The 69,139-nt window shown below is 51.9% G+C and overlaps 3 protein-coding genes and 1 pseudogene across 9 annotated transcripts; 2 read left to right on the top strand and 2 right to left on the bottom strand.

Annotated features, from left to right (window-relative positions):
* Positions 1-4,114: 4,114 nt before the first annotated feature.
* Pla2g5 (phospholipase A2 group V) lies at positions 4,115-23,107 on the top strand. Of its 2 annotated transcripts, none has more exons than XM_015484878.2 (5): positions 4,115-4,559; positions 17,970-18,019; positions 19,170-19,314; positions 21,622-21,728; positions 21,860-23,107. In XM_015484878.2, exons 2-5 carry the CDS (start codon positions 17,980-17,982, stop codon positions 21,982-21,984), a joined length of 417 nt encoding a protein of 138 aa, XP_015340364.2. In that variant the 5' UTR covers positions 4,115-4,559; positions 17,970-17,979; the 3' UTR covers positions 21,985-23,107. The 2 variants fall into 2 exon arrangements, with proteins under 2 accessions (XP_015340364.2, XP_048672159.1); XM_048816202.1 differs by lacking the exon at positions 4,115-4,559 and adding an exon at positions 14,939-15,130.
* A 10,147-nt stretch (positions 23,108-33,254) lies between these two features.
* Positions 33,255-46,193, bottom strand: Pla2g2d (phospholipase A2 group IID). 6 transcript variants are annotated; one of them, XM_048816198.1, is made up of 4 exons: positions 46,023-46,193; positions 42,888-43,032; positions 42,215-42,321; positions 33,255-34,030 (listed from the first exon to the last, which is right to left on the bottom strand). In XM_048816198.1, the coding sequence occupies exons 1-4, from the start codon at positions 46,060-46,062 to the stop codon at positions 33,627-33,629; spliced, it is 696 nt and encodes a 231-aa protein (XP_048672155.1). In that variant the 5' UTR covers positions 46,063-46,193; the 3' UTR covers positions 33,255-33,626. The 6 variants fall into 6 exon arrangements, with proteins under 6 accessions (XP_048672155.1, XP_048672154.1, XP_048672158.1 ...); XM_048816197.1 differs by lacking the exon at positions 46,023-46,193 and adding an exon at positions 44,951-45,885; XM_048816201.1 differs by lacking the exons at positions 33,255-34,030; positions 46,023-46,193 and adding exons at positions 34,276-36,280; positions 44,951-45,308.
* Positions 46,194-54,690: 8,497 nt separating this feature from the next.
* On the bottom strand, positions 54,691-58,963 carry LOC107141568 (annotated as a pseudogene).
* Positions 58,964-59,379: 416 nt separating this feature from the next.
* Positions 59,380-65,680, top strand: Pla2g2f (phospholipase A2 group IIF). The gene is made up of 5 exons (XM_015484877.2): positions 59,380-59,650; positions 60,244-60,293; positions 63,635-63,779; positions 64,689-64,798; positions 65,408-65,680. Exons 1-5 carry the CDS (start codon positions 59,535-59,537, stop codon positions 65,614-65,616), a joined length of 630 nt encoding a protein of 209 aa, XP_015340363.1. The 5' UTR covers positions 59,380-59,534; the 3' UTR covers positions 65,617-65,680.
* Positions 65,681-69,139: the final 3,459 nt, after the last annotated feature.

The following is a 69,139-nucleotide window of genomic DNA, read 5'->3' as shown; positions in this document are numbered from 1 at the left end:
CTGCCGGAGCTTTCTCCTCTCTCTCTCTCTCTCTCTCTCTCTCTCTCTCTCTCTCTCTCTTTCTCTTCCTTCCCTGTCAATCAGACACCACCACAATAAAGATCTCTTGGTTGCTCCGAGTGTCGTGGTCACTTTCCTTTCACCACAAATAACTCATTAGAAAATGTCATGGGGAAAAATTGTCATTCACACAAAGAACAAAAAAATGTAGAATCCCTAGAAGAAAATCTGAAAATCTTTGTGAAGAAAAACCTTTAAACTTTCCTTAAAGAAAAGTTTAAGGAGAGATAGTCAGAGCATGGCGTGTTCCCAGTTGTCAGCCTACACCTCCTCAAGTGACCTATAAAGTTCACTGCAATTCCCATAAAAATAGCCCATGGAGTTTCCATGGAACTTGAGAAACTGATTCTAAAATCCACAGGGAGGAGTAAAAGTTTAACAATCATCAGAATATTTCAGAAGAAGAAAAAAGGACTCTCCATAGTATACGAGAAGATTTTAAAGATTATAGCAAAATTATAGTAATTAAGCAGAATGATATTAAGGCTGATAGAGAAAAATAGATCAAAGCAATGAGAAGAAAGCTCAGATAATAGACCAATAGTAGGTGGGAGCTCTATGTGATGGAGGATTATTAAAATGAGAGACCAGGGGCTGGGGAGTGGCTCAGTGGGAGAGCATTTGCCCAATGTGGGTGAGACACTTGGTTCCATCCCCAGCACTGAAAAATTTATTAGTCAACTAATTTTTAAAATAGGAAAGTTTACATGGTCAAAAAAAAAAAAGTTACTGGCCCAATTGCCCTTCCCTATAGTGAAACAAAATTCAATTTCAGCCCCACACCACAGACAATAATAAACTTCAAATGGCTTTAAGGATGAAAATCTTAAATGTCAAAACCTAAAAATTTAGAGCTAATAGAAGAAAATTCAGAAGAATATCTTCATGACCTTATTGTCATGAAGAACTTTTCAAAAGACGCTAAAAGCAGATTGGTAACTTTTATGACATAAAATTTTAAACCTTTTGTGCTATGAAAGATGCCACGAATAAAGTTAAAGACAACAAGCACGTTTAGAGAATATATTTGCAAGATGTAGAGCGGAAGAATGTGGGCTTGCCCCCCAGTTTCCCGCCTCCTGCAGGCAGCCCATTCAGGAACCTGAGGAGCATCTTCTGCAACCTCCCCTCCCACAGAGCAGAGTAGGGAAGGACCAGGACAAGGTGGGGGCGAATGGGTTCAGAGTTCACACGGAGGTGAATGAGCAGTCTTGCTCATTAGAGATGCAGTCCAAATGTCTGGAAGCAACTGTGAAGATGCTCAGCTGCGTTAACAGCCAGGGAAGCCACTTCAAACAGCAATGTGATTTGATACTCATTGACTAGGGAAAACGGATAAATGTGACACTGTTGAGGGCCGGCTGTGGGTGTGGCGGGTGGGAACGGGGTCCACCCCTGGAGGAGAGCATTCCAGAAAAGACCTGATAGGTTGAAAATGTGTCTGCGCCCTCCTGACCCATGAGGCAGCTTATTAAAAATGCTTACCCTGATAACCAGCAGGAAGAGCAGACAAGTTCAAATGCAGGACCTTCTGCAAGACAACTGGCCTGGATTCAAAAGTGTCAATGTAAAATAAAATTTTAAAAAGTCGAAGAAAGACCTTTCTAGATTAAAGGAAATTAAAGAATTATAGCAACTAAATCTTCAAGGTACTATTTAAAAAAAACTATAAATAAAAAGAAGAAAAATCAGTGGAGAAGAAGAAAGGGAACAGTGGGGTTGGGGGAAAGGGGAAGTACTGGGGACTGAATAGAGCAAATTATATTCCTTGCTTGTATAATTGTGTCAAAATGAACCCCAATATGTACAACTACAATGAACTAATAGAAAAATAAAATTTTTTAATTTTTAAAAAATAAAAAAATAAGTACAACTAAATGGAACGTCTGATTTTACTTGAATTCTAGCATGGGAAAAAGCAAACAGATTGTTTATAAAGGGCATTACGGGGATAATAGGGAAAAAAATGGACATTAGATATTTTAGATGTGTATTCATAACAGTATTGTATCAATGTTAAATTTCTTGAGTGTCGTAATTATATTGCATTATGTAAGAATTTCTTGTCCTCAGATAATGCATACTGAATTATTTAGGAACAAAGTGCCAACAATCGACCCTCGAATGTGTATATGAGTGAGAGAAGTAAAGCAATTATAGCAAATGTTAACATTGGTGAACTGAAGTTTTTATGAATATTAATTGCAGTATTCATCTGGCAACTTTTCAGTAATTTCAAATATTTCAAAACAAAAATTTGGAGAAAATGTGAGTACTCCACGATGTAACATTTCACTTTTCAATACATACTTTAGACTAAATCAGATCTATAGGTGAGGATGTAGGCACGGTGAATAAAGAAAGTTACAAGTAGTTAAGAGAATTATCATCCCATGTATGTAAAATAAAGAACAGGAAACACTGTTACACATTGTTTACAGAATCCCAGACTGTGACACACAGCAGCTTCACCATCTGGCTATCTTGGGACAGAGAAGGAAAGAACAGGAGGGGCAGGGGCCTATGAGGAAGGTCAACTTAAGTATGTAAAACTTTAAATCTTCAAACAACCCTCCACCCCCCCCCCCAAAAAATAAAGAAATCCCCTAAAACCTAAAACAAAGGAAAATAAAAAATTTTTTTCTTAATAGTTGTTATCTGGGGTGAATCATAGAGGAGTTTCAGTTTTAACTTTACCCATCTCTAGATTGTTTTTAAGTCACTTTCCTTCTGACCAGGAGAAAGAAAAAGATTTCGGTTTCAAAGCCAGTGTCAGAGCTGTCCGTGGGCTGTGTGTGGACTGCTGCACATCGTAGCCTCCTGAGGGGATAAGTCACAGGGACTGACTGCCCGATGCAGGTGAACTTCCTCCTCAAGCTCTGCTGAAGTTCCCACACTGCACCTGAGATGGGTGTGACCTGCCAAGATGCCCATCACCCTGCCCACTGTGAGACATCATGAAGCAAGACTTTGCCCTTGAACCCTTACCCCTGCCTTTGATGTACCCCCCTTAAATAAACCACCAGAGTCATTTTGTCTTTTGTCTAGTTTCAGAACCCATGTGGACTTGATCTATCAGGGGCTTTGCTTTCTGTAAATATATTTTGACTATTTGTGCTTAGTTTTTTGCTAATTATTTGAGATTGTAAATTTTAGGGTGGCTGGGATTACCCTGGGCAGGAAGAAGAACCCCTTAATGAGATGCTAGCCCTCGCCCTCCCCACCAATAAGCCAGCCTCACCAACTCAGCAAGACCCTGTCTCTAAATAAAATACAAAAAAAAAAAGGGGGGGCTGGGGATGTGGCTCAGTGTTTAAAGGCCCTGGGTTTACTCCCTGGTACAAAAAAAAAAAATTAAATAAAATGATCAGTATTTGTATTGTGTCAAAGACAATAGTGAACTAGAAGCCGCCAACCTAAATAGACACAGAGCCCTTATAAGACGAGGGAAGCCTCTAGTCAGCCCTGTGACCTGGGGCATCTGTAGGAACAGTTCTCCTCCCTTGGAGTCTCTACCTGTATCACAGGGGACAGATCAGATGTGGTGCCCAGCTCAGTGACCGACACACAGGAAGCAATCAATGAGTGTTAACTGCCACTTGTGGCTGATGCTGCTGTTACTAGCAGCCAGTTCTGTCTGGGCAGGTGTCCCTCCACCTGCTCCAGGCTTGTCTCTCCTTCATTTCTGCAATGCTTTAGGTGGCAGGTCCGTGTGCAGTCTCCACAATGAAATTCTGAGCCCCCTAAAGGCAAGGACTTCAACTTATTCGTCTCTGATCCCCAGCCAGAGACTGGCACACAGCTGGTACTTGGGAAATGATCTTTGAATGCATGACCCAGCCCATATCTGGCCAGGGGTGTCTACTCTCAGAACTCACTTCTAGAAGCACCTTTTCTTCCCCTGTGGCTCCTGGAACTCCCCTCTGTTTTCCTGCAACCTGGGACATCCCGTCCCTGGGCTCTGTGTTCATGCTCCTGTCCTGGCCAAGACCAAGGAGCCCCAAGTCCTCATAGTCTAGACATTTAGCAGGCTGTCGGATCTTTAAGAAAGTTCTGAGCACAGGGCCAAGGTGGGGGTTACGTGGGACTGAAGGGATTAGCAAGGCTTGTGATGTGGATAAGGCCGTGACCTGGATAATTCAGGCCTCCCCCTGCGTCCCCCCACCGACATGCGCCGGAATGCTCTGGGTAGCTGCCCAGGCCCCGTTGGCAGGGAAGCCAGCACACCAGGCTGTTTTTGCTGGACTTCCTGCATCTCTGAGGGCAGCTGGGGCTGAGCAGGGTGACACCCTCCCCAGGTCGGTCTTTAGCACCTGCTCCCTTCACAGCTTTGGGAGTCTAGAAGCCAGGAGTCTGCCCTCCCAAGATCCCCGACCTGTGGATCCCAATGTCCTGGCTGGAGGCTGCCAGCCTGAGGGGCCTGGGGGTCCAGGTTCTACCAGATGAGGCTGCGCATGGGGACAGGCCCCAGAAGCAGGACCTGAGACCAGGCCAAAGAGGTCAGTTATGGTGGAGGGGCTGCCCCAGCTGGGGGGCAGGGAGGGCAGCTGGGGCCCCAGCTGGGGAGGGAGAACCCTGAAAGGGGCCCCTGGAAGGGGTGGGCAGGCAGAGTCCCTGCCAGAGGATCTCTCTAGGGTCGCTGGGGTCCTTTACCATCATTTGTGAGACCCTGAGGGCTGGGGTAGTTCTTAAAGTCAGGCCACTCTTAAAGGGAAGGCAGAGGCTGCTCAGAAATCATTCCCTAAAGAGAGGCCATGCCAGGGCAGGGTCACAGACAGGGTGAGGGAGGACTGTGTTTATGTTAATCTGAGGCCTCGACTGAATCTCTCTCTAACCCAAACCACAAGAAAACATTCCCCTTTGGGAAAGGAATCGTCAGCGTCTATTTAAATCCCCTTAACTGTTGGGAGCACCCACTGTGTGGCAGCCACTTCGTGCACAAACAAAGGCACCCAGAGATGGCGCAGTGCCCTCCTGGCCTTTCTTACCCTCCGTCCAGCCCTCCTCTCCCGCGGCTCCCTGACCCCTGTCTCTGGAAGGCTCTTAGTTTTGGGCTAAGTACACGTGGCCTTGGAGTCCAAGGGATCAGGCTCAACTCAGAACTCTGCCACTGCCCTGCTGGGTGATGCGGGGAGCCAGTCCTTCTCTGAACTTCTCTGATCCAATCTGCAAGGTGCGTATCATTAAAAGAGAAAATGACCCAAATCTTGTGTTGTCGATCTTGACCGGCATCCGTCGCTGCTGCTGTTGCTGTTTTGATTCTAGGGTGGGGCAGCAGTCCAGAGAGAAAAACGGTTCAGAATGCCTCACCCTACTACGTGGGCAGGTTGCATGTACAGCCAGGGAAAAGGAAGGGTCCTCAGAGGGGAGGTATTGTTGGTTTTTCTTGATTCCGGCTCAGGTCTGGTTTTCAGTGTTTATAGGAGTAGGTGACTATCCTTAGTAAGCACCGTCTGTTTGCACATCAAGTTGGATTTCATCTCAGTACATACAGAGAAATCTGTGGGCCAAACTGAAAAGTGGTTGGGCAAACAGTTCAATGTAACGATATGATAACAGTATGAATCTCAGGATCTTTTTAAGGATAGAATAAGATAAGGCATTTAAAAAATGTTAGCATTGTATCTGTGCTTAGTAAGCGTTGGCTATTTCTATTAGTCATTCAACTTTTCTTTCTAGGACTCAGCCTGTGTCATACAGTGTACCAGGTCCTTCCAGGAATGTAGATGATTGGGACATCCTCAGGGCTCACGGTCTAGTGCGTTCAGGCATTGATTAGCTTAGTCATCAATAAATGTGTCTTATGCTCCATACTGGATCCTAGAGATATCAAAATAAAAGACACAATCCCTGTCCTCAAGTTGCTCCCAGTCTGTGGGGGACACTACAGCACAAACTGAATGATGTTTTGGTGTGGGAGAATGCAGGGTGCCGGGAGAACCCAGCTTCCTCATTTCTCCAACTCACAGGCAGGCTCATACCCCAGGGTCTTTGCACTCTCTCTTCCCCTTGCCTGGGAAATTCTTCCCTAGGCGATCCCCATAGCCAGCTCTTTCAACAACCCCATGGCTTTGTTTAAGTGTCACCTCCTCTGTAAGGCCACTTTCCTGGCCACTGGTGTCTCCTCCCCGCAGCAAAAGCCTTCCCTCCAACTCTCTCTCTCTCTCTCTCTCTCTCTCTCTCTCTCTTTCTTCCCCTTGCCCAGCTTTATTTTTCTCCATAGCATTAGCCACACTCTTGTGTATTTCTGTCTTTTCTTGCTAATGTGCAAGGTCTGCTTTGTTCACAGCGGTGTCCCCAGCATCTGAAACACTTGGGCACATGCTCGGTGCTCACTATTACTGACGGATGCATATGTTAAGCCTAGGAAGACGAGTAGGGGTCAGAGGGGTCGGGTAAGAGGAGGGCCTTGAGGGAGGAACAGGGGGTGGAGGGGGGAGAGAGGGAGGAGGAAGATAGAAAGAGAGTGAGAAAGGACAGCAACTGCGGGGACAGAGGGAGACAGACAGACAGACAGACACACTGGTGTGCTTGGGAATGAGAGTTCCATCAGCTTCTTCCTGGGAATGTCATGGGGAGCAGGTGGCAGAGAGAGAGGCTGGAGAGGGGCAGTGGGGACCTGGGAATAAGGTGGCCGTGAGCTCCGCCAGGGAGGGGTCAGCACAGGCATCTGGAAAGAGGCAGTCCTCCCCCCAGACCCAGGGAAGGAGCTCTTCTAGGACCAACTGCCCAGAACTGGGGACCCTCTGAGGGCTGTGCCATCTCCCCTTCCTAACAGGAGGATGCCGGTCCACACTGATGGGGGCGGGGCCGCCGGGGTTGGCGCCTAACTCCACTCTGCCCGCGGGATTGCTCTAGGAGGTCTGCCCAGCCGGATTGGGACTGAGGCAGGCAGAGTGGGCTGGAATAAAGGTGTCCAGAGCTTGGGGTGTGATCTGGGATCCTGCTGGTCAGAGTGACAACCTGTTGTGACATTCCTCCCTCCTCCAAAGAGCCTTCCAGAGGTGGAGGAAGCCAGGAGCAAGAGAGATGGGGGCTAGTTTCTTGAGAGTGGACAGTTGCGAGGAGCAGGCTTTTCGGAGGCAGAGCGTGGGCTGCTGATTAGGGGTTGATCTGTGTTTTCAGCCGGGTTTGGTGAAGTTGGTTTGGGGCCTGTTACCGCACAGTGGCTGTGAGCTCCGCAAACTAGATGCATGTCACACGCTGCCACCAAAGGCGGGGGAGCAAGCTGCCAGCCACACGCTTCCTCTGGCTTCGAGGCTTCATGCCTCCAAGCGTTCATTTCTTCACAAGTGGGTGCCGGCCACCTCGGCCACCTCGTGCCTATGAGGCTCTGTGCTGGTGACTGTGATGAGGGATAAGGTAAGACTCCTCCTGGCAGGTGCTCACATTCCAGAGGGAGGGGTTGGAGGACTAAGTCGTGAACCAGTAAAGAAGACAGCTCAAGCGTTATGGAGGGAAAAGCAGGATGTCCTTGGGGAGGTGGTCACAGAGAAGTTCCCGGAGGAGGTGGCATTTAAGGTGACACCAGGAGGAGAAAGAATCAGAATTAATATTGTCAAAATGGCCATACTACCAAAAGCATTATACAGATTTAATGCAATTTTTATTAGAATTCCAATGATATTCTTCATAGATCCAGAAAAAGCAATTATGAAATACATTTGGGAAAAAAAGAGAGACTCAGAATAGCCAAAGTAATCCTTATCGAGAAGAGAGAAGCCAGGGGCATCACAATACCAGACCTTAAACTGTACTACAGAGCTACAGTGACAAAAACAGCATGAAGTTGGCACCAAAATAGACATTAGACCAATGGTACAGAATAGAAGGCACAGAGACAAACCCACATACATGCTGGACAAAGGCACCGAAAACATACATTGGAGAACAGAGAGACTCTTCAACAAATGGTGCTGGGAAAACTGGAAATCCATATGCAGCAAAATGAAATTAAACCTCTATCACTCACCCTGCACAAAACTCAACTTAAAGTGGATCAAGGACTTAGGCACGAGAACAGAAGTAAAATCAAGAATCAATAAATGGGATGGATTCAAACTAAAAAGCTTCTTCTCAGCAAAGGAGACAATAACATGAAGGGAGAGCCTGGGAATGGGAAAAAATCTTTACCACACGCACCTCAGTTAGAGCATTTATCTCCAGAATATATAAAGAACTCAAAAAACTTAACACCAAAATAATAATAATAATAAATGAGCTAAGGAACCAATCAGACACTTCACAGAAGAGGAAATACAATCGATCAACAAATATACGAAAAAATGTTCATCATTTCTAGCAATTAGATAAATGCAAATCAAAACTACTCTTAAGATTTCGTCTCACTCCAGTCAGAATGGCAACTATCAAAAATACAAGCAACAGTAAGTGTCAGTGAGGATAATTCGGGGAAAAGGTGCACCCATACTTGCTGGTGGGACTGAAAATTTGGTGCAACCACTCTGGAAAACAGTATGGAGATTTCTCAGAAAACTTGGAATGGGACCACCATTTGAAGCAGCTATCCCACTCCTCGGTACTGAAAGGATTTAAAATCAGCACACTACAGTGACACAGCCACATCAATGTTAATAGCAGCTCAATTCACAATAGCTAAGCTATAGAACCAACCTAGGTTCCCTTCAACAGATAAATGGATTTTTACAGAAAATGTGGTATATAACACAATGGAATATTACTCAGCCTTAAAAAAGAATGAAATTTTGGCATTTGCAGGTAAATGAATGGAGCTGGCAGAATATCATGCTAAGCAAAATAAGCTAATCCCAAATATTTTCTCTGATAAGTGGATGCTGATCCATAATGGGGGTGGGTGATAAGGAAGAATGGAGAACCTTTGGATTGGGCAGAGGGGAGGGAGGGGAGGGAGGGGTGTGGGGTGGGAAAGATGGTGGAATGTGTGATTACATGTGTAATTGCACGACCAGTGGAACTCTGGACCGTGTATAGCCAGAGGAATGAGAAGTTGTGCTCCATTTGTATACAATGTGTCAAAATGCATTCTGCTGTCACTATAACTAGTTAGAACAAGTAACAATAAAAGTTAAAAAAAAATACCACATCTGGTAAGCATCTTGGTGGTGCCAGCACAGGCAGACCCAGAGTCAAAATGGAACCACCATTTGGAATGTTCTAGAACAGGCCCATCACACCATCACCAAACATCAGACCCAGTGGGCACCTGTGGTCCATCCCATCCACCTACCACTTGATAATGCTGCTGGCTCTTTGCAACATCTGTGAACATGTCTCTGGTGTGAATAAAATGTTGGGAAGTTGGGGTGAGCCCAGAGGGCAGGAGCTCCCTCCAGTCCTTATAATAAATGGTAATTTTTCTTTTTAAAAATTTTTTTGTAATATACTTTTTACCATTTTTATAGACCAGCACCCAGACTCCCGGATGGATGCAGCTGGCTGCGTGTGCTTTGATGTGTGGCTTGTGTTTCTGATTCCTGAATAAAGTTTCTTTCCCTGAGAACCAGAGTGGGGGTCTGCCCAGCCTGCTCAGGCCCCACCTGTCACACCAGTGCCATCGGGGTACAGGCAACCCAGCGCCCGAGCCAGCTTATTATGTTCCCAGGACACAGGAGGTTTCTTGGCTCAGGTCAAAACATTCTCCTTTGAGCGCGTGTGCTGGTCTCGGCTCCGTGATCTGGAGCCACGTGGAGGGACTCACTGTGTCATCATTGGTAAACAATTAGGACAGAGCCTGAGTTCTGTGATGGGCCACTAGAAACCCCTCCATGTAAAGAGCCACCATGATGCAGATTGGGCACAAGACACACAGGTGGTGAGGATTAAGGCGACACTAAACCAGCCTCGCCCCTGGGCAAAGCTGCTTTTTGCATCCCGGGGGACCCCGGGATGACGTCAGATTGCCAGGTCTTTTAAGGAGAAGCTAGAAATCTGGATTCCTTGCTCAGGTCACTTAACCTTTATGTATTGGCAACTAATTATTTAAAAAAAAAAAACAAAACACTGTGTATTGTGCTGCTGTAAACATTGAGGTGGCTGTGTCCCTGGAGTATGCTGTTTTTAAGTCCTTTGGGTATAGACTGAGGGGTGGGATAGCTGGGTCAAATGGTGGTTCCATTCCCAGATTTCCAAGGATTCTCCATACTGCTTTCCAGATTGGCTGCACCAATTTGCAGTCCTACCAGCAACGTATGAGTGTGCCTTTCCCCCACATCCTCACCAACACTTACTGTCATCTGTATTCTTGATAACTGCCGTTCTGAGTGGAGTAAGATGAAATCTCAGAGTAGTTTTGATTTGCATTTCTCCAATTGCTGGAGATGTTGAACATTGTTTCACTGTGTTGATGGATTGTATATCCTCTTCTGAGAAGTGTCTGTTCAGTTCCTCGGGGTGGGAGGGGAAGGGAGGGGGCATGGGAGTAACAGAAGATGGTGGAATGAGATGGACATCACTACCCTAAGTGCATGTAAGAAGGCACGAATGGTGTGAACGTACTTTGTGTACAACCAGAGATATGAAAATGTGTGCTCTATATGTGTACCATGAATCGGAATATATTCTGCTGTCGTATATAACAAATTAGAATAAAAATAAATTAAAAATAAAAAGTATCACATAGGCCAAGCCGGGCCTTCCCTAGGAGTGTACAGAGTCCTGGGCAGAATCCAGATCCAGTCCCACTCATCCCGAACTTCCTGGGACCATGAGCTCATTGAACTAACTGGAACTCAGCTTTCACTTCTCCTTTCATCTGGAGGGAAACCACAGGCCCTTGGTCAGATGTCCTGTGATGGTGCCGACTTGGGTAACGGAAAGAAGGAGGACTGCGTGCCAGATGGGTGAGGCTCATGATTGAGTCCTTTTCCCAGCCATGTGACCTCAGGGAAGCTACCTACCGCCCGCCCTTTGGATTCCTTACTGACAGAGTGGGAGTGTGTGCCTTGCTGGACTTTGTGAGGACTCAGGAACGTGGCAGTGCTGACCTTGAACTTGCCCTTGCACTTGTGCCCTAGAGGATGCTCAGTGAATCCTGAGTTCTCCTCTCCCAAGCCATCAGCCTCAGAATCCCCTCCATCGGGAAAGGCCCGAGTGGACAGAGTATGGGAGGAGATCTCCAGAGACAGGCCAGCGCCCTGTGGAAGGAGTCATGGGAAACCACCTGGAGGAGGAGGGGAGCTCTGGGGACACTTTCCCACAGTGAGCCCTGGCCATCGTCCTAGGTGCCAGGGGCTGCACACCACCGCACGGGGCCAGGGGTGTCTCCGCAGCTCAGGTCCTTGGGGCAAGAATGTCCAGCTCCTCGGGGGACTTCAGCCCCTGGATGAGCCAGTGCCAGAGAATGAGCGTGTGTGTCACATGCTACTTTCATTCCACAAATTCTTCCTGAGGAGCTATCGTGGGTCAGACCTTCTCCTGCTGGGGTCAGAGAGGATCAGAGCAGAATTCCACCCAGCTCTGTTGGGACGGAAGTGGTAGAGGGTGTTTTTAATCATTGAAGTGTAGACAGCTGAAGGAAAGGGAACCAGGAGAGACTGGCCTGGGAGGGCGACAGTGATGTTAGTTCTGAGGACCCCAGGGGTCACTGAGCTGGAATATCAGGCAGCGGTATTGTGTTTCTGGAGAGATGACGTTGGGAGTGTGTGTGGAAGCAGCGGGGTGAGCATGGAACTAGAGCCAGAGGAGCGATGTGTGCACTCAGTACACTTTTCCTGAGCAACTACTATGTGCCATGTGCTGGGACACAGAGGAGAAACAGACACAGTGCTTAATTCTTCTGGGGTTCTCAGTCACCTGGGAGGACAGTAACACAAAGGTGCCAGGCACCCTCTGCTGACTCATCTTGCTGGATTATCACAACTATTAACCGGAGCTGGCTCTAGGAGTATTCTAGTTTACAACAAGAAAACTGAGACCAGAAGAAGCCAAACTGCTTGCTCAGGGGTCAGGGGGCCAGAGGTGAGACAGAGGCTTGAACCCAGGTCGGTGTGCCTGGAAGCGTGGGGTCCTGACCTGGTGTGGCACCTTGTCTTACACTCCTTTTATTAAATGTCACTTGTTGACTCCAAACTAGTGCCAAACACCACTCAGCCCACACCTCCCAGCCCACACCTTCCGGCCCTCACCTCCCAGACACCTGCATGGAAATAAGAGTGAAATCCCTGCCACCGATGGGCTCGCCCGGGCGGGTGGAGGAGAGCAAGCAGCCCCAGAGGGCAGCAGGTTGGGGATGGGTGAGCCCGGGGAGGGCAGCTGGCACCACAGGATTTGTAAAGACCAGAAGGAAGGCGGCGGAGAGGGAGGAGCTGGAGCTGGACCCGGAGGTGGAGGGGCAACGCCAGGCTTGGGGGTGCCTGCGAGACCATGTGGCCGAATCCAAGACGCAGAGGGTGGGGAGTGGAGGAGAACGGGCGGAGGCTTCCCTGGGCAGAGCTGTGGCCTTTAGAGGAAAAGGAAAGCTAGCAAGGGGTCATTCAGGGCAAGGGAATTTGGGGTTTTCTTTTTTTGTCCCAGTTTTTTCTGGTTTAGGATGACGAGATGAGATCCTTAAAGGTGGAGAAGGAGAAATGAAAATGCAGAACAGATTTCTCCCCATCGTCATCCCTGGACCCGGGATTTCTCCATTCCCTGCCTTTGTCCTCCATTTCCCCGCCAGAACGCCAGGTCCCTGCCTCATTCACGGCTGGATCCCTGGCAACGCCTGGCATGTAGTAGATGACCCGTGTATGTATGTATGTAGTAGATGACACGTATATATAGTATGTACATGGCCTTGAATTGAATTCACAGGGCTCCCCAGGGAACCCAGTGGTCAGGTCCTAGGGAGAGAAGTGTTCAGGGGGCCCAGAGGAAGGGCTCCTTCTGATGCTGACGGGCGGGACAGGAGGCGGGCAAGGAGAGGCAATGCTCCCCCCAAGACATCTCAGAAAAGCATGCTGTTGGGGTGGGGTGGTGCAGGGATTAACAGAAGCCCAGAGTGGCGGCGAATAGTAGGAGCGGTCTATGCCCTGTGCGACACTCTGGAAGGTTAGCCATCACTCATTGGCATTATTCTGTATGGGCCACTGCTCTGGGTGTTATCTTGCATCAATCTATTGAATCCTGACAATTCAATAGAGGCAGGTGAACTCCCACCAGCCCTGAGGCCAGGCAGCCAGGAGCCAGGAAGCCAAGATTCGAACTCAGGATTTGTAGTCGGTGAGCTACCGGCTGAGCCAAGCCCTTCCCTGCCCCGCCTCCTTTTCTAGGTCTTACTTTGTGTTCCTTCTCCACCAGGAACCTCTGGGGCTGGAGGGAACCACTGTTTTCAAATCTCACTTGAAGAAGCAGAGAAGTGCAGTGACTTGGCCAAGATCACTGTCATGAGCAAGCTATGACATTAACAGACATGTTGTGTCTTTCCACAGTATTTGAACCTGCTGAATGACAAAATATTACCACCAGTGGCAGTTACTTGTGGTAACTTGCGGGTCACCTAGTAGTCATGAGCAGGGAGATGACAGGTTCTTTTATTCCAATCTTAATTTCTTATATCTGTAACACTCAAGGTCACACATCGCACTTTACACAACTCTATATATACACATATATGTTACAGAAAACCCTGCTCTAACATAGATATAGATATGGATATGGATATAAATATAAATATAGATATGGATATGGATATAGATGATATAGATATAGATATGGATATAAGTTACAGAAAGGCTAAGAAAGGGCTGAGGGTCCCAGAGGCTGGACTGAGAGCAAAGGCAGAGAACAGAGAATTTGAGAATGATCTGATAAGATTAGGAACCAATCCAAGAACTTGTTTGGGGCGCAGAGCTGTCAAAGCACAGGGACTTACTGCAGGCCAAAGTCTGGATGGATGGCAGACTCACAGCACCAGCTTGGAGTGGACGTGTGTGGTCATCACGGGCAGGAGAAACCTCTCTACTGAAGCTCGAGATAGAGTTCTGGAGGTTCATTGCGGTGGCGATTTTCCTGGGCAAGGCTCGTGATGAGCGACCAGGAGATGGGGGTCACCACAGTGCCACCATGTCATCTCAGATTCCTCCTCCTTCATGGGTCTGAGGGCTGGTGAGTTCGCTAAGCCACGGGCCTGGATTTTCCAGTTTGCGTCATACACCCATTTATGATCCCATGTATCCGTGTGTTTCTGATTAATTTGGTAAGTTCACACTTGGTCATTCTCGTTAGCACGATTAATTTATTTATCGTTTGGCCCTTACTGGCGGTGCCGGGCAGACGGTAGTTGTTTTTTCTTGTGTGAACGAGGTGTGGATGGTCCCGCCTCAGCACTTCAACGCACAATGGAGCAGCTCACGGCGAACTCTGATTCACAGAATGGAGACACTCAGGTTTAGGCCCCGCCCGGAAGCTGCTGTTCTCTTCATCACAGAGTCACTGCGAGCAGGGCCCAGCCTGCTCAGCACAGTCACACGGCTTCTCAGGGCTGAGCTGGGAAGCAGCTGGCCTCTCTACCTAGAAGCCTTGTGCTTTCCAAAGGGACAAGATGCAGGAACTCAGTAGACTCAGGTGCCCAGAGGAGGTGACATTCTGTGGCATCTCCAGAGCGGCGTATTTGCAGGCTCCAAAGAACGCTGGGGGTTGGCAGGTTGGGAATAACAGGAGTAGGACAGGGGTTGGGGCATGTGCATGTGGCTTCCAGGGTTGTCCCCAGGTTGAGACAGAGTGAGACGGGAGCAGGAGCCACCGGCCGGGCAAAACGAGACAAAGGCTGACTGTGGTGGGAGGAAGCGAGATGCATCTGGGAGGGGACCCCAGAGCTCCAGTCCTGGGACCACTAGTGGCCCAAGCCAAATCCTCCTCAATGGGTCTCTTAAATCCAACAGGCTGGTGACGTGCTTCAGGAAATAACTGCTTCTGAATACAGAGAAGGAAAAAAATCCCCAGGGATCTTGAGAAGAGAAATAGGGCTTCTTATGTGAGTTACCGGGAATCTTGGAGCTGGCCCAGGCAGGAGTGTGGAGGCGGGCAGACGGCCCTTAAAAGCAGGCGGCGGGCTGTCGCCTCTTCTCCAGGCCTGACAGCGAGGGGCTCACTGGTGAGAATCTCCATCTTGGGGCTGCCTTTTCCTGATGGGGGTGTGGGGAGCAGGACTCAGAGGGGGGCTGTGTGAGGAGAGCCTGGCCCCTGGTGAGGGAGCAGGGCCCAAGGAGCGGCCGGCCGCTCTGCCTTCCCTAGGGCTCGGGGCTCATCTGTACAAGGGGCCTGCGGCTTGTCCTCTCAGCTGGGAGATGTGAACAGGGGCTCCTGGGACACGGGGCTTCTGCATCTGGGCTTGGAGGGCCTGTCCCTCCAACAACCTGACCACTTCCCAGCCTCCAGTGCCTGCCCTCAGGCCTCCATCCACCTCTCATTACTGCAGCTGCGGCTCCACTCTGAAATTATCTGGTGGCTGTGCCCCGCTCTCTGTGGTCTTTGGATAAAAATAAGCAACGCCACATCCTCCCCCAAGGGCCTGCCTTGGGCTCCAGCAATGGTCCTGGCTCCAGGGCAGCCGTTTGGAGGCTGCTCTGAGCCTCTGTGAGTGAACCTTGTCTGGCTCACACTTGCAGGGGCGCCTGCTGCCCCTCATCCCGGGAGCCTGCAGCCTGCCGAGCTCTAACCCTGCGTGGGTGTCGGTTTCATTCAGGTGTGGAAAGCAATGCCATGCAAGAGTGTGTTCTATACAGTGTCCAGGAGGAGAGGTCCTGCATGGTCACGCAGGGCCACGTGGAGCAGTGCCAGCATGGGCCCAGATGCACAATTTCACCACGGTTCAGGCTTGTCTTGTTTGAATCATTTCCGCGGCTTCCCCAGCTGTCCAAAACCTGGCCTGGGGGGACATGGGGACATGTGAGCCTTAGGTAAGATAGGTGCTGGGTCCAGGCTTTGGGTTGGTGGGTTTGCATGTGAAAGGCGTCCCCGCAGGGGTGGAGGTTGAGGCCTCTAGGAATTAGCTACCCCAGGAGGGACAGTCCCACCTGGTCAGCAGGGCTCCCAAGATGTCAAAGCATCCTAAAAGAAAATACAATGCATGTTTAACACACAGGGCTTGCTCAGAGGCAGGGGAGTGGCCAGTCAAAGGAGGAGATACTCCGTTTGGGCGATTCATTTCACCTGCCTGAGCGTCAATTTCCAGAATCTATAAAACCAACCACTGTTATTCATTCATTAAACTATAACTGTTTAAGGGGACAGATGGCCGGTTTAACAATGTCTACCTGCCAAGGCCACTGGTGGGTTCGAGGAGACAGTGGACGGTGCCTGCATGTCAGAGGCATCCAGAGGGTCAGTTACCACTGGACCCCTTCCTCGGTTCCAAGAGCAGCAGAGAAGATTGATGTGAAAGGGAGGGTCTAGGGCCGTTTTCCTCGGCTGTTTGGAGCCTCGGAGTGGAGGCTGAGGATGGACAGAATGTTGAGGAATGTTCTTGGAGCTCAGAGGAGCTGCTGGACAAATGCCAGCCTGGTAGCCAGGAGCCACTGGGACCTGGAGCTGAGTGTTTGGAGGCTGGGTCCGGGGAGGTGGCAGGGGCTCAGCCAGAACCCTGGCTCAAGGGACCCTTCAACTCAGGGACTTGGAGACAACATGGCAAGTAGGGGGAGTCCTGACCACAGGCCAGGCAAGCAGCTGTGGGTGAACAGGGACTTTGGATCCTGGGAGGGGCGAGAAGCAGGCAGCCGCGGTAGGAGATCTCTGTGAGAGGCCCAAGCAGAGGCAGGCAGTGGCCAGAGAGGGGGAATTTCCTCCGCCTTTTGGCTGTGACTGCTTTTGAACTCCAGGCCAATGGCGGGTGTTTTTGCCAAAGACGGTTCTAAGGAAATCTTAGGAAGCGCTGGGATGTTGGAGCGTTTGCCCCCTGGAAGGGAGCCCTGCAGCTCAGGGAAGGGCCCCGGGCCTGGGCTCGCTTCTCGCCCCTGCTCCGCGCTGGCTGCATGATCTCTGGCCAGTTCCTAGAGCTTTCTGAGCCTCAGTTTCCCACTGGCACATAGGGACAATGAAACCTTCAGAGCTGTCACAAGCACCAAGTCTTCTTATTCAGAAGGTAGACAGAGTGCCTGGGCCCAGGGGAAAGTTTTATGTTTAAATTCCTTTAAAATCAGGAGAATAATTAAGAAAATAATAATGAACCCAACCTAGTTTATGTTTGTCCATGAGTGCAGCTGGCAGATACAATCCCGTGTGGTTGGTTTGTTTATCTGGAGGAAGGGGCTTGCCTCCAAAAGGCCCACAGAGTCTCTGTGGGCCACAAAACCACCAGGGGGCCCGGAAAGCCCCTGCGCCTCCTGGGTGCTGGGCTCCGTTCCTGAGCACGCATCCTGGGCTGGGGCACTCTTTCCAGGGCTGAGCTAGAAGAATCAGTTGTCACCTTCTGCCCTCAGAGAACCAGCAGGAAAGAGCCCTGATAACTGGGGACAGAAGCCTGGGGAGATGCCAGGGAACAAGATGTGGACACCAGCCCCACTGTGCCCTCGGCGCCCACCACTCTGTGTCCAGGGTTCTGTCCTCCTCCTCCATGGCTCTCCAGGTTAAGCTAGTCCCTGCCCTTCAACTCATGCCACCAAACCTCCACTTGAGTCCTACCCATTTCTCTGGGTACTGTTGGACATCTCTGCCATGTGGGCAAGTGTGTCCAGTGACTCGTGATGGGAGAGTTCTCTGCCACCTCTGATGGGGACAATGTCCCCACCAATCCTTCCATTAATGGCTCCTGTCTCCAGGACCAACTCCTGGAGGCTTGTCTCGTCCTTTCTGGCTGGAGTGGTCTGCTTATCTGTTTATTGCCCACCCCAAGGTGGGAGCAGGGGAATGGGTACACCTGGTGGGAGCCGAGAGGGGTCTGCTGGGCCCCAGGGCATGGCCTGCTGCACATGTCGTGGGCTGTGTTTCTTTTCCAGAACCTCAGAGATGAAGGGGCTCCTCACACTGGCTTGGTTCCTGGCTTATGGTAAGTGCTGGCCCCATGTCCTCTGAGTGACCCCCTTGGAGTGAAAGGCCAGTCTTGAGCTCCTAGACCCTGGCATTTGCATCCAGCTCTGCTTTTACTGTGCTGATGTGGATGCAGCAAGCGCCTTCACCTCCCTGGGCCTCCACTTCCTTGTCTAATGGAGGACGATGGTGCGGACAGCCGGGCTGCGACAGAATTCAGAGGTTGAACGTGTGAGGTTGTGAGCATGAAGATGGGTAGCTTGCAAATATGGGAGGAGAAGGTTTTTTTCCTGGGATGCAAAATAAAATGAGGCCAAAACAAAGAGACCAAAGTAGAACCCAAGACCCTTATTGAAATAGTCCAGCCCATGATTCCCGGGCCATTCTCTGCTCGACCTGTCCAGGTCCTCTGCAGACCCTGCTCTTGGCGCCCCCTCAACTTGGAGGTGATCACATACCTGGCTTTAAGCTTGGCCACAACCCTGTGACCCTGCACACAGCCCTGACAGGCAGTCCTGCTCTTCGATGTCTTTCCCGATCTCTGGGGACCCCAGGAGGAACCACACTTGGCGCAGGGAGGGGAGAGAGCCTCCTGGACCCACCAGGATGCTTTTCCTTCTGGCCTCAGGGGAAACCCCAGGTTCCCAATTGGTGAGATGAAGGAGCTGGCTTCAGTGACTTCCAAAGGTCCCACCCTCTCTTGTGTTTTAAAAGGTGTTAGAGAAAGGGGATGAGGAAGAAGGGACATCAAAAGAGGGACAGGAAGCTCATGTCTGCTTACTTTGTGCAGATACCGTGTGAATTATACCCAATATGTCTCAGTCCTTTATGATGCATCTGCCACTGTGCTCAGAATTTATACTGTATCTTGCCAACTCCAAGAGGTAGGTGCTAATTTTAGGCCCCCATTTTCCAGATGAGGAAACTAAAACATGAAGAGATGAAGAGGCCTTTTCAATCCTATATTCAAATTTGTGTCTGGGCCAGAATTTGAACCCAAGTCTGCTTATTTTCTAAGCCCGACTCTTCTCCACTTCTCCATGCTGCCTGCCCTTCCCCACCTCGCACCCTCCAGCTAATTAGGAGAATAAAAGGGGGTGGGAGAAAGAGCAAGAGATGCTGGGAACAGGCCACAGCAGTGTCACCTGGGGACATGGGCTGTCTTTCAGGTGTGCCTGCCGTGCCAGGGGGCTTGCTGGACCTGAAGTCCATGATCGAGAAGGTGACCGGCAAGAATGCCCTGAAGAACTACGGCTTCTACGGCTGTTACTGTGGCTGGGGCGGCCGAGGAACTCCCAAGGATGGCACTGACTGGTGAGCTGATTGTCACTAGTGCCACTGAGGCTCTGGGCTCTGCACCCACATCAGCGAATTCAATTCCATGTCTGGCAAGGGCCAGGGCCTCAGTTCCTCCCACTGAGGCCTCTCCCAGCATGTTTGGGCTTCCTCACAGCATGGTGGCTCTTGAGTTCTAAGAAAGAATGATCCCAAACTGCAAAGCAAAAACACAAAAAGGATGGCATATTTACCAACAACCTCAGAAATTACACAGTGTCACTTACGCTGCCCCTTTGGATGAGGCTGCCACAAAGCTTTTAAGAAGTACAAGTTACAATTAGGCATGAAGAATAAATTCTGATATTCCAAGTGACACAGCAGGTTGACCATGGTTAGTAACATAGTAGACATTTCAAAATAGCTGGAAGGGGGGGGTTTCTCATGGCCTTACCACACAGGAATGCTGGCTGTCTGAGGAGAGGGATATGTTACTTACCCTGATTTGATCATTGCATATTATATACATGTATCAAATTACCACATTGTGGGTGCAGTTATTATGTGCCAATCAAAGAGAAAGAAGAAAGCTGGCCACAGTGGTGGATGCCTATAATCCCAGTGACTCGGGAGGCTGAGCAGGAGGATCGCAAGTAGGAGACCAGCCTTAGCAGCTTAGCAAGACCCTGTCTCAAAATAAAAAATAAGAAGGGCTGGAAAGAGGGGAGCTAGGGTCCACCTCTTAATTGGGAAGTGTCGATCCTAGAAGAATGTGTGAGAAGGAGAAACTCAACTTATGGAGTTAACAATCCTGATACCCATGAATGGCGGGTGGTGGCTGGAGTCGAGCCCCTCGCTATTGGAGTGGAGTTTATAGACAAGACAGAGAGGTGCTAGTATGGGCCATGTGGTAATGGATTTGAGCTGGAGACATCAGTGTGGGCTCCGTTTACCTTCACATAGATGTGGATGGCTCCATACAGGAATATGGGATGATGTGTGTATCTAGACACGTTCGACTGAACATATATTTTTGCCCCGCAACAAGCACACCTCGAGCCTCAATCTGGCTTCTCGTGCCATTCTTCATTAAGAGGAATCAAAGCTTTTGGAAGAAGTAGCTAGTCCTATCGGGCAGGAAATGTACAAGATGAGGCTGTAGCTGCTTGTAGTGCCAAGAAAAATGAATCAAACAAAACAAAGCCCCACGTCAACAGGAACATGTCAGAGGAGTACAGAAGTCATACTACTAGTAACAATATGTTACTAACTGGGGAAACTGGGTGTTTTGCCTGTATGGTCACAATTTTTCTGCAAATCAAAAAAAAAATTAAATGCAACCTAGCTGCGTTTAACAAACTAGAGATTAATTTTTTTTGCTCAGACAACAGTTCCGTGCAAATCACATGCTGATTGAGGGGCCCAGACCCCTCCCATCTATGGCATGGCCACCTTCTGTGGCTGCAGGGTCTTCAGCTGGTTCATCTCCATCGAGTCAAAGGTGGAGAAAGAGAAGAAAGTAGAAGGCAGGTGGGAGGTTCTCCTGGGGTGTGGAAGCCACCTGCAGCACTTCCACCCACATTCTCCAGGCCACACCTACCTGCAAGAGGGCCTGGGAAGTGTCCTCTTACTGTGAGCTCAGTAGGCAAACACAGGTCAGGAAAATGGCCAGTGGCATCCGTAGTGGAGGAGAGGGAAGTACTCAGCCATGGTACCAGGTCCTGTTACTGTATCCACTTAGGCGACCTCTGCAAAAGGGACATGATCACGCTTGTGCACCAGTTAGGGATGTCAACCGAAATAACATTCAGAGTCACCAAAGAATAGCAGTATTGATTTGGGAACAGCCGAGAATTGCAGAGGGAGTTCCTGTGCCCTGGTAAACTGCGGGCAGATCTAGAAGGTTGCCGCACGGGAAGCTTTTATTAGCAGAAAAGGGGGAAATTGACATGAGCTGCTTGGATACAAAGCTCACAGGTGTTGGGGGCCCTGGGCAGGAGCTGGCTTCAGCTCGCTGCTGGAGGTGCCTTGCTGAGCACACACTCTGTCCAGAGTGTCTTCTCTGAACTGTCCCAGGCTTAAAGAATGCCAAACATAAACTTTGTTCCAGTGATCCGTGTGCGTGCAAGCAAGCTGCACCAGGCACGGGGCACGCGAAGGACAGGGGGGACTTCTCTTGGGGTTTTAGAAAGTCCTTAGAACAGACAGACAGGCCGACAGGGGTCCTCCCCCCAGCTCTAATTTTGTCCACGCTTGACAAGACCCATTTCTATTTGGTATCTTTCCCAGGGACGAAGGGTCAGAAGGTTCCCCCTCACTCAGGGTCCGAGTCTCTCGCCTTGGCAGGTGCTGTTGGATGCATGACCGCTGCTATGGGCGGCTGGAGGACGAGGGCTGTGGCATCCGGACACAGTCGTACCAGTACCGATTCACGCGGGGCCTGGTCATCTGTGGTAAGGCTGCGGCTCCCATTCAAGCCTGGGACTCTCCTGCCTCTGAGTTCAGCTCCCCTTGGAGCAAGTCAGTATTTATTGGTAGAGTGGATCCTTCGGTCCTCATTGTGATTTAGTGTGGTCTTTTGCAGAACACGGGCCCTTCTGTCAAGTGGGTCTCTGTGCTTGTGACCGGAAGCTTGTCTACTGCCTGAAGAGAAACCTCTGGAGCTACAACCCTCGTTACCAGTACTTCCCCAACATCTTCTGCTCCTAGCTGCCCTCGGTGGGCTCCTCCCCAGTGGGGACATTTCTGTCCTCTCCTGCAGCGGAGTGCCCTCTCTGCTGGGTCCTGACGGCTGCTCCCAGGTCTCATTCTTTCTCCATGCTCCACTGGGCCTGGAAGATCCCTGGGTTTCCTGTCCCCCAGAGAGTCCCAAGAGAATGTTCTAGAACTCTCGGCAAGGCCCCAAGGTCCCTGGGCCTCCATTTGTAAGGCCAGGCCCTCTGAGGCTGGGACCTCTGTCCCAGCTCCAGGACAAGGGTGCACTTACTTTTCTGTTTCTCTAATCAGATTTTCAGAACCATCCTTCAGGGAATTTTTGCTCAAGCCAAAGAAAACTTGGTTCCATAAACCTGCTCTCTGGGTGTTAAATAAAATTTATTCTTGAGGATGATAAAAACCACGCAGGGAATTCCCTCTGCCTCTTTCTCTATCTTTGGACACTGAGCCCAAAGTTACCTGCATTCTCTCAGAGACAGAGGGAAGGGGTGGGACTGGATGAACTGTGGGACTTCTTTCGGACTCTTTTTTTAAACCTTGGGGGTTCCCCCAGCCAAGCACTGGATCTCACTCTTCCCCAAGGGAGTGGAGGGAAGATAATGGGCGGTTACACCAGCTTAGGCTTCCAGGCTACAGAAAGCAGCATTCAAATCCCAGCTCTAGTTTCTCCAGCTGTGTGGTTTTCAGCCCATTACTGAACCTCTCTGATTTTCAATCTCTGAAAAAGAAACATTCCTTTAGTTGTAAAATGAGGCTTCTAATGCCCTTCTTGATTCGAATATAGGGGATACTGGGGTTCTGGGGTTCCAGAGAGCAGATCTTTTTGTTATTGTTGTTTTTAACTAGGGTTCAGCTATGTGGTTTATTTTTGCCAAGTAACGACACTTACAAACCCAATTCATCTACCAATTTATAGAAGAAAGGGCATTAACACCAATCCTTATAGGAAGAAAGGATGTATTCCAAATTAAAGGAGAGTCCTTTCCAAGACAGGAACTTTTGGCTTCTTTACACTGACATACCCCAAAATAGCCACATGATAAATGGGATCTATATTTAAAAACCTTCAGTGTCAAACATTTTCTAAATAAAATTTAATTTTATGGGTCACTCTCAATGTACTAGTGTTTAGATATAGACTGAGGAGTGTCTATACTTAACAACGCAACACAGAGTAGGGATTCAGTGCCCAATTTGCTCACTACATTTTAAAAGTCAAAGCCTGTCCTCAGGTCCAATGTTGAATGTATATGGGGAGGTAATAGGAAGCTTCCCTCCAGGGCCAGGCGAGGGATGCGGTGAGGTTATAAAAGAAACACCACAGGCTGACCTGGGTTTGAGCTGAAGGGACTGTGGGGGACCTTCATAGATCTACTAGAAAATCTGGGCTCAGAGAAGTTAGGTGACTTTCCCAAAGTCACAGAGCATATCGACAGTGGAAGTAGGATCAGACCTCAAGTCCTGGCTCTACCAACCCTGGGCTCTGCCCACTCTCCTGCTCTGTCTTCAACTCCTGCTCATAAAGGAAGAAAATGGAACTCAGAGTAATTGAGGGATTCACCTATACTGGGGTTCCTAGGAGGCCCCCCTGGATCCCAGCCGAGGCCTGGCTACATTTCTTCTCTGCTCTAACTGCCTCTTTGGTTTCAGAGGCTGCCTTGGGCGGTCAGTCTGTGGGGGCTCTAGGCTTCATCCTCCAAGGAAGAGACCCCAGGGGACCTGCCTTTCCTGCTGTGGACAGCTCTGGGGAAGCAATGAGAGCTAAGTGAGCCCCAAACTGTGACTTGCTTATTCTTTGGCTGGCAGGGGTGTCACCAGAGGTCACTCGGTGACACTCAGTGGACATGTGGCCTTGTCACAGTAGGTCCTCTGCTGGTGTGTGAAATCGGGCTTTGGATTAAAAGACAAGCCCCCTCGTTGATAACATGATCTGTACGCACATGTGTGTACACGGGGGTGCTCAGACCGTCCCCCACTGAAAAGCAGTCGAAGGGAGTCCACTGGTGGAGATAGAGTGGGGAGGGCTAAGGCCTGCTGACGCAGTAGCCGGTACATGGAGTCCCGCCAGTCCTGCCTGGCAGCAGCACCCATGAGGCTGGTGTCCCCACCCGTGGTAGGGGTGGGACAGGAAGCTCAGGGCAGGTAGCAAGGAACACGGGTGGGTGGGGGGAGCAGAGGCTGCCAGATGCCAAAGCTGAGTCCTTTCTTAGCCTGTAAAGCAGACAGCAGCCCCTGGGGAGCCTGGCACCGGGCCAGGTCTTTCAACAGACGCTGCAAAAAACCCATGTTGATTTGTACCAGGCAGGTGTGGTGAGTGGGGATGGTGTAACTAAGCCTAAACTCCTTTTCCCAGAATTCCTGTCCCTGCGGAATCCTGGGTCAGCAGAGCCCTGGGAGGTGTGTGAGATGTGGAAGGTGGAAGTGAAGCCAGGTTTCTTTTCCTACTTGGAAGTTCGGAGCCGAGCGCAGGATCTGTTTGCAGCACAGATGCGCTGCCCACGCCTGGCCTGGCTGCTGGCTCTCTCCTGGGCCTTCTCTGACTCCTGCTTCTCGCACCCTGAGGCTGAAGGTGTTGAGACCCACATGGATCTTGTCCACCCGGGGGGTCCCACTCCTCTTCATGGATTCCGTCTGTCCTTGCTCCCCGCCCCTTTCTTTCAGACAGTCCGCTGTGCTAACTCCAGGCTGTGCCACCCACAGAGTGCCACGCCAGCTCTCTACCTGCGCGAGGTTAAAATCCCTCCATCAATCTGTCATTAGAGAGAGGGCTCCCACCTCTGCTGAACTCTGATGACATGGAAATTGTTCCCAAGGAACAGGGCCTCAAAGACAGGCTCTCTGCCTTTCAGAGTGTGTTTTTATCTGATTAGAGATAAAGGTCTTCGTGGCTGGTGTTTAGTGGTAAAGGGGGACACTGATTGTCCGTGGCCTCCAGGAATAAAATGATCCACGGTGCACATGCTTTTACACAAGTGTTTTGTCTTCACAAGCTCTGGGTGACCGAGTAGTTGATGCCGTACAGCACTTTAGTGAAAATAAAACATATTGTGGAGTTGGAGAACTCGGAAATAGAAAATGATGAACTCAAGGCCTTCGGTTCTCTTCTGACTTTTAAGGTCATTTCCTGGTGGCTCCCCCATCATTCCAGTTTGATTGACAAAATTATTACGGACCCCCAAAGCCCTCCACTCTCTCTACCTGCGAATTGCGTTTTTCTTTCCAGTAAAATAAATAATAAAAGTGACCCTTTGCTCAAGATAAGGGACAGCAATGCTTCTCTGCCTGCCTCTGTAGAAGACAGAGACCTGTTCAAAAAAGGCTGGGGGGGGGTGTCCTGAATCAAGGCTGGAGGGGTGCCCTGCCTTGCCACAACCCTCCCTTTCAACTTGCAGGGCCAACAATAGCAGGTCACTTTCCTGCTGCCTGGATGTATCAATTCTCTAGCCATGTGGTGATCTGGTCCAGGGGGACCTTCATCATCTCTCCAACTCCAGGACATCACACTGGTCCACCCCCTTGGTGACATCATGCTGGATGGACCAAGTGATTAGGAAGTGACATTACTTAACACATATTTGTGCCTTAGGGGGAAAATATATCCCGCAACAATATAGGAGCATGCTCTCTCAGTGGCACTCTCTCTCGGGGTCCCCTTGCCCTTTGACATGCATCTGGCCAGCTCTCGATTCATTGAGAAGGAAGCACAGTGCCCCATGGGCCATTTGGACTGGGGAGACATGCAGTTCATTTGGTTGTCACCTCAACCCATTCACCAGATGTCCTGAGCAGCTGCCAGATGAGTGGACCCCAGACAAGAGCAGGCTCTGCAACAGGCCATAGGTGAGCAGGCCACTCTGCTACTTGGGCGTGTGACCCAGCAGGTCCAATGGGGCTTGGAATGCGTGAGCCTGAGGCGCAGGAGGAAGCTTCCACAGGCCTCCGGGCAACGCACAGGGCAGGCCCTCAGAGTCTAGGAGCAGAGTCATGCCACCAGCCATAGGGAGCCCTTCCCCTTTTCAGAGAGGGCACGGGGCCCTGCTAATCGGCCTCAGCACTGAATGCCTGACCTCAGATGACCAGACATCGCGAGAACGGGCTGCACTCCGACCCACGGGGACATAAAGGTGGGCTCGCACAGCAGCAATTCTGACATCAAAGGGCAGTGAGTGGCACACACGGAATGGGCCCTGAAAGTCCCGAGAGCAAAAGCTGCTTCAGCCTCCCAAGCGGCTGGCGCTATGGCATGCGCTACCCCACCAGCACCTCCTCCATAACGGGTAACTTCAGGAGCGAGTTCCCCAGGACTAGCTGAACAAGGAGGAGGATCTCAGCTTACCTTACAGACATACGCTGGCCCTCGCTTGTCGGGGGTTTTAGCCCCCTGTTTCCTCCTGACCTGCGGGAGAGATTGAGGGAGCACGCCCCGACCAGGACAAACCAAGAAAGGTAAAGGTCGACTGGCCGCCCGCACCCAGCCCTCCTTCGCGGGAGGACAATCAGATGCGCCAGGGAGGATAGTCAAAGCAGGATCTCGTTCAATGAGAAAACACACACAGCTAATATAATGTACAGGAGCCAATCGGGGTAAAGGTCAGCAGGGTGGGGAGAATTCACATCTACACCCATCCTACAGGCAGTAGTGGGAGACAGAGCAGTCTGTGAGGGCAGAAGGGTTCTGAGCCTATCCTAGAGGTGGTCCCATTCTTCATCACAACCCACAGCAATGCCTTCTGGCTAATCGCTAGGTGCTCTCTTAGCCACCTGTGGCCCCAGAACTGGGAAGTGGGTAGCAGCCAGCAAGTTAAGTTTCCTCTTTTCTGATGCAACATGGCCCACGTTACATCACGCCCTACACTGGCTGCCAGTCGCCACTTGGAACGTTGCAGCCCCTTCCTGTGCTGTTTGCATAAGACGTTCCTGTAATTAACTCTGTATCTCTGTCCTTAGAGGCTATCAAAAGGAGACTGAGATTCAGCTAGAATCACACTAGAGTATAGAAATGAATTTCACCTGAACTGGATGAAAGAAGTCCCCATCCTCATTACCCCGGTCTGTATGTTCTAGATTGTAGAAGCGATGACCATCATCTATTGGGCAGGAAGATGGTTTTGCTATTGTCTTTATTTGGAAAAGATGGTGGAAAGATGTGGACAGGGGGGAGAAGGCAACAAGAGAGACCACTGTGGATTTGCATCGTGTTTCTTAGCTAAGCTGAAACTTATTGCCCAGAATTCCCATCCCTGCCGAGGTCCAGGTGGGCAATGTACAGAGAGGTTTGATGACAGCCGGAAGCTGATAAGAAGCCCCGGCGTGATGTTCTCAATCAGAAAGCTGGGGCTGAGCATGGACTATGGTTGAAGTTAAAGCACGGCACCTTGCTGTTGGCAGACAGTTCAGCAACCATGGGATTTGGACATCTCTAGGGACAAGGGCTGGGCTCACCCTTTGGCCTCCCTGTCACAGGTGACTGCCAGGTCTATCTCTGCTGGGTGAAGTGTGAGCATTAGTTAGATGCCATGTTAGACGGTGTCCTCAGAGACTTGAGAGAGTTAACCTAGTCCCCTGAGTGTCTTTCGGGAGGAGTGGTCTCCCCATATGGTTGGCCCCAGAAAACAAGGTTCCAACCATTGTAGTGTCCAGATGCTGCTGCAGATACCAGGCCACTTTCTGGTCACATTTGCCCATCGGCTCCTGGCACTTGCTTCTGGGACCTGTACCAGTCAGGGAAGGAAACTGGAGCTCTTGCTTCTAGTCAGCCAATCAGACAGACCAGTCCACCTCCACCCTGGCCAGACCCTCCCTGGATGGTTCCAGGGACTCTTTTCCTGCTGGGTTTAGAAAGCCCACAATTATACAGTACCTCTTCCCTGGGAGAGGCTCACTGTCATCAGCCAAGATCCTTTAGCCATCTTGTCTGGCAGGAACACCCTCTAAAGCCTTCAGTAGCTCCCCATTGCCAAGTTCCTCAGCCTGACTTTTAAGGTCATTTCCTGGTGGCCATACCACCTTTCCAGTTTTATCAACAAAATCATTACTTACCCCCAAAGCCCTCCTGTGAATTACATTTTTCTTTCCAGTAGCAACATTACCACTAATAAAAGTGACCATTTGCAGGGCCTGGGATTTCCATACAGATTATCACATTTAATCCTCCCAACAACAGCAACAAACAGGTGAGTATAATTATCCCACTGAAAAGGTAAATTGGGATGTGCCCAACACTGAGCCATCCTAGAAAGAGAGCAGGGATTTGAACCTGGGTGTGTGCAAATCCAGAAGCTGAGCTCCTTGGGCCAGGCCTGCCCTTTCCTACTCTTGGCCCTTCCTGTCCTGCCTAGTATGGGGCCCACAAGGCAGCGCCCCATAAATGTCCACTGAGTTCAATCCTGTGCACACCCCTGCCTCCTGGGCCTCCCTCCGTGGGGTCCAGAGCTGTCTTCTGGAAAACCTCAGCTTGGAGTCACAACTAGGAATTCGGCCCAGAAAACCTGGTTTGGGGAGACCTCAGCCACAGGTCAGCTCAGTGAAGACCAAAGGCCACGGTGGTGACCAGGGCACGTCAAGAGCCTTCTGAATCCCTCCCAAGAAGCACAGGATGAGCCCCTGCCTGGCCGGAGGGTTCAGAACTGAGTCCCTAGCCCAAACCACCCGGGCCCCTCACTCAGAGGGCCTAACATCCTACGCATCAGCTCTGGGTACCTAGACTTCAGGGAACTAGAAGCCGGGTTCTAGTTGTGACCTTGTACGTGAGTGACCTTGGGAAGGCCCCTTACCCTTCCTGGGCCTCAGCATTTCCACTTTAATGAGAGCAGGTTTGATAGATAATTTGAAGTCCGTGAGTGTGTGGCCGTGACCTCTGTGCGGAGGGTGCCCCCATGCGTGTGTACATGTGCAAACGTGTGTTGCTAGGTCACAGGAGGGAAGTCAGCTTCCGCACACTCTTTCCCTGTGGCTGTGTGTGGGAGTTGGCTGGGTCCACACGAACATTTTATGACTTTATGTAGGTTGCCATCAAAAGGTTTGAGAAACCCTCGTTCCCACGACCTCTCAGGACCCTTCTGGCTCTGAGGCAGCAGGTGTCTGAGTGGCTTCCATGTTTTAGCCTTAATTTTACACAACCCTTAATTTTCCCCTGGGGCTGGAGGTCCCTGGACTCCTTACCCATCTCTTCAAACATTAGATCAGAACAGGGCTGTGGCCTGGGTCCAAGTCCCTGCTGGTATCAGTGCCAAGTGGTTCAGTAAGCACCCAGGAAGGGGACAGGGAGGGCAGGTGCTCGAGTCCCTGGTGGCACAGAGAGCCAAGCCAATGGGTTCCGGTCATGCTGAGCCTGGGCTACTCAGGCTTTAGGAGCCGAGTGGGGTGCATGTCATGTGACCTCAGACCTGTGGTCCCAACCCCCTCAGCCTGTGTCCTAGCAGTCAAACAAGCTAATAACATCTTCTTCGCTGGGTCTTTGACACTATTTGCAGAGAAGGTGCACATAAAGCATCCATGACAGTGAAGGGCACACAGCAGGCACTCAATGAATGGCACCTGTCATAAGAGAGGACCCCCAATCCAAGTCCCAGAGGTCCGACTTCAAGGATAGTCCTAAACAAGTCCTGGGACCCAAGGTATCCAGTGTCAGGTGGAAGAGGGGAAGGCTGGATGTGGCCTTCAGTGACACTGAGATTGTATGGGTCCCATCTGGGGGAGCACTGGTGAGCTCTCAGGAAGGAGGGGCAGCAGTCCTGGGTGAGGCAGCATCTGTGGGGGACCCTCACTGGCCCAGGGTGAGCAGGCAGGCTCGTAGCTGGTCATGAGGCTGTGTGGGTCTTCAGCCTCAGCCCTCCCTGAGCCTTGGCACAGACCTGGGGGCACCTGCCCCACGCCCATCAGCAGAAGCCCTCCTGGCTTCAATGTGCCTCCAGGGCCAGCCTCCCCAGCAGGGGGCCTCCTTCCTCTTCTGGGCTCCCTGTGGTCCTGTTCCTTTATCCACCCAACACCCAGGGTTAGTCCTGAAACACACACTTATTGAGCATCTATTTGTGCCAGGCCTGGGCATGGAACTGGGGGCACAGAGGTTCACAAGAAGAGGCTCAGGCTGGGGAAGGGACTGGCTCTCAATAGAGGGGATAAGGAGTGGGGTTGGGGAAGGGCTTTCGGATGAGCCCAGAGGCTATTGTCTGGGCAGGGAGATGGTGGCCTGCCAAGGCCTCCTGGACCCCATCTCCAGCAAAACAAGCAGAGTGGCCGTCTCGACACGAAGGACCCAGTGCATGTCACCCAGTGCCATCCTCCGACTTCCCAGTGACACAGCACATCCATGGGGCAGCATGACCCCTGGGGGGCCTGGCAGAAGGGAGAAGCTGTGCCAGGTGCAGCCTGCTGGATTCTGAGGCTGCCCCAGGGACAGGAGGTCATCAGGATGACCAGATCCCCAAGCTGGTCAGAGCTTGGAAACACGTATCTTCAAACCAACTCCCCAGCGATGCTCACAGTGGTCAGGTGTGGGGACACTGGGGAGATGCAGGTCCGGGGAGGCCATGTGGGTCACATGTTATTTTGTGACTCTGGGGTAAGAGGGGAGCAACGCCAGCTTAATAGGCTCACACACACCCACAGGTGTGTCCTGATGACATCCCAGAGTCAGGGACAACCTTCCGTCCTGGTACTAATTTGCCAGATTTCTAAGTTTGAGACAGTGTCCCAGGGGTCAAGGGGTAGGAGGCATGTCCTCCCCAACACACGTTGAACTAGCCTGCCATCACCACCCACCAATGCAGGGATTCATCACTTCTTTAAAAATCAAAAGAATTTTTCATATTTTATTATAGAAAATGTTCTTAAAATGTAATGTATTTACTTATCTTCCTTCTGAACCAACTACACCCCTGTAACTTTCTTGCCCTTTCTTGGATGGTCCCAGATCATTGGGTTAATTCCCCTGTGCTGGTCAACAGCTGCCCCACCCCTGGCCCAGCAAGAAGCTGGCAAGAGAGTGAGATTCATCTTACAGAAATAAAAGTCACTTCTCAAAGTCAACTTCTCCGTCAGTTCCAAAATGGCAGAAACTGGGAATCAATAAGCAACTCAATTGTCTGGTCTGAGTGGCCCCGATTCAGAAAATCTGAAAACTGTCGGGTCCCTATATGGAAAATGCTTTGAGTCATCAGTTTTAAATTGCTGATCTAATACATTCAGAATGATGCATAATTGGTTTCCTATAAATCAAAGTGAGCCAGCTGCCAGACGCCCCGATATTACTCAGGTTCCAAATTTGTTGCGTGTAAACCTTGAACCTGTCATTATCTCCTCTGGGCATCTCTTTATCGAGACAGTTGTACTGTCCTGTGGGACATCGAGTCACAGTTCTGAAGGGTGACAGCTCTCTGGAGCCCCCTGTAGAACTGTGCCAACCTTTGAACATGTTCCACTTTTTGAAGTGTTTCAAACCCCTGATCCAACAACAGAGCCTCATCACATCCCATTTTAGAGAGCGTGAAACGGAGAGACACAGAAAAGTATCCTGCTAAAGGTTATATCCAAGCAAGGACTTGAAATAGGACCCTGAGGTTGGGGTCAATCCCAGCTACCGGAGCTGGTGACCTGTAGCAGTGTTACAGAGCTCCCCAGGGGACCAGGACTGTGCCCCTGTGCCTTGCCAGGTACCTGACACACCCCAGCAGATCCCAGTGCGGGCTGTGTCCCAGGTCCACCCCACACTGACCACTCCAGTGGACCCTGTGATGGAGCTACTGTGAACACCCGTCTGGGGCACAGAGATGTTAAGGAGCCTGCCCTGGAGCTGGTGACAGGCACTGAGGCCTTGAGCCCCAGAGCCCACCCTCTGAGCCAACCAACCTGAGTGAGTCAGAGTGGCCACCCCTGTTCAACACGGGGCCCGGACAAGGCTTCTGTTTGGACCTGCAGCCTGGCTGATGGCCAGGAGGGCAGCATGACTCATCCGTGTGTGGTCCCCCAAGCCATGGTGACAGGCATACTGCAGTAGCTGAAGAAGGGCCACATCCCAGGGCCTTCTGGATCATTCATGAGCTCTAGCCAACTGCCCCAGGGAGAACGGCCCTGCCCTGCAGGGAAGGAAGGAAAGAAATTGTTAAGCTCGAATTCGGGACCCCCAAAAGACCACCAGAGACCAAGATCGATGTAAAGAGCATAAGAGGTGTTTATTGCGAGCTAGCTCGGTCCTCAGCGCGCACACACACAGCAACTGGTGACACTGAGAGGCCCCGAGCCCAGCGTTTGCAACAGTTTTATACATTCTTTGGAGAAGGCAGGGACCCCCACATACATCATAGCATCTCTTAGCAAATCATCACACATCGCGGGAAAATCAAACAACAACTCTAAAACATGATTAGCACATTCACTGGCGGGAACAAGTTGGGGAGGGGTGATTGGTGAGTACAAGAGGGGGATTCGTTTGAACTGATTGGTTTAAGCCAAAAGGGGTGTTCGTGCTGAACTACATGGTTTCCCAACATGTTATCAACCACCATAAACTACTGGGAGGGTCATCTGGCATCCCAGGTATTTTCCTGTCTCATGCTGATTGGTGGCTGCTAGGGGGTTGCTATGGATCTAGCCTGACTGAGTCAGGGACACCTGGCGCAGCAGATCTCTCCTGTTATTTGTAGATAAACAACTTAGCAGGGTGGGAATGTGCCTAGGAGTGCTCTGTGGGTCTTTCCAAGGACAAAGGTGATGTCCCTTCCTTGGACAGGCTTTGCTCTGAGGTAGAGGCTGGTTTTTCAAAATAAAGTTGTATAGATGCAGCTGTTGCCACCTCTGATGCAGATGATGACATTCAGGACAACCACACAGCAGGGTCACACTATGGCCCAAGCTCCAAGGGAGTCCTGGCAGGACAGATCTGGTCTATCATTCAAGCTTTACAAACCCCTGTGGGGACAGTCCTGGGACTCCCTTTTCGTGGGCAAAGAGACTGAAGTTTCAATGACAGGGACCTGGAATTTCACAGCTAGGAGCCAGGAGGCTGTGGACTGGGCCACACTCTACCTGCAAGGTTAGTGTTTCTCCTGCCAACCTTCCGTGTGGCTTATTTTCCCCCATGGAATTAAGATGGGCGATGGGCAAGCTGCGGTTCATGTTTTACTTATTTTTCTGTTTAACTGGTTTTTTTCACTTTAGTCATTTAGGTGTCAATGGGGAATTGCAGGCCAAAGTTGGAGAGGAAACCCGTTTTCCTCTTTTAGGTCCATCCCTGGGGGCCTGCAAATTAAAAAAAAAAAAAAAAAGACTAACAGCAAAGGGGGTGCAGGATTTTATTAACATGTGTGCGCCTGGTAGTTCACAGAAAGATGAAACCAAGAAGCTGTTTGACTCCAGGGCCTATGTATCCTCTTAAAGGAAAGAGTTTGGCCCTCTAGGGTAATCAACGGTGGTGAAATGGCTAGGAAATAATATAGGGGAGACAAGGGAAGAGGAAAGGCTTTTCTACTGAGGTCTGTTTGTGCAAACTCATCTCGGCCTGAACCCAGGCTCCAGAGAGAGGAGCTCTTCTCCTCCTGCGACTCCTTCCTCCACAGGAGACCTGTGCCCGGCTTCTAGTGGGCTAAGGGCGGGGCGGAGAACTCTCTTCCGGCCTCTGCTCATTCTCAGTTGCCTTCAGCTCAAAACAATCCTTCTGTCAAAGTGGCATGTTCTGGGGTGACGCCTTCTGCTGCCCTTCCCCAGGGAGGAGGATTATGTACTGGGGGGCACGGAGCCAAAAGGGACAGGAGCAGCCTAGCGCTGGAGTCTCCGGAATCTGGGGCTCCTCGTAGCTCCCCAAGAGCAGAATGGATGTTCCTCGGGGGGCCTCCTTCACCTTGGCCTCTAGCCCTGCCTGGGCGTGGCTTCCCAGGGCAGAGCCAAAGAGCGCTGGCTGGCACAGGGGCCCGTGCTGTGCCCAGACCAAGCCTCTCCAGATCCTTTAACCACGTGGAGATGAAGGTCACTTGGTACTCGGTGTCCTTGACACCTCTGAAATGCCTGCCAGCTCGCCCAGCAACTTCAGATTGTACACCACCTCTACCTGATGAGAGATTTTAATTCAATTTAATTTAAATTTGCAGCCCTGGAGACGGAACTGAGGTTCTGTCTAGGCAAGAGCTCAGCCACTGAGCCGTGCCCCTTGCCTCTGATTCTATTTTGTTCTTCTTTTCTTTTCTGTTTTTGGTCCTGGGGATTGAACTCAGGGGCACTTAACCACTGAGCCACATCCCCAGCCCTCTTACGAATTTTATTAGAGACAAGGTCTCACTGAATTGCATACGGCCTCACTAAATAACTGAGGCTGGCTTTGAACTCACCATCCTCCTGCCTCAGCCTCCCAAGCTGCTAGGATTACAGGCGTGGGCCACCGTGCACAGCTCTATTTGTTCTTAATGGACACCTTTTGTTGGTGCCATTGTTCTTGGTTATCCCTGGACCAGAGATATAAATTTCCTTCTTAAATAAATTATTTCAGTTAAGTGAAAGAAAAAGAGAGAGAGAGAGACAGGGAGGGAGGAAGGGAGGAAGTACTCAACGTGGCCTGGGGAAGTTCCCCATGATCCACCAGGGTTTGAGCAGGCCTTCTCAGCCCCTCGAGGGTGGCAGATGAAGCAGTAGCAGCCCTTGGCGTAGGGCTGGGCTGGAGGTCGGTGTGCCCAGGTGGGGTGAAGGAGCCCAGGTACCAGCAGGCTGGGCCTCGGGACTGGCAGAGGGGCAGGTCTCTGCTGCTCTGGGCGTGGGGGCAGGAGAGTAGTGGAGCAGGACTGGGGAGCACCGCAGGCAGAGAGGGTTCTACACCTGCTCAGCGTGGCGCTTGGCCGGGTGCAACTTGTGACAGACGCAGGCTCCTGCCCCATCCCACCCAGGCCCACGGAGTCTTCAGGTTGTGAAAATAAAAGGTAAAGTGGTGACGGGCGCGGCCCTGGGAGAGTGTTCCAGGTGGAGCCGGAGGCCACGAGGACACAGGACCTCTGCGTGGTTCACGCTGCGGCCTGGGTGTGGGCTCTGGTCCCTTCTGGTGCCAGCGACGACGGGGACGCCTTGCTCCACCATGCCCAGAGACTCAGACACGAGTCTTGCGTGGACGTTTTTACTTCTTTTCTCCATCTTTTGTGGATCACAAAGACCCTGCACCTGTTCTCGACTCCCACAGATGTTTCCCCACAAAAGAATTGTTGCTGCCCCGAAATACCCCGCTGTCTGCTCCCTCGGCCCCCCTCTTCCTCCAAACACCGACTCGGAGCTCTCTGGATCTGCCTTCCCAACTGCTGTTCCTAAGACCCCCAAATAAAGTCCCATTCAGGGTCCCAGTTTGTCTTGGTCCACAAGGTGTGGGGCCCAAGGGCCTGCATTATAACAGGACCCCACCCCTGGGGGGACGACTCTTGTCCCTCATTGAGTTGATGACCTTTGCTTTTGGGGGTCACCCTCTGGGAGGGCAGGATGGCCCCAGGACCCAGGGTTTAACATGGCTTTTGCTCACCCTTGCCGGGCCCCTGCCACTTCTGCTGATGGAGTGAGCTCAGGCGAGATGTGTCCCCATCTGTGAGCTGGGAGCACTGACCCCACCCTGCAGGGCCACGCTGAGTCCTGAATCCTGGAAACCTGTCTTCCCATCCCCCACTCAGGAAGTGGAGCCACCGACGTGGGACTGTCACCTCTCCTGCTCGGCACTTCCAGCCCTGGGGTGCCTGGGGCCAGGGAAGGGCACTTATGGGGTCCTTCAGCAGAGCCAGGGACACCTGCAGCCTCCTCTCCGCTGACCCTTGATAGGAGGGGACAGCCCCAGCTTCCCCTTATCAGCCACCCACTGGGGTTGAAAGAGGCAGCCCCCCTAAAGATTGCACCTCATTCCAGTGACTCCCCAGGGAGTGTGTGTGGGGGGGTTGTTCTTGGCAGGGGGTGGATTTCTGATCCCTGGAAGGAGGAGGCTGGGAGGTGATATACTTTCCATCTGCCATCCTGCCCTCCACTCTGTCCCAACTCTCACCAGTGGCAGGTGCACATGAGGAAACAGATGAGGGTTGGATGGAAAATTTCCTTCCCTGGGGAGGCATTAGCACCTCCGTGTTAGTGATCACAAAATCAGGATCAGAGAAGTAGCCCCACTAGCCCAAGGTCACACAGCTGGGAAGGAGTCCAGTTGAGAGAAATAGGATGGGCTTTCCTATCAGTCCCTATTCATTCATTCATTCATTCATTCATTCTCTTATTAGAATTTCCTCTCCTCAGCCTTGTTCTGGATGCTGGAAAGGTTCCTCTCCATCCTTGTCTTCCAGGTGCTCACATTCTGGTTGAGAGTTGGGGTAAGGGAAACAAATGGCTCAATAAGTACTTGATTAAGAACCAGGGACATAGAGAGGGCAGGAGAGGAGAGTGGAGCGGGTAGGGGGTGCTGTGGGTTGGGGGCACAAGCTGGGCTCTGGGTGGAGAGGGGCCCGGAAGCATCTCCCACTCAGGTCCCCAAATTGCAGGCCGTGGCCAGGAACCTAAAGGTGAAAGAAGCCCGGAGGGGCCCTTGGTGGCCTGCTCTGAGCCCCCCTAACTGCCTTCAAGTCTTTTTACATTTTAATTTAAAAACCACTGGAGGCCTCTGTCTGGAGAGCAGGCGGGTCCCCAGCAGAAGAGAAGAGGAAAACACAGAGCTTCCCTGGGGTCAGGACAGGTCTCACGCTGACCTCAGGCATGAGCGTGAGGTCAGGGACCCCCCCCACACACAGGCAAATGCCCCAGGGCGGGAAGGCAGGAGCCGGGCCAGAGGGCAGGACCTGGGGAGGAAACAGACAGGGACCTGGGGAGCCATGGTCACCACGCTGGCCCCGGCTGGGCGGCCAGAGGTAGAACCCTGGGTCATCCAGTGGGCGGAAGGGCCTGGCGTGGGCTAAGGCGCTCCAGGAGGGAGGGCTCCATGCCAGGGCCACCATGGTCCTCAGTGATTCTAACCCTTTTCCTGCTTTGTCACACCCCACCCCCACCTTATTGTCCCCAGGAGTGGCTAATCCCCCCCTGGGGCACCCGGGCTGAGTCAGGAGCTGTCCTAGAGTGTGGGAGTTAAGGTGGAACACGCCCTAAAGCCAGAAAGACCTGGGTTCGATTCCAGCCCTGCCACTTATCAGCTGTGACTCAGGGCGGCAGTTTCAGTTTCTGCAGCTGCAAAACCCGGGTGACTACACCGGAGCCTGCAGCGGTGGGGGAGGGGGAGGGGCGCCACGGTGTTCCACGCCAGGTGTTCCCTGTGGGCCCCTCTCCTCCCCCACTGGGTGACCTGAAGGGAAAAGGAAGTACCGTGGCTGTGCCCTCCCGCCCGCTGGTTCACACAGGTGCACGTGGGGGATGTGGGTGGGGAATGGATGTCCCCCGGGAGCTGTCCTTCCTTTCAGCTCTGGTCCAATTTCAATAAATGGGACCTGAGAAGAGCTCAAGGGTTAGGGCCACTGCTTACCTTGGGACCCACCGTCCCGGCTGCCTGAGGTCCCCCTTCCTGCTTCCTGACCCTAAGTCCCACGTCTCAGCCTATCTGAGAGTCACTCATTCACACAACAAATACCGACTGATCTCCCACTAGGTGCCAGGCCTACGCTGGGTGGGGGAGGTCACAGGGAGACCCCTGCACCCAGCCCTACCCCTCAACCATGAGAGTATTTCAGCCCTCAGCCTGGGCAATGCAACATCCTGATTCTATCAGCTACCTGCCCCTTGGGGACATTGACTCTGTCCCCTCTCAGGGACAAATAAATCCGGAAGTCTCTAAACCAACCATTGCCTTGGGCCACTACCGGTTTGGGGGGGCCTATCCTATGGAGAAGTCCAGTGGCTGTGATGGGCTAGACACAGAAGAGACAGTGTCTTCTGGGCTGGACCCTGACTTGAGGTCTGGAAACACAGCAGCCATGAGTGGCCCCCTAAGGGCAAAGCCAGCACTGCAAGGGTGGCCCACCCAGGAGCAGGAGAGAAACCAGGCTTTGATGACATCATCAAGTTGCCAAAGAGCCAAACTTGGAACCTCCCTCCCTGTCAACTTCGTGTCCCATGACATCATCGACGCCCTCAGCGTGGAAATCCACGGAGCCAGTTATCAGCTGGAAGCTCATCTTCTGCTTTTGTCAGGGTGGGGGCTCCTGGGGACGGAGCCCAGGGACTCGTGTTCTCTAGCAAGCCCTCTACCACTAGGCTACCCAGCCTAGCTGGAACCTTCTGGATGGTACAAACAGGACACAGAGCAGTCCCTGTGCCTCTGCCTTTTGCAGAGGCAAAAGAAGCCCCAAAATTTAGTATAAATGAGGAGCCAATGAACAGACACTCAGCCAGCGGACACTGATGCCCTCACTTTGAGCTTGGTGAGGACCTGGCTGACATCCCAGCTCTGCTCATCATTTGCTGATCCTCTGCATCTTCCTCACCTCCCTCAAACTCTACAGCCACATCTTGACCCTGGTGAGAGCCGAGGCTTCTCCCTATGACCCTCTCCTCAGCCAGCCGTCAGCTCCACCCCAGGAGAAGCCCGCCTTGGTTCCTGACCTGATCACCATAGTCTTAGGGAGTGTGCATCTGCTGGACTTAGAGCCCAAGGCTTGAGACTTTAGATCTGACGCTTGAGCTTAGCACGCAGAGGGAATGTCTGTCATGAGCCTGTCATGATTAAGTGTGTTTGCAGGGCTTAGAATTCATCTAGAATTGTTTGCTGTGAATTGATTCTGTCTTTTGCAGTGCCTAGCATTAAGGATGGTCATTTCTTGATTAAGAACCTATAGAGTGAAAATGCATTGTGTGACTTGAGAACTGAAAAGGGCAGAAGCTCATGAACATTCTTTATTTCTCCTCCTCGACTGCATAAGTCGCACCTTTTGCCCATCGCGACAAGTACTCACATACAAGTAACTCTTCTTATTTTTCATGTCTACTTCACACACAAGGAAACCGAGATCCCTCAAGTAGGGCACATGGATAGTCAGAGACAGCACTGGAATGTTTTAAAATAGATTTTTGGGGGGGTTCACAGCAAATTTGGGTGGGAAAGAATGGAGATTTAGCAACCTCCTGTCCCCTCTACCATCACTGTCCCTCACAGGAGTGGGCGTAGAATGATAATTTGGACCCAGAGCCTATAGTTTTTAATTCCTCTCACACTGCCTCGCTCGACCTACTGAGTTTCGGGAAACCTGTACCATAGGTCATTGCCCAAGTGTGTGACACAGGCCACAGTGTGGGGAGCCCCAGGTGCCTCAGCTGGCCCCGTGGCTGGACACACAGCTCATCATATATGAAGGATGGATTGTGGATCCTTATAAGAAAAAGCCATCTGCCTAAATGTGTGTTTCCCCAGAAGCAGAGCCCAGATGAGGATCCTGTGTAAATTTCTCACCGAGGGCTGTCTCTGGAGAAAGCTGCAGAGAACCAGGAGAACAGGCCGGGCCAGCGGAAGAGGCAGGGAGGAGAGGTGGTTCCAGAAGTCTCTGGGGCTTCCTACCACCCTACCTACCACCCGGAGGAACTCTGGGCACTGACCCAGATGGTCCTGCATGGAGGCAGGGGGGCCAGGCAGCTGTGCCCTCCAGGGTGTTGAACTTTGGTCAGTCACAGGTGGCCTCCTTGGGTGTGTGTGGGGTGGGGGGGTGCAGGGCCAGGAAACTCCCAGAAAAGAAGAGAAGGAGGGCAGATGTGGGGGCTTTGCAGCCAATACCTGGCTTGGTTGGGAGTGGAGTCCTGAGTCCGGGAGGGATCTGGATGGGACACCAACATCCTCTCCAGCCCCTCTCCAGAGCGTTCATGATTAGCTCATCTGATCCCCAACAGTATGTGGGAAGCCGAGGAAACACAGATGAGGCGGACGTGGTCTGTGTCCTCGAGGTGCGCCTGTCTGGCTGGGGACGGGGAGGAGTCCCGGTCACCCCTCATGGGAAGCCCCAGCCAGGGCCAGGGGAGCCAGGAGGTGCCCGTGAGCCCTGGAGGGAGGAGAGATGAGCCAGGAAGACTCTCCTAGGAAGCAGCCCTTTCTCCCTGAGAGGCCCGGGGAGGCCATCCAGGAGGAGGGGGCCACAGGGCCATTTCTGCAGGAGGACCCTGAGCAAGTGCCAGAGGCAGGAAGCAGCAGGCCAGGAGGGAGTCTGGGGCTACAAGAGCCGCGGCCTCCTCCCATCATGGCCTCCTCCCACCCTGTCCTCAGAGTTTGTGGAGGCCTGCTCTGTTCTGAGGCTGCTCTGGGGTGCAGCTTGGGGAGAGGGGCTGGACTCCCTGGGGCCCAGTTGGGAAGAGGGACATGGGGCCAGACGGCCGGGCTCTGAGGGGCTCTATGCTGGGGCCGTGGAGGACCTGGGGGTTTCAAGAGTCACTCGGACAGGATGATCAACATTGCGCTTTACAGCAGCCACTCAGGCTGTGGCTTGGGGTAGGTGAGAGGGACCAGCAGGGGTGGCAGTGGCAGGAAGCCAGGCCCACACAGCTGCCTCGACCCCCCAGCACCCCTCCCATGACTGCTTTGGCCCAACCTCATGGTCCTGGGTGCTCCCTGGCCTCTGCCCACCCTCAGGGGAGCCGGCACTGCCTTGGGTGGGAGAGTCCAGAGGTCGGGCCCAGCAAGGGCGAGGGGCCCTTCCCCCTGGACTGTTTTAAAATCCAGCTGGTTAGATGCCAGGGCGGGACAACGGCAATGCCCCGAGATGGGGAAGGATGGCAGGGGAAGCGAGTTGGGCTTCTAGCATGAAGGAGTGGGGTCCTGGCAGCGGGACCGCCAGTAGAAACGCAGGAGCTTGTTGTAGGAGTCGAGGTTGCTCTTCAGGCAGAAGGCCACCTCCTTGTCACAGGCACACAGCTGCTGCTCGCACCAGCTCCCCGTGTGGGCTGTGGGTGGAGGAGGGGGCCGTTGAGCCGCTGCCGGGGAAGCCCAGACAAGACCTAGTCCAGGGGCCCTGGAAGGCCGCCCAGTCCCTGCTCAGCTTGGAGGTGCCCCCAAAGCCATGGGACTCCCTGTGTGTCTTGGTCCTTGCCTACTGTCACCCACCCACTACACAAATATGGAGCACCCCACACCCACAGGGCTGGTCCTGGAGGGAGAGCACTGAACAGAACGGGTGGCCGGGGGTTGGGGGACAGGGATGAGACTGCCGCAGAATGAGTGCACACGCAGGGCTGGAGAGGACGAGTGGAACGGTGGTGAGGGGCCACGGGAGCCACAAGCTGGCTGCAGCGTCTCCTCCTTCCAGGGAGAGCTGGGGAGGGCAGGGAGGGAGGGGCCAGGATGGAGGAGAACGTGCAGACTCCAGGCCCGAGGGACCACCTGCCTCCATTTCTGTATCTGGAAAGTGGGGTTAATGACGGGGGCTGCTCAGAAGGCCATCGTGGGAACTAAAGAGTACAAAGTACTTAGCCTAGAGTGGGTATGGTTATTATTCAGCCGTTAGTTAGCCGGGCATGGCGGTGCACACCTATAGACCTAGTGAGTCAGGAGGCTGAGGCAGGAGGGTTCACATGTTGGAGGCCAGTTTCAGCAACTCAGAGAGACTCTGTCTCAAAACAAAAATCAATCAATCAATAAATAAAAGGGCTCAGTGGCAGAGCACCCCTGGGTTCAATCCTCAGTACAAAAACAAAACAAAAATAAACGAAGTCTTCAGTTACCAACATCTGCTATCAAAAAAGACCTTCAGATTCTCAGCCCGAGGGCCAGCTGACCTAGGGGCTAGGTGACCTGTCCTTTGGAACTCTGTGAACCAGGGAAACGCTTCCCCGCTCTAGTTTGAGCGTCCTTGTCTGTGCAACGGAGATGGGGGTCTTGCTGCCCCCTTGTGGGCTGTTATGAGGGTCAGTAATGGTGAAAGTAACAGCAATGCCAAGGGCAGCCCCGTGGGTTTCTGTGCGTGCTCAGTGGCAGCCATCCTGTGAGGCTCATTCTGTTGGTTTCATTTGAGTTCTTGCAATAACTATATGGAGTAGATTACAGATAAGGATACTGAGGTTCAGAGAAGTCAAACAATGTGCTTGTGGTCACAGAACTGATCAGTGCTAGGCCTGGCTTCCTGATGCCAAAAGGATCAGACCTCCCCTTGGACCTCTCCTTACCCCACACCCATGCCTGCTTCTCCTCCACAGCCCAGCTGCTGCCACCAGACACGTAAGAAGAACAGAGAGGTCAGGTAGCTTATGCATGGCCACTCAGCCTTCAAAGGCAGTGAGGGCCAGAACTCCCCCCCTGAGCCTCCAGCTCTGACCCCAATACCCAGATACTCACGGCACTGGACGTCCCCCTGGGAAAAGGTGTAATTATAATGGTCCCTCTTGGGTCTGCATTGGTAGGTCCTCAGGTGTTTGTAGCAACAATCATGCTTCTGGCAGCACCTGGTGGGACAGGCAGGGCGCCCAGCTGCATGGGTCACTAGCTCACACAGGTCTCTGGCTCTTCCCACCCATGTGCCCACCTGGGAAGAGTCAAGGATCATAATAGCTAACATTAATGCCTCTGGTGCCCCAGGCACCTGCCGCGACTGAACATTCTCTCTTAATCCTCGAGGCCACCCAAGGCTCGAGGAAGTCAGCCTGTAAGTGGTGGCTCAGGGACATGCCCCCAGCCCTGGCGGGCCTCACCCTTCCTCGGGCCAATTCCCAGGGTGGTTGAGAGGATCAAATGAGACTCAGCAAAAAGAGGCGGGGGCTTTGAAACACCTCGTACAGTGGCAATAGGGAGTGTGTGTGTGTGTGGGGGGGAGGTGTCATTACTAGATTAGGGGACAGGAGTGCAAGAGGGTCAGACCTGCAGAGACCTGGGCTACCACCTAGAAGGATGGGGATTCAGGAGAGGCTGTAACATAGTAGGTGCTCAGCAAAATGAATTCATTAAATGAATCCATGAATGGAGAAGAAAGGAGCGTCTCAGGCTAGGACTACGGGCCTGGGAAGGGGGTTACCAGTCTGTGGCATCTTTGGGCTGGCCTCTGCCACCAAGTCCGCAGTAACAACCATAGGGCCAGTAGTTGAAGAGGGGTATCTTCTTGGTCACTTGCCGGACCATCTTGTTCAGATTCAGGAGGCCTCCCTGGGCTGGAGTCAGACCTGGCAAAGAGTCCAGCAATGAGGAGAGGGGACAGACGTCCCGGGGACGCCGTGGGCCCCAGGGTGACCTCTGCTGGATGAGGGGATGGGGAACTTCGAAGGATAATGAGGATAAAATAATAACTACGACCATAATCAAAAATACAGTGCTGTCTGGGAGCGCTGAGCGCTTACCACGCCCTGGGTTCAATGCCCGGAACCAAAAAATAAGATAAATAAAATAAAAATATCATGACAGTTATATTTTTATATATTAAGTGCAGGCCTTTTTCTGTATTGATTTATCTCCATCCCATGAGATACATGCTGATTTTTTAAATAAATAATCTTTTTATTTTGGAATAATTCTAGACGTACAGGAAAGTGGTAGAAATAACACAGAGGGCCCCCCCCCCCCCCCCCCCCCCCCCCCCCCCCCCCCCCCCCCCCCCCCCCCCCCCNCCCCCCCCCCCCGTCCCCCCATCCGGTTTCCTCTAATGTATCACTTTACACTTGTGAAAACAAACATGGGAACAACAGACGCCTTCTTTTTTAGGTGTGGCTGAAGGTACCATTTTTGATCCCTGGTTTCAGGTGAGCGGACTGAGGCTCAGTGACTTGCTCAAGGTCATGGGGGCGGTGGCAAATGGAATCAGAATTGGAACCAAGGCAGCCTGGAACCTTCTCTGTAGTCCAATGCTACCCCCTCCACCCCCCAGGGCAGTTCCAGTGTGAAAGAGCCCGTGTGGCTCTCCCGGAAGCAGTGTGACCTAGGAATCGGCGCTTTTCACTTCAGTCCCAATAGCTGCGGGCTAGAATCGATCCCGAGGGGAAATCCATTTCATTGAGGGAGAGGAACACGTCAGGCCGAGTTGGGAGAAATAAAATACATTAAGTCAGGGAACTCGGGTGTGTGTGTGGTGGGGGGGGACGATGGGAGGAACAGGCAACACAGAATTGGACTATGGCCCTGAGCAATTGTTCAAGATCATGGGGCCTGTGTGTCCAGGTGGAGCCCAGGGTCTCACGGGGAGACAGGGCCGGGCAGCCCCTCCAGGTGACCTTAGCCATGGTACCCCACCCTCAGGGAACAAGGCTGCAGTGAAACTCCTTAGGACACAGGGGTTCGAGTGAGGGGTTGGGAGGGACTCGTGCAGGGGACAAAGGCTGAGATCACAAGCAGGTGGCCTTGGGCTGCATCTAGAAGTGAGTGGACTGTTGTGTCCCCTTGACATGTGGGAGCCCACACTGCCACTCCTGTTTGACCCCGTGGCTCTAGCTGAATGGGATGCTAAGCTTTGACTGTTGATGAAGGGTCCCAGGCCCTCTGGAATCATCTGGGATTCCCATCAGGAATTCAGCGATTCCCAGATTCTGTGATAAGGAACCCCAGGGCAACCACCTTGTAGATCAGCCGAAGACCTGAATCAGATCCTTGCCCTTCTTAGTGGCCTCTGCCTTCTTTTCCTTTCCTTCCCCCTCCTCTCTTCTTCTCTCCCCTCCTCCCCCTCTCTCTCTTTATCATAATTTTTGGGGGGTACCAGGGATTGAACTCAGGGGCACTCAACCACCAGGGATGAGCCACATCCCCAGCCCTTTTATGTATATTATCTAGAGACAGGGTCTCACTGAGTGGCTTAGCACCTCATTTTTGCTGAAGCTGGCTTTGAACTTGAGATCCTCCTGCCTCAGCCTCCAGAGCCGCTGGGATTACAGGTGTGTGCCACTGTGCCCAGCTGTTTACCAAAAATCTCAGTGAGGACAAGTCCAGCCTGAGAAATTGAGCACATGCCACGCATACAGGGGCTTTGGTGACCTGGCTTAGCCTGCTAGCAACTTCTGTCCTGATAGCCTTTCCTGACCTCAACTGCCCTCAAGAAGGTGGCGGGGCAGAAGGAGATGCTGCATCTCTGTGCACGAGCTGTGTGTTATTACTTACCACTGATCACACCTGCTCCAGACGTGGCATCAATGTTCTTATTAGTTCCTTCCAACATCCCTATATAGGGGATGCTTTGTACCCATTTAACAGATGAGGATGTGGCGAGGTTGGGGGGCTTGGCCAAGGAGATGGTGAGGTCCTGCTTGAATGCAGGTTCGTCTCTACACTATGTTGCCTCTTTACATCTGAGAGACGAATTTTTGTAGCTTGTTTGCAAATTTTATAACGATTTTCATTGTAACCTCAGAGGAGTGTTGCTCTTCCGTTGCAAAAAGTCCCAAGACCACATAAAATTTCTTTTTTAAAAAAACACAAGACCACGCTGGGCGTGATGGGGCACGCCTGTAATAGTAGCGACGCAGGAAGCCAAAGCAGGAGGCCCTCAAGGTTGAGGCCAGCCTCAGCAATTTAGCAGGACTCTTTCTCAAAATAATAAAGAATAAATAAAAGGGCTGGGAACATATCTCAGTGGCAGAGTGGGTTCCGTCCTCAGGGCCAACAAGAGAAAACGACAACAACAGAAACCAAGACCTTTCTAAAGTCACTTATTTTGAGATAGAGCATGAAAACCAAAACAGGAAGTACTTTGCTCTTGATCACATTTTCACATTTGGTCTGTTGAAGACTTGGCCGAAGCTGCCCCAGCCCCCCTTCCCACCAATGGTCAATGGAACCCCTTCCCTTGCCCAGTGGTAATGGACATGAAAGGGCTCTCTCTGTAAGCAGAGCGCTGTGCGTGTACCGAAGATGGCTAAGGTTCCATCAAAGGATGGGGGTGAGCAAGTGGGAGGGTCCCCTTCCTGTAACTTGTGTCCAAACCGCCACAGGGGTCAGCCCAGCAGGCCCTCGGGCTCGGCACACCACCCAGTGTGGCCACCTGTGGCTCTCTGACTGAAGTCACCATCCTAGGGGACTGGCAGCCACTGGTGGCTCCTTGTAGGGGGTGGAAGGATTAGAGGACCGGGTGCAGGCAGGGGTCAGAGCAGCTGCCACCCAGTCCACAGAGGAGCGTGGAGGGCCCATCCGCATCCCGCCTTCCCCCCCCAGCATGTGTCCCCTCCCCACTCACCAGCCGCCACCAGCAGCCCACACAGCAGGGCAAGTCTCATGACGCCAGCTCAGAGCAGCGCAGGCAACTTCCAGAAGCACCCGCATGCAGGCCGGGCAGGGGCACGGGCACTTATACCAGATGCACCCGCCCAGCCTCGCCCCCACCAGTTCCAGCCCCATCTCCAGGGGAAATGACCTCTGCTCCTTCGGCTTCCTCTTTTCTGGGGTTGAGAAATTGTAATTTTTGTTTTTCTCTTTTTTTCTGTGCAGCGCTGGGAATCAAACCCAGGACCTCACGCACTGTAGGCAAGTGCTTTCCCACGGAGCCTCATCCCAGCCCCACTTTCCCTGTTTAATAAACGAAACATAAATCCAATTTGGAAGATTTAAAATAAATAAACAGCAAGAAATTTGGAATCACCTGCAAATCCATGAAATGTTGATATTTTGGTGTATGTGCTGCTGGCCCGATTATTGTCTGTCAATCATCTACCTACCCACCCATTATCTATCTTTATAACTCCATACTTTTCCCCAACCAAACTAGGAAAGAGTTACATGTAGTACTTTGTAGTCGGTCCTTTTCACTTACTGATGTGATTTGAGCGTGTCATTTGAGCTACGTTGTTGAATATTCTTTTGCAGTAACATTCTGAGAGCTGGCCTCCAATTCCACTATACAGCTCTACCATTTATTTGATGACTCCTTTATTGATGGACACGTGGACTGTTCCCAATTTTTTACTGTTCTAGTGAAGTGAAAGAACTACCACGCATCTCGGTTCATGCCCAGAATCCTTTCCTGATGTGGACTTGCTGAGTCAAAGCCCGGCACAATTTCAAGACGACTGGGTATTGTCAACGAAGCCCCAGCTTATGTGTGAGAATCTAATGAGACAAATGGTGTGTGGCCCAGCAAGGGCAGGCACGGCTGGCAGGATGCGCTGGGCATTGCACAGGGCCATCAGCCTTGAGAGTTCCAAGGAACTGTAGAAAGTGGTTTTTTGGTGGCCGGGGACGGTCACTCTGTTTTGGACATCATGCCCAGGCCTACCTCCTCGCTGCTGGCTAATCAGTTCACACCAAAAATTGTGCTGGCAACAGTCTCTGCCGGAAGATTCACTGTTTCTCAGGTCCCCTCTCTCTCCTCTCTCCTCTCTCTCTTCTAAATCTGATTTTGTCTTTCCTCCTTAACTCAGTAACCAACTGGCCACCTCATAAATGAGAAAACAACCTACATGCAAAATAATTAAATAGCATGCAAACCAGATGTCTCTGACATATTCTTTTTCAAAAATACACTTCAGGGGGGTATGATTGGCATGCAATTAACAACAAGCATTCAACGTACACAGCTCGATGAGTTTGGGGATGAATGTGCACCTGTGGAGGCATCACCACCAAGAAGACCACGGACATGACCTCACCTCCAAGGCTTCCTCCCATCTGGCATAGTCTTTGATATGCCTCCCCTGGGCATGCTCAATACTCATTCCTTTCCACTGTCCACGGGGTGCTTTACACTAAAAATAAATAAGGAAAGCTCACCAGGGCAAGAGGCTATGTCTCCCTCCCTGGTACTCTTTGGGCAAAAGCAGAAGTAGCAGAATCCCAGCTCTGCGCTGGTTCCAGGGAACCTTTCCCCACCGAGCAAGAAAACAAATACCGATGCTGCAAAGAGCCTTAAACACTCCACTTCCCGGCACCTCCAGGGCTCCACAGCGCTTCCATCAGGATGAGTTCGCAGCCAGAGAGACCTGGTTCAAATGGTGGGCCCTTCTCTTGCCAGCTGTGGGACCCTGGGCAAATCACTTCACCGCCATGGGCCTTGGTTTCCTGATTTGCACAACGGGGCCAGGGGCTCCTCCCTTTTCTGATTGCTGTGAGGTCTCAAGGTACTGGGCACAAGGCACACTGCACCCACCTTGCTCCTTGAAAGGTGCCATTAGGCCAACACGACTCTGGGGCTGTCGTTACGTGGAGGTCAGGAGGACCAGGGAGAAGGCCTGGCCTCCCCAACACCCCAGCCGCTTAACATGAAGCAAGTTGTTTAGCTCCATGTTTTCTATCCCTCCCACCCCGTGTAAAATAGGTGGGGACGGTACCCACTCCATAGGACTGCTGTGAGGGTTTATGGAGATGGTATATGCCATGGTTTGGAAATGGTTGGAGGGAGCTGGGTCCCCACTATGACAATGTTAACAGGTAGTGAGACCTTGAAGAGATGGGGCTTAGCAGGAGGTCATTACTGACTCTCCCCATCTCTCTGACTTCCTGTCTGGACATGTGATCTCTCCCCCTTACATGTGCTCCTGCCATGATGCCATTCATTGCAATGTGACACAGTCAAAGAGGACCTCACCAGAGACAGAAGCCATGTGGTTGCCCAATCTAGGTAAGCCTCTAAAATTGTGAGCTTAATAAACCTTTTTTCTTTCTAAGGTATAAGACCTCAGGTATTTTGTTATAGTAGCTGAAACTGGGCTCATACAACACGTGAAAAGGGCTTGGTCCATAGCTGGAGACCAATAAATGTGGTCTGTGGTTACTCTCATCAGCAGCATCAGTATCATCAACCCTTCTTTATCCTCATCATTACTGTTTATCTAAATAGAATAAATAGCTATCCTTTTCTTTTGTGTTGTCTAACCTGCTATTCATCCTATGCCTCATCTCAGCGTGTTTTTTCCCTCTATAAATTTGAGCTGGGTCTTATTTTTATCTCCAATGCTTCTCAATGTATTCACGCTTTCCTTTATCTTCTTAAACATATAGATGTTGTTATAACTTTCAACCTTCCTAGTTCTATCTCTGGGGTCATTTCTGGGTCTTTTCCTATGGTTTGTTGGCTTCTTTAGATTTCCAGAAGTGAATTTGCTGTGGCCCAAGGTGGTGAGATGTTAGACTTCTCCATTCTCTGAAAGTTCACATGGACTTAGAACCTCCTGCTTCTGCGGCAGCTGCAGTATCTCGGAGCCTTTCAGACCTGAGTATCTCAAGACTTGCCAGAAAGTCTGTGCTTTGGGGTCACTGGTCACAGCTGGAAAAACCCTGCTGACCCTGCTGGACCAGAGTCAGCAACTCTCCAGGTGGGGGTGGAAGGGAGCAGGAGGGAGCTTGGATGCTGGAGAGAAGTCTCTAATATTAACAGTCACCACTGTGCGGGTCTCGCCAGGTGCCAGGCCCTGGGCTGTTACTTTGTTTTGTATCCACAGCCACGTTAGGAAGGAGAGGCAGCTATTCCCCTTCTATAGGTGGGGAAACTGGGGCTCAGGGAGGTTAGAAACTTAGGGTCACAGAGCAGGTACATGGCAGAGCTGGGGTTAGCACAGGTGCCTGCCAGAGGCCACCCTTACTAGGCCACACTTCACATCTGTGGGATGTAATCAGGCACTACCCTCGTCCCTATTTCACAGAAGAGTCTGTATACAGGTGTTCCCCCAGGGTGCTTCCTCACACTCCCAGCCCAGACAGGTGTGGAAGGGAGAGCATCCGGCAGAACCTGCAGCCTCAACTGCACTGCAGGAAGGAGAGGAGCCTCCTCCTCCAGAGATCTCCCATGAGTGACAGCATGATCTTCCAATCAGTGTCCAGAGCCCTCCCCTCCCTGCAAAGACCCTGTTACCAGAACAGACGCCTGCCTGGATCCCACCAATGAGGGTGCAGCTCAGAAGCACAGCAACTGTGCAGGAGCAGGGACCTGGACTTCTGGTCCTGCCAGGGGGGCAGATGCTAGGGGAGACACTTGAACTTGGCCTTGGTAGGAGGGTGACCACTCTTTCCCTTCTGTACCAGGCAGAAGACCACAGAGACCTCTCAGATGTCTGTCAACCACAGAATGGATGAACCACGGTGATCTGGATGAATCTCATACACATGGCAGGATAGAGGGCGGGCTGTCAGGGATTCCATCTTAATGACGTCCCAAAGTCAGGACAGCGGTTGCCCACAGATATGCATGGTGACTGCAAGGGGTCCTGAGAGGTCTTTGAGGTGCTGCTGATGTTCTGTCTCTGGGTGTTGGTTGCATGGACACGTTCAACTGTGAAAATTCATCTAGTAGCTGGGTCACGGTCTGTGCATTTTCCTGTCTATGTTATCCTTCAGTACATTTCCACCATAACAATGAGGATGATGATAATTAAAAATCACCTGGGCTCAAACCTCAGCAAGGAAGTCCTTCAGTGGGGCCTTCCAGATGGGGGGGTGTCCTAGACTGTGAACAGCTGAGGTCACATAGTGAAAGGAAAGCCACCGAAGTGATATCACACAGCTCTGGCTTCAAATTCTAGCTTAGTAAAAGGGTTGCTTGGATCATGTCACTTGATCTCTTGAAGTCCCATTTCCTGTCTGAAAAATGGGGCCCATGGGACCCTGCAGCCTTGTCATGATTATAGGTAGGATGATTGGCACACAATAGAGGGTCAATAAAGGCATGACCCCTGGTGACCCCTCCCTCCAGGAGGAAAGAGGCTGACAGATGGAAGGGACCAGAATGTGGACTTCCCTCTGCGGGCAGGCTGGGAGAGCCTTGTTTCCAAACCTGGGGGATTTCCACGGCAACCTCTCAGTTTACTCAGGGTGATTGAGGAAAGCACCTTCAAACTCCCTTAAAACCCCTCACCAGCAGCTTTGAGATGGCCACTGCCGGAAGGTTCTTGCTTGTTTTCAAGCTAGCCCAGCCCCCACTGCCTTTCCCAGGGCAACAGAGCCTGGCATTCAGAAGGAGGCTTGGGGTCACACAGACCTGCCTTGGATCCTGACCCCCCTCTGTTTCGTCATCGGCTAAATGGGTGGGAGGAATGGGACAATGTCAGCGGCTCGGGCTGCCACAGAGACTCCAAGACAGGACCCAGGGCAAGCGGGGCACTTGGCCGTGTGCCTTGTTGACAGTCAGTGGCCACTAATTGTTGTTGGTGGTGTTATTAGTATTGGTTTAGGGGAGTCGGAGCACACTGCTGGGACATCTCACAGGAGGATATGCAAACACTGCACCATCCTAATAAGGAACCTGAGCACCTTGGATCTTGGTAACTGAGAAGGGGACCTGGAACGACCCTCCACACATCCTGAAGGATGGCTGTATTTAAAATGAACAAGTTGATTTTTTGACATAGGTATACCTCTTTGAAATGGCCATCACAAGAGAGTGAGCATGTCCAGCACCTCCCAAAGTTGCCTTGTTCCTCCACTTGGGTCCCAGGCAACCACTGATTTGCTTTCTGCCACTGTAGATCAATTTGCATTTTCTAGAATTTTCTATGAAGGGAACCATACAGTAGTATTTCCATATTTTGCCTGGTTTCACTCTGCATGATTATTTTGAGACTCATCTTTGCGATTGCATCAATCAATAGGTCGTTTCTTTTTTTTCTTTTTCTTTTTTTTTTTTTTTTGCTGAGTAACATCTTATCATACAGATAGGCACATCCAGTTGATGGATATCAGGTTGTTTCCAGTTTTTGTCTATTATAAATAAAGCTACTATGAACATTTGAGAACAGTCTTTGTGTGGACATATGTTTTCATTTCTCTTGGGAAAATAGGAATGGAATGGCTGGGTCATCTCACAGGTGTATCTTATCTTTTCAAGAAAACACCTGGGGCCGGGGGTGGCTCTGCACACCTGTAGTCCCAGCTACTTAGGAGGCTGCAACAGGAGACTGCAAGTTTGAGGCCAGCCTCTGCAACTTAGTGGGACTCTGTCTATATAAACAGGCCTGGGGACGTAGCTCAGTGACAGAGTTCCCCTGAGTTCAACCCCCAACACTGGAAAAAAAACTACCTGGGCTGGGGATGTAACTCATTTGCCTACTGTGCCCCACGTTCAATCCCCAACACCAAACGCACACGAAAACAGGGTCCAACTGTGCTGAACACATTTTCTATGTGCTTATTTGTCAATCTGCTGTCAATATAGCATCTTTGGTGAAGTGTCTGTTCAGATCTTTTGCTCATTTTTAAAAGTGCGTTGTTCTTTTCTCTCTTTTTATTGTTTTATTTGCAGTGCTGGGGATGGAATCCAGGGCCTTGAGCATGACAGACAAATGTCCTACCACTGAGCCATGCTCCCAGCCCTTCCATTAGCTCACTGAAGGAGCAGAAGTAAAGTTTCAGAAAATCCAACTTATTGACATTTTTCTCTGTCTTGTGATTTTTCTGTTATATTAAGAAATCTGACCAATCCAAGATCACAAAGATTTTCTTCTATGTTTTCTTCTAGAAATTGCTTAGATTTTACGATGGGATTTATAATCCGTTTTTAAAAATATTTTTCTTTAAATTATGCAAAAGCATATAACAAAATTTACCAGCGTCACCATTGGTAAGTGCACAATTCAGTGACACGGAGGACACTCTCATGGTACAATTGTCTCCACCCTCTCCGTCCACAGGACCCTTCATCTCGCAAAACTGAATTTCTGTCCCCATCAAGGGCCAAGTTCCCATTCCCTGGCCCCTGGAAACCACCGTTTCTCCTTTGAGTTTCTATGAATTTGACTACTATGGACACCTCATATGAATGGAAGCATGCAATATTTGTCTTTTTATGATTTATTTCACTTATCACATTGAAAGCATAATCTTCTTAAGATTCATCCATATTGTAAGATGTGCCCAAATTTCCTTCCTTCTCAAGGTCACATAACATGATCCATGTTAAAAGTCAGATTTATTGAAATGATAGGTTTATCATACCATTCATCCAAGTGTATGATTCAATTTTTTTGATTCAGTTGTGCAACCATTACCACACTTTTATTGAGAATGTACTACATACCCCGAAAAAGAAACCCTTCTAATTAGCAGTCATTCCTCCCTCCCCTCGGTCCAAGTTAGTTCCTCCTCTATCTCTGTCTCTACAGACGTGCCTGTTCCAGAGGTTTCATACAAATGAAGTCATGCCCTATATGGCTTTTGGTGACGGGTTCTTCCATTTGGCATGTTTCATCCATTGTAGCATGAATCAAAATCCCACGGTGCAGACAGCCCACATTTTACATATCCATTCATCAATTTGGACTCTCTTTTATTCCCTCTTATGGTTATAAAGAATACTGCTGCTGTGAACATTCACACACACAAATTTCACATGTGGAGGCCGCTTTCCTATCTCTGGGGTGTATACAGGGGCGTGGAATTGCTGGTTGACATGGAAACTCCATGCTGGACCATTCACGTTCCTGTGAGCAGGGAGAGGTTTCTAATCTCACCAACACCCCTTATCACTTGCTTTTTATCGGAGTCATCCTGATGGGTGTGATGTGGTTTCTTGCTGTGGTTTGATTTGCATTTCCCTTATGACTAAGGAGATTGAGCATCGTTTCAAGGGATTATCTGTCATGAATCTGCCTTCTCTGGAGCAGAAGTGATTCAAATCTTGTGTCAATTTTATTTTTAAAATTTCATTTATTTGGGGTTGGGGTGTGGCTCAGTGACAGAGCGCTCACCTACCATGTGCAAGGCCCTGGGTTCGATCCTCAGCACCACACATAAATAAAGGTATTGTGTGCAACTACAACTAAAAAATAAATAAATATTTTTTAAAAAATATTGTTTATTTTCATGTTGCCTGGGATCAAACCCACAGTTCCACGCATGCTAGTCATGCCACTGAGCCCCAACCCCAGCCCCTTTTATTTGAGACAGGGTCTCCCTGAGTGGCCTAGGCTGGCCTTGAACTTCAATCCTCCTGCCTCAGCCTCCCAAGTAGCTGGGTTTACAGGTGTGCTCCACTGCACCTGGCTATTCCTGTTTTCTTCTGAGTTTTATAGTTTACATTTAGGTCTCTGGTCCATTCTGAGGTCACTTTTCTGTGTGGTGTAAGAAAGGGGTTTGACTTCACCCTTTTGCATATCGACATCTGGCTACCTCACAACATTTGTTGAAAGGACCATTGTTTTTTTCCTTATTTGTCTTAATACCTTGTTGAACTGTGATCCAGTCTATTTAACTCTTGTGCATGGTGGCAGAAATGGATTGAAATTATTATGGTTTCGCTTTCTTTCACCCCTCCCGCCTTCTATCCTTCTTCCACAATGAGAAACAACCTGCCCCAAAACCATTCTTCATGTATGGGCTTGCTGGTGCCGTCTTTATCAAGAATGAAATTTCCATACTATGTAGGTCTAATTCTGGATCATCTCTTCTGTCCCACTGACCTAATTAACTATCTTCATGCCGACTCCACACTGCCTCCATTAGCAGAACTCTGTAATTCTTAAAATCAGATAGTATAAGCCCTGCAACTTTCTTTTTCTTGTTTACTTGGCTATTCTAGATCTTTTAAATTTCTATATGAATTTTGGGATCAGTTTGTCACTTTCTAAGCAAAGTCCATTATGATTTTGACTGAGAGTTCATGGACTCCACAGAGTCAATGGGAGACCTGATATCTTAAGGATATCTTGATCCATGAGCATGGTATGGGCTTGATTATTTTGGTCTTTCTTGATTTTTTGCTGAGCACCGTTTTATTGTTTTCGGTGTTCAAGTATTCTGTATTTTTTGGGTCAACTTTATTCCTAAATATTTCACAGTGTTCAATATTGCTATAAATGAATTTGAAAGATTCATTTATATAAAATGAACAAATATATAAAATAAATAGTAATTGCATATATTAATAATTAATATGTGCAATTACTATTTATTTTATATTTTTCATTTCATTTCCTGGGACCTTGCTAAAATCAGTTAATAATCTCAGTAGCATTTTTGTAAATCCTGCAGGACTTTTTTTTTTTTTTTTTTCTTAAACAATGATTTTATTGCTTGAGTACAAGAACACAATTATGCAACCAGGGCAGAGGTTGTAGATGACTCATGTTCCCAACTGAGTGGGAGGACTTACTTGGCCTCATCCTGTGGAGTTAATTGGTGGATTCAACTCTCTATCAGAACCAGGCAGATGTTAGTATCTTTATCCTTTCTATTTCTCTCAAGATGCTTCTAACTAGCAACTGCTCTCTTAGTTGGGTGGTGGAGGTCCTCAGGAGCATGCCCTCTGGACTTGGGGAATCTCAAGCTCTTATGGCCCATCCCAAGACACATTCATGCAATGCCCCGTGAGTCCTTCAAGATCACACTGCTTTGGGATGGACTCAGCCCTTCTTGCCCTGTTCATAAATCTGTACCTTCATAACATCAGATGTCAGCTTTAGCCAGGAGGGGACACTGCCCTGAGAGATCAGAGACAATCAGGACAGGGCCCTTTCCAGGAGCATGTGCGTGACTCAGGATGACAGCAGAGACCCTGAACAGGCATCAAAAAGCTGATGGGATTTTTTCCATGGGCTATTACATCGATGCCCATAGAGAAGATCCTGCTTCTTCCTTTCCAACCTGAACGCCTTTTATCTATCTATTTATTTTTTGTGTGCTTCATTTCTTCTCCTGCTTGTTTCCTAACTATAACTACCAGTGTCATGTTGAATGGAAGGATGGGGTGGACGATCTTAGCAATTCCTGGTCTTGTGGGGGTAGGGATGGGATTTCATCATCATCAAGCAGGATGTTAGCTGTAGGTTTATTGTAGATGCCCCCTTCAAGCTGAAGAAGCTCCCTTCTCTCTCAGTTTGCTGACAACTTTTTATCAGGAGTGAATGCTGAATTTCGTCAAATGGCGTTTGTTGTTGATTGGCTTTGCTGTGTTTTGTGTGTGTATTAGATATCATATTTTTTCTTCTTTAGTTTATTGATATGGTGTATTACAATCTCTGACTCCTTTTCTGCAATCCTGGGAATTGAAGCCAGGGACATCTGAGCTATATCTTCAAATCTTTTCATTTTATTTTGAGACAGGGTTCTTAGTAAGTTGCCAAGGTTAGCCTCAAATTTGTGATCCTCCTGCCCCAGTATCTGGGATTACAGGTGTGCACCAATACATGCAGATTGACTGAATTTTAACATAAAAATCAACTTTTCATTTCTGGGATAAGTCCAATTTGATCATGATATAATAGCATCTTTGTATTTGTCAACAATTTGTTAAGAACTTTTGTATCTATGTTCATGGGAGATAGTAGTCTGTAGTTTTCTTGTGCTGTCCATCTGACTTTGATTATTACAGTGACAGCAACTAGGAATTTGTGTATAATTGATTTTATGGGCTAAATTGTATCCCATCAAAATTCCTGTGTTGAGACCCTTATGCCCAGTACCATAGAATGCAGCTGCATCTGGAGACAGGATCTTTGAAGAGGCAAAACGGAGGAAAGACCATGTGGGGACCCACTGAGAAGGCAGCCATCTGTAAGCTGAGGACAGAGGTCTCAGAATGAGATCAGTCCTTCCTACACCTTGATCTTGGACTCCAGAACAGCCTGCAGTTCCTGGCTATGGCAGCCCAGCAAACCAATTCAATTGGTTTTATTTCTTCCTTACTATTTGGTCAAATTCACCAGTGAAGTCACCTGGATCTGGAGTTTGTTGATGGGAATTAAAATACAAGTTCAGTTTCTGTTCTAGCTCTGTGCTATTTCCAGTTGAATGAGTTCGTGTCTTTCAAGGACTTAGACCATTTTCGTTAGTTGTTGAATATTTCTTTCTACTCACACTAAAACAACAACCCAAAATAAAAGCCCAAAGTCAATCTGCTGTCTAGAGATGACGGTTACTAATGTTTGTCATTTATCTCTCCAGATGAATTTTACATATGTGCAACCAATCCCTTCTCTTTTCTTGTTCTTTGGTGGGGGTGGGGGTGGGGGTGGGGATGGGGATTGAACTCAAGGGCACTCAGCCACAGAGCCACATCCCCACCCCCTAGTTTTATACATTATCTAGAGACAGGGTCTCACTGTGTTGCTTAGCACCTCACTTTCGCTGAGGCTGGCTTTGAACTCACAATCCTCCTGCCTCAGCCTCCAGGGCTGTTGGGATTACAAGCATGTACCACCATGCCCAGTAATCCTTCCCTTTTCTAAAGAGAAAAATTGACATTGCCCTGTGTATAAAGATATGGGGTTTTTTTTATCATTCAATATTTTTAAAAAAAAAACATGATTATGGATGAATCGTTAATAATTTACTTACCTAATCCCCTCTCTTAGCTTGTTTCTGATTTTTGGAGGGGGTGCTCCTGAAAGCACCTCAGTCAGCGTCCTTTTTCATCTGTCTCTGGGAACAATTCGGGTTTGTATCTTGGTTTGCAGTCCCAGAAGTGGAATTTCTGGGTGGACCAGTTTATTATTTCATTATTGAGCACAACATGCTTGATGGGGGGAGGGTGGGGAGCCCATCCTTCCCCTGAAGGATCGGGCCTCTCTGAGGACCAGCCCGTCCAGCACCTCTGGTGGGAATCCCACACGATGAAGGGGTGGCGGTGCTGTGCGCAGGCTCTCAGGGGTCCCTGGCTTTGAGGTTGGCCTCCTTAACGCAGATCTCAATGGCTCCCAGTGACATGCAGGTTGGAGGCTGGACCTTAGTGTGGGGACTGTACCTGGGCTTCCTTCCTGATTCTTCCTTCTTCAGAGCAAGACCATCTCATTAAGAGGTGTGCGCAAACACAAAAGCTCAGCTTTGGGCAGACAGAGGAGCAATGGCAGAGACCAGCCCTGCCACTCCCAGCCCTGTGGCCAGGGGAACCTCTGGGCATTTGAAGGAAATTGGGGCCCCTCTGTTCTCCAGGATCCTGGTCTAAGGGAAGTGTGCAGATCCACAAACCCAAACATACATGTGTATCTGCAAAGGAACGCGCCCGCAGGTGCAAATTAACAGCTTCCCGTGTGATGCTGATTGGATGGGGGATGGGGAGGGTTCGTCCAGGAGAACTTCCTGGGGAAGGAGAGGGTCCTCCATCACAGAGGCATTCGGGTGGAGGAAAGGCGGGAGCTGGGTGAGGGGGGGAATGAGTGACACCTGAGGTGGGTTAATTGGATCAGGACAGTTGGCAAAGCTAGAGGTAGGAAAGGTCCCCTGTCAGCAGTCTGGGGGACACTGGGAGAGAAGGAGCCTTGTGCAGGTGAGGTGATTATTTGGAATGTCGACTTCCGAGAGTACCCTTCTCTCCCCTGAAAGCATTCCGATTCACCTTGAGCCAGAGATCAGGCAGACTCTACTTTGGAACAAGCAGGTCTTTAAAACTGAGAACCTGCCCAGCGCCCCACAGCACAGGACACCTGGCGTGCCCCACAGCACAGGACACCCGGCGTGCCAGGGCCATCCTTACTCACGATGGCTTGTCACGCAGTGGGGGATTCCTGCCAAGGTCTCAGACAGGAAGTGGGGTGCTGGGGTTGGAGCCCCATCAGTGTGACTATGCAGTCTGAATGGGGGCCTCCTGGAGCCCCGGGCTCTCCCTTCTTCTCTCCTGCCCCTCCCTCCCATGCACACCACACTCCAAACAAGGAGCAATTGGTGATGACTCCTGGGCCTACCAAACCCTCAACCAGAGGCCCTGGTGCCCCCCAGGGCACATTTAGCAATGTTCAAAGACATTTTTAGTTGTGACAACTCGGAGATCAGGGCAACTTCTGGAGGCCAGAGGTGCTGCTCGACCTCCCGGGATGCACTGGGTTGCCCCTCAGCAAGGCGGTCTCCACCCCCAGGTCAGCTGTGCCCAGGTTGAGGGGCCCTGGTGCAGCCAAGCAAGCTCACCCCTCCAGATGTGAGCTGGGGGGACTTCCTGCCAGATGCATGTGCCTGGGCCCCTCCAGTCTTAGCCTGGGTGGACACGGGCACCAACCCACTTCCAGAGCAGTGGAGCTCCCTTCTCGATGTGAACGGGGAGTCCTCGGCAGATTCTGGATTAAGGGCACTCCAGATGGACAGGGTACAGACATGATGTGTGCATGTGGAGGCCTCCCTGACAAAAGTCTCTCCTGGTCACACTCCACTCAGGTCCCCTCTTCCCAGGCACTCTATCTTAGAGAGTCCTGCCCCGTCTGTTGGGCTGGAATCTCCCTACTCTGTACCTGATCACCCTCCACACCTGGTCAGTTCCTCAGCCTCCACCATCACCTGGTGATGTCTAGTCACCCAGCAAGAAGCCCATCAGGTCATTTTCCAGAACCTTCTGGCCCCAGTATTTTCTTTTGGTAATTTTCCACCCACCCATTCATTGGCTAGAAACCCTCACTTTTCCTTTGAAGCTCACTGCAAAACCCTGGGGCAGTGGTCCCTCCACCTGTCACGATGGCTGCCCTTGAACAAAGTGCACCTTTGGTAAATGTCATGGAAGACTTTCGCATCTTCCCATGGGGATAGGGAGGCCTCTGGACTCATTTCCTTTCGGATCCCTGGGGAGGGGCCAACTCTTGGTCAGGTGCAGGAACCCCTCAGAGGGGCAGGCCAGACAGAGAACGCTGGAGGTGGGACTTCACCAGGCAGCGCGGGGCAGGGCTGTGGCAGGAGGAGGAGGAGGTGGAGCCTCCATTTTCTAGGGCATCTGCCACTTGCCCGGGGCATCGCCCTGGCTCTACCCTGCCAGTGTGCGAGGAGCGTGAAGCTGGGGCCTGTTCCCTGGAATTTGAGGAATGCATCAGGGACCTCTCAATACTTATGCTGCTGGTCCCCCGGAACCCAGAGCATGGCAGATGGGGCGCAGGCCAACCCCAGAGGGTTCAGGAAGAAGATGCTGGTTAGATGCTGCTCTGCGTGGAGGGGTCCAAGCTGCAGGGCCTCTGCCCCTTCCAGAACCTTCAGGTAGGTGCTTCCTGCCCTGGGATGGAACTCTCCACGGAGGGGTGCTGGGATGGGTGAGGGATGGCTCCTAGAATCCCCTTTTCCCCAAATGGAAGCTCTGAGCTTTTGAGTGCAGAGCTGAGCTCCGTCCCTGTAGTTTCAGCACTAGAAGGGCCTTTGGGACCACTTGGCCACCCCTCACAGGGCACTTGAGGCCCAGAGAAGCCAAGGGACCAGCCTGTGGTCAGGGCTGGAACCATCCAGGGACCATCATGTCTGCTGGCTGTGGGTTTAAGCTGCCCAGCCGCCAGGTTGGGTCACCGACTCTGGGTCCCAGGCCTCTCTGGAGTGTGGAAGGCGGGGGTGGCTCTGGTCTGAGACTGTGGCTTCCTGCTTTGGAAGCGGAGGCGTGGAGGGAAGATGCTTCCGGTGCATCCTGGCTCTGCCACCCTGGGTGCCCCTCCAGGAGGCACAGGGCGGGTGTGGGATGCTGTCACAGGGCTGGGGTGGCAGTAACTGGGGCATAGGGACAGCATGGGTGGCTCCTGGGCTGAGGCCCAGAACTGCGGGAAGGTGGGGAGATGAACTGAGGCTCAGGGTGTCCTCTCTCTCAGGTCCAGCCTGGGCGTGAAGCTCCTCGTCATCGCTGTCCTGGCCGGTTGTGGTGAGCACAGGCCCTGGGAGACCCCTCTTTGATGGCTCCCAGTCTTTCTCCTGTGTCCCTGGGCACCTATTGTTCCACTGGCCTGAGTTGCCTTCCTCTCTCTGGCTTCCTGTCAGGCTTCCCCCTCTCCCCTGGGGCTGTTTACTCCTTGGGCCATCCTACACACGCCAGGCCCTTCAGCATTTATGAGCCAGAGGGAGGCAGGCACAGGGCTGAGCCAGGTCGCAAAATACAGTGTTCACTGGGCGATCTGTACCTCAGCATGCGTAGGAGTGAGTGTGCCACCAGACACACGTCTGTCTGTCTGTGTGTGTGGGGGGGGGAGTTCTGAGCACAGGGGGGTGTCTCTGTGTGCCACACATGACAGAGTGTGTCAGGGCTGGCACCTGAGCCTCTTGTGTCTCGAGGGTGGGTTCCCTGTGGTGTGTCCCCAGAGTCTGCGCCTGGCGGGTGGGGGTTCTGCAGGGAGCTTCTCTCACAGGCTGGGACTCCAGGCACCATGGACTGGGGGCAGCCACCCTGCCGGATTGTCACAGGCAAATCAGACCCCGTCACACATACAGGGATCCCCGTGGCAGGTGCCCCGGATGCATGGGAGGTCAGCAGAACCTCTTGCTGGCTTTTCACACCCCTGGACACAGCCTGGTTTGAGGAAAAGAAAGACATTCCAGAAACAAAGATGAGGTTCAAGGTGGCCAGACATGAGGAAGGACTGGCGGCTCATGGGAAAACGGCCTGTCATTAGAAAACTCCCACTCGCGCTCAGCCACACCACGGGGATTGGCTGGTCGTGGCTTCGTGTGTGTGAGCACAGTCATGATGCGTTAGAGTGTGGCTGTGTGCAGGTGTGTGCGGGTGAGGTGCCGGTAGCAGGCATGTGTGTGTGCACAAGTGTCGGTGTAAGAGGTGTAAGCTGAGTGGGTGAGGCGCCTGGGTGTGTATTTGTGAGTGTGTAAGCAGAGTGTGTGAGCATAGAGGCTGTGTGAGGGAGTCCACCCTGTGTGTGACCGGTAAGTGCCTCACTCCTCTCCCGCCCTGTGTGGCGGATGGTCGGGGCCTGGAGCCTGGAGCCTGGTGCTGACCCCCAGGGAACATCTGGGCAGCAGGTGGGGACGGGGGCAGCCAGGAACCCAAGGCAGCCAGGTCCTTTCTTGAGGCACTTCCTGGGCCAGGTGCTCTGTACACATATTCAAGGTGGCACCTGAACCTCCAAGGGACCCATGAAGGAGGTGTCATGGTCCCCAGTTCTCAGATTTGGGAAGGGAGGTTCAAGAAGGTTGTGAGTTGTCTGGGGGGGGGGGCCAGGACTGATGGAGAAACCTAAGCCGGCCTGGTGGCTCCCGGCCACTTTGCACACACTTATCCTGCAAGGCTCAGCAGAGAGGGGGAGGGGGCAGGGAGGGGCCAGCACCAGCCTCCGTCATGCTGTCCTCAACAGCACCTTCAGGCCAGCGCCCGCCCGTCTGCAGCTCAGGACGGGCTCAGCTCACTGGACATAGGGCCTCTTCTGCCCCACCCCCCCAGGTCCTGGCTAGACAGTCCCCTGGTGCCACACAGTTCTCTTCAAGCCATCTTTCATTTCTTCCTGGTCTTCCCTCTTTTCTTTGCTCCTTGTTCTCTATAATGATGGTGACCAAAGAGCTGAGACCCAGGAAGACTCAGGAGGAACAGGATTCCCAGCCTCTACCCTCTGAGAATTGAGCAGGCCTGACTGGGGGCCACCAAGCCCCAAGAGGGGGCACGGAGAGTAGCCAGGGTGTACCAGCACTAGCTGGGCACTGACCTGCAGATCTCTCGTGGTCAGGATTGTTATTCCCAATTCACAGATAGGAACATGGAGCTCCAGGGAGCTTTAGTTATTGGCTGAGGTCTGTCTGACTCCAGAGTCTGAGCGTTTCCCGCTAAGGTGCATCTTCAGTGAGTTCTCCTCATTAGAGATGCAGAACAACCTTGTCTCAAGAAGCAAGCAAGAGTGGGCTGGGGACTCATCGAGCCTCCAGTGTCTGAAATCCCTGGCTTTCTTGATCTCCCAGAACACCTTATTCATGCAGCAGGGCAGGGTGGGTGGGAATGTCTGGGGAGAGCAGGGGATGGGGCACTCAGCCGAGCAGCTGACCCTGGTGCAGCTGAAGGAGCCCGGGGCTAGGGGTGCAGATAGGATCTACACTGTGTGCTGGTTGGCCTCCCAGCTGCGGTTCTGTCTCTTCCAGCCTGCAACACCTGGGCAAGCCTTAATTTTCTGATCCATAAAATGGGGACAGAGTGGCTCTCCTGATGCTGTGTGGGGAGGCTTCACCCAGGTAAGAACTGTAGGTGGAGCCCAGGAAGGCATGTGGAAGCCGCCCATGTGGCTCAGAGCCCAACACCAGCGAGGACCACAAGAGAGAAGGGAAGCAGTGGTCAGCAAGGAGAACGCATCTGGGCAGGTGCAAGAAGTGCCCCTGCACTAGCGCTTTCTCCATGCCTGCATAATCCTCAGATACTCCAACCCCAGGACCGTGGTGGGGGCCTGACAAGGAATACCAGGAAGAGGCCAGGGAGCAGAAATGAACCCCTGGGGTTTATGACAGCATGTGGCATTTGCAAAGCCCCTTCCAGGGAACCAGGCGCTGGGCAGCCCTTTTGAGGACCGTGTTCAGATGCTCCCCGACCATCGATGGCTTGACTTCATTTTTCGGCCCTACAATGGCGCGAAAACAACATGAACTCAGGAGAAACCATACTTCAGATTTTGAATTTGGATCTCTTACTAGATTAGTGACATGCATTGCAATCTTCTGTCACATGCTGGACAGCACTGTCGCTCCTAGTCAGCCCCCGACCACGAGGGGAAGCCCCCGCTCTGTAGTAGACTCTGTTGCTAAGCTGGGGTGTTTGGTAGAATAGGCGACTGAAAGGCATTTTTGACTTATGATACTTCCAACCTGCGAAGGACTTATCAGGATTTATGACGCATCTGCACAGCCAGGTGGCAGGGGTGTGGGTGAGGAACCCTCATCCCCTGGAACAGACCTGTCTCCACCGCCTTCTCACACAAGCCTGGGCAAGTGACTGAGTGCTCCAGCCTCAGTCTCCTTATCCATAATGGGATAACAACACAGAGGATTGCAGGGAGTGGAGCGGTTTAGGATTTTGTACATCTGGTTTCTCAGGCTATAGAGCTTTGGTAAGGCCAAAGTTAAAGGCCAAAATTAAAAACTTTGTAGGTTTCTCTCTCCTCCAGTTCCCTGCTCACCTCTCCTCTTCTTCTGCTTCTTCCTGCTTTCTTTTTCCTCTCCCTGGCCCTGGGGTGGGGGGCAGTCGTGGGGCAGGGACTCACGCAGCCCCTCGTTCTCTTATAGTTCTGTCCATAGCCCAGGGCAGCCTGCTCAACCTGAAGTCCATGGTGGAGACCGCCACAGGCAGAAGCGCGATCCTGTCCTTCGTGGGCTACGGCTGCTACTGCGGGCTGGGGGGCCGCGGCCTGCCCATGGACGAGGTAGACTGGTAGGTGCCGGAGACCCGGGCTTCCGACGGGACCAGGTGGGGCAGCTGAGGTCACTCCATCTCTGTGAGGAGGAAGAGGGGCCTCTCCCCCAGGGATCAGGCTTGTTGGATAGGTTAGTGGCCAGGAGCCTGATACGGGGCACTTTCCAAGGTCTTGGTCTTGGTCTTGACAGGACTTCAACCCCTCCCCTGTCCAAACTTTTGCTATGACCCCAAACACCCATAGGAGGCAAGGGGTGTGTCACTCAGCCCCATCAGACTGGGTGCTGCCCTGAGGGCAGGACTATGCTTCTGCCATCAGACTTGGGGCTCCCAAAAGCCATGGCTTCTGCTCCTATCTCCCCAACAGCAGCCCGCACCAAGTCTAGTATCATGGGGAGCTTAATAAATGCATACTGGCAATGACTTCAGTCCTATAAGAGGTGGGGACAGCCAGTCTGCATTTGCTTCCTGTCCTCGATATTCCAATGCCCATTGACTTTCCAGACCATGCCCCTCCCTGGCCATCAGGCGCAGCCAGGCCTAGCCTCGGAGTAGAGTCAGAGCTCCTCCGCACCCACTAGAGCCCAGGCCTCTCCTCCACCCTGACCACGCTGCTGGACCACCCGATCCACCCCACCCCCGCCACACACGCCCTGCAGTACTTCCTGGGCTTTAGTTCGGGAAGCCCTGGGGATAGGACAAAGAGGCAGAATCAAGGACAAGAGCCCTGGCACCAGCCCCAGCTCTGGCCGGCTGTGTAAGCTTGGGCAAATAATATCCCTCTCTGGGCAGCAGTCTGAAAAGGTCTGACTCAGGAAGGGCCGACGGATGAGTTTGGGGCCAGGAGCCTACAGATGACCCAAGGTCTCTGCTGGGGGGAGACAGACGGGCTGGCAGCCCCTGCCTGCTCACCTCTGCCGCCTCCAGGTGCTGCCATGCTCATGACTGCTGCTACCAGAAACTCTTTGACCAGGGCTGCCGCCCCTACGTGGACCACTATGACTTCTCGATGGAGAACGACACCGTGATTGCGTGCAGTGAGTCCCTTCCTTGACACACACACACACACACACACACACGCCTGGGATGCATGGACATCAAAAAGTAAATGTTCATAGAAGATTAATATTAGCATAGAATTAAAAATTAGCATAAGCACTCACTCGGTGTGAGTACTAAGGAGCTCTAGTATGAACCAGAGGAAGTGCTACTTTGTACCCTACAGTCCTTGCTAACCACTCCCTCCAGGGTGGGGGTCCTTGCCCGTGGGACTGGAGGGAGGAGGTCTGAGCATGGAGATAACCTGCAGGGTGAGCCTTTGCTTCTTCGGGTGACTTAGGTAAACCCAACTCCATTTCTGGGCCTCGGTTTCCCCAACTATTCGATGCTGGACTTCAACTATACGAACTGAACTTCAGTGGTTCCCCAATGTTAGCCTGCACCAGAGTGACCCGAAGGGCTTGTGACAACATGGACGGCTGGGCCCCGGTCCAGAGCAGCTGACCTGAAGGCTAGGGCATGGCCCGAGGGTGGTGCTGGTGCTACTGTCCCCAGAACACATTCCGAGGGCCACTGGGCTCTCAGAGTTGTGCTCCAGGTGCCCATGTCCCGGGCCTCCACCCACAGCCTTCACCCCACCCTCACAGGCGAGCTCAACAAGACAGACTGTGACAAGCAGACGTGCGAATGTGACAAGAGCGTGGCTCTGTGTCTCAGGAACCAGACGTACCGGGAGCAGTACCGCAGCTACCTCAACATTTACTGCCAGGGCCCCACGCCCAACTGCAGCATCTATGACCCGACCCCAGAGTTCATCTGCGGACACCACTTCCCAGTGACCCCTGCCCCTCCCTAGCACTCCTGAGGTTTGAGCGAAGTGGGTAGAGGATCTGTCTTGGGGACCAGACAGATGGAGCAGACAGGGGTGGGACCAGGGCAGGAGCCCAGGGGCCCTGCAGCAAGTTTGGCCTCAGAGGACCGGGAGACCCGGCCCTGCCTGTGGCCACCGGCTCTTCCAGCCCAGCTCTGGACATGACTTTGTCCTGGTGCTGGTTCTGGACTTGGTGGGAAGCGTGTGGCTTGTTGGGGTCTCTCCTGAGTGTGGAAGGCAAGAGCTGGGAGGTGAGAGTGAGTCCTCTCTGTCAGCCCAGCTTGATTCTCTGAGCCTCCAAGACCTGGCCCCCAGGCCTCCGGCACATGCTGGGCTGTGTCCCGGGACCCAGCTCCCAGGCATGGACAGGGCTGTGAGGCGTGGCTTCTGGGGTCCCTGGCCAGCCCTGCAGGATGATTAGGACGATTCTCCTCTGCTCTGGGGGCTTGTGGCTCTCTAGAGCTCATTAACACAGCAGGTGGCCCACCCCACATCCATGGAGGTGACACAGGGGTGCAGGTCCAGAGGACAGGTCCCAGCCCCCAAATCCCTGTTGCTCAAAGTGCCTCTGAGCAGACGCCTGAGCCCACATGCAGCCAGGCATCAGGTGCAGGGTGGCACTCCCTTGAGCACACAGAAACAGGATGGGGACACCCAAATATACCCGCAACACTTACAGCCCCTCTCCTTGCCTCTCTGACCCATGCACATATAATCCCCAACCCCCACCGCAGGACACCACTCACCTGAGGAGGACCCCTGAGCATCCTGACGGGAGCACGCAGGGCCCGGCCTCCAAACTCTCGCTTACAGCAGCCAGAGGCAGGAGGTCAGGGACCTCATCACCCTGTGCAAGGGGAGCCAGGTGTCCGGAGTCCTGTCCATGGGGAAGGAGCTCACCTGACCCACCTCAGTGAAGAGGGACACAAAGGTGGAAGGGAAGGACACTGGGAAGAAAATTCCAGAAGGCAACGGGGTGGGGGGAGTGGGCAGGGGGATGGGAGCCAGGAGAGAAGGCAAGGGCCAGCTCTTTAGAAGGGGTGGTGTCCAGAGAAGGGACAGGAATGAGAGAGGCACTGGGGTGGGGACACCCGTGGACCTGGGGACTTGCAGGCTGAGGTGAGGCTTCTCCGCTGCGCCTAGCACTGCTGTCCCCCCAGGTGCACCTTCCCATGGTCACTTATTCCCTCAGCTCCACCTCAAGGTCAGCAGCCTTCATCCACCTTCATACCATGTCCACCAGAGGCTGCGCCTGCCTGGACACTGGGAACAACCCTCAGAAAGTTCAGCCTGCCCTGGCAGTGCCCACAGGGCAGTGCCCACTGTCACTAAGGAGGGAAAGCCAAGCCAGGGGGAGGAGGCCGGGAGAGACGTCCAGGAAGAGACGGCAGGAGGGGCCAGAAGCCTCCCCAGGCAGCAGCTTCTAGAATAGCAGCCTTGGGACTAAGGGAGAGGCTGCAATGGGGTCACTCGGCATGGGGGCCTCTTCCTAGGCTCACCTCAGGACATGATGGTCACCTGCATGTGCTGCCAGACCTGCCCAGTCACGTGTATCTCCCTTGTCTACTCTCCAGGAGCCCAGCCAACAAGCCCCTTGCTCCACCCCTCTTCGGCTGGCCCCTGAGTCCCTGGGTCAAGGCCCCCACCAAGCCAGGGGCAGAGCAGGGACAGGGTACCTGGAGCCTCCTTCAGGGTCTTGACCCCTGACCTGTGGGCCCCTCCTCACAAGCACACACCCTCCCCTCTGGATGCTGGGCCCATGTGCAGGAGGAGAGTCTGCTGCTACGGGTCCACCCATCCCTACCTCACCCCAGACTCCAGGAGGTCACAGCCCCCAGAGCATCCCCTCTGCAAATTAATAAAGACCCCACTCTGGATCCTGAGTGTCTGACTTCCCTTCCTACTGTGGGGTCCTCCTTGGCCAGGCAGTGAGAGGGGTACACAGGGACCCCTCCCAGGTCTTCATCCCTTGGAAGACAGATTCCCCCAAACCCAGTAGCTGACATGGCCTGTCCCCCGCCCATGGCTGAAGTGGCCCTGCTCCAGCACAGAGAGGCAGAGGGTGGGAACATTGGAAAGCAGTGTCAAGGCCGCGGGCAGCGGGGCCTGGGTCCTGCCATGGGGCAGTGATAGCAAGACAGGGCCAAGGCTTTCCAGTTTCAGCCATCCTCACTCCCTCCTCTGAGCCACCAAGGCCCACAGAGGGAAAGCAACCTGCCAAAGTCACACGGGCCATAAACCAGGCTGGGAATCCTGAGCGTCGGGCTGGCACCTCCTTAATGACGGGCAGCCTGGCAGGGAGGAGGAGTGAGGAGGTCCTGGGTACTGGCCAATCTTGTTCTCTTTCCAGCTCTGCTGTCTCGGTTATGCCATCTGTGAAATGGGACCACACCTCTGGCCTGAAGGGTCACAAGCTTGTTGTGCCAGCCACTGAGACAGCTGGAGGCGGGGCTTTGTGCGCCCAGTGGGGGAGGGGTCAGGGAGGGCCGGAGATGGTGTCCTTTGTCAGCTCCAAGGTCAAACACTTCTTAGAAGGGAAGTGGGTCAGTGACAGGGAAGCCACACGAGAATGCGGCAGGACAGCAGGTCCTGAGTCCCAGCCGGGTCCCCTTCCCTACTCAGGTTCTTGTCATCTGGGTGTGAGTATCCTCGGGTATGGTGGCCAGAGGGGCTGCTTCCGATGTTCTCCAGGTCCATGGTTTTTCCTGGGGACATGTTGGGGTGATCCCTGGGGAGACACAGGCTGAACAAATGGGCTCCCCACACCACCACGGCCTTCAGCAGAGCAGCCTGGGTATCCTGCAGTATAGACAGAGCTCTCCTGAGACACTGCAAGAAGGAGGGACTCCTGGGCTGAATTCCTTAAAGGTGGAAAGCCCTGGCCCGGCCACCCATTGGTTTGTCCACTCAGGGGCCACTCAGTACCAATGGCCCACTTAGCCATTCAAGACTGAGCCTTGAGCCTCGGCTCCGGGGAGCCCAGGGCCAGAAGGGGAGCAGAAGTGGGAGCTCGTGACCTTTGTATCTGGTGCCAGGTGGTGTGGGGAGCAGAAGATGACCTCCTAACTGTGGCAGTCCTGAAGATGCCCCAAAGGCCCTTAGGGTGGAACCCGGCTGATAACTGGCTGCCCCTGGGGGTGAAGGTGCCAGGGAGGGGCACAGGTCCCACTGTTGAAGGGGCGCTCCCTGCTTTACACCCTGGGCCTCTCCCACCCTGGGGACATCCTGCCACACTTTCCAGGTTGGTGAGTCTTCCTCGCTGAGGCTTGAGGAGAGGGCTGGTTGCTGACCTGGGGGCTGCCATCTCTACCCAGAGCCAGGTCTGTCTTCTCCCTTCTGCGGAGACTCCTCCCTTCCCTTCCCCTTTCCCCTATTGGGAGCTTGAAGATCTTCCTTTAGAACCAACTGTTTCCTAGGACTTGGGCGACACCTCGTGGGCATTATTGGTCACCACCAGTGCTGTCCACACTTCCTGCCCCTCTGCCCTGGACCTGCAGTGAAGGGGGAC

The sequence above is a fragment of the Marmota marmota genome, unplaced genomic scaffold (assembly GCF_001458135.2).
Source record: "Marmota marmota marmota unplaced genomic scaffold, marMar, whole genome shotgun sequence".
NCBI classification, from domain to species: domain Eukaryota; kingdom Metazoa; phylum Chordata; class Mammalia; order Rodentia; family Sciuridae; genus Marmota; species Marmota marmota.
Note: the sequence above shows the minus strand (reverse complement) of the source record. Positions and strands in the feature narration are given on the sequence as shown.

Excerpts from the sequence above, each read along its gene's own strand:
- Pla2g5 (XM_015484878.2), top strand. The coding sequence starts at position 17,980 with ATGAAGGGGCTCCTCACACTGGCTTGGTTCCTGGCTTATG. Across the intron at positions 18,020-19,169 it reads GGCTTGGTTCCTGGCTTATG|GTGTGCCTGCCGTGCCAGGG; the intron begins GTAAGTGCTGGC and ends GCTGTCTTTCAG. Across the intron at positions 21,729-21,859 it reads GCGGGGCCTGGTCATCTGTG|AACACGGGCCCTTCTGTCAA; the intron begins GTAAGGCTGCGG and ends GGTCTTTTGCAG.
- Pla2g2d (XM_048816197.1), bottom strand. The coding sequence starts at position 45,008 with ATGTTGGAAGGAACTAATAAGAACATTGATGCCACGTCTGGAGCAGGT. Across the intron at positions 43,033-44,950 it reads TGGAGCAGGTGTGATCAGTG|GTCTGACTCCAGCCCAGGGA; the intron begins GTAAGTAATAAC and ends ACTCTTTGCCAG. Across the intron at positions 42,322-42,887 it reads CCCAAAGATGCCACAGACTG|GTGCTGCCAGAAGCATGATT; the intron begins GTAACCCCCTTC and ends CTGTCCCACCAG.
- Pla2g2f (XM_015484877.2), top strand. The coding sequence starts at position 59,535 with ATGGCAGATGGGGCGCAGGCCAACCCCAGAGGGTTCAGGAAGAAGATG. Across the intron at positions 59,651-60,243 it reads GCCCCTTCCAGAACCTTCAG|GTCCAGCCTGGGCGTGAAGC; the intron begins GTAGGTGCTTCC and ends CCTCTCTCTCAG. Across the intron at positions 63,780-64,688 it reads CCCATGGACGAGGTAGACTG|GTGCTGCCATGCTCATGACT; the intron begins GTAGGTGCCGGA and ends TGCCGCCTCCAG.